The 72,089-nt window shown below is 45.7% G+C and overlaps 2 protein-coding genes across 5 annotated transcripts in view; both read right to left on the reverse strand.

The window, feature by feature from the left end:
• Nucleotides 1-4,740: 4,740 nt before the first annotated feature.
• On the reverse strand, nt 4,741-27,140 carry B3GNT4 (UDP-GlcNAc:betaGal beta-1,3-N-acetylglucosaminyltransferase 4). 2 transcript variants are annotated; one of them, XM_068271611.1, is made up of 3 exons: nt 26,564-27,140; nt 9,251-9,311; nt 4,741-6,165 (listed from the first exon to the last, which is right to left on the reverse strand). In XM_068271611.1, the coding sequence occupies exon 3, from the start codon at nt 6,138-6,140 to the stop codon at nt 5,046-5,048; it is 1,095 nt and encodes a 364-aa protein (XP_068127712.1). In that variant the 5' UTR covers nt 6,141-6,165; nt 9,251-9,311; nt 26,564-27,140; the 3' UTR covers nt 4,741-5,045. The 2 variants fall into 2 exon arrangements, with proteins under 2 accessions (XP_068127712.1, XP_068127713.1); XM_068271612.1 differs by lacking the exon at nt 26,564-27,140 and adding an exon at nt 26,462-26,532.
• Nucleotides 27,141-49,005: 21,865 nt separating this feature from the next.
• Nucleotides 49,006-72,089, reverse strand: part of LRRC43 (leucine rich repeat containing 43) — a 65,610-nt gene continuing 42,526 nt past the window's right edge. For all 3 annotated transcript variants that reach the window (XM_068271615.1, XM_068271614.1, XM_068271613.1), the window contains 5 exons: nt 68,338-68,474; nt 67,047-67,154; nt 64,041-64,241; nt 56,362-56,449; nt 49,006-49,241 (listed from right to left, as the gene is read on the reverse strand). In XM_068271615.1, coding sequence (XP_068127716.1) covers nt 49,138-49,241; nt 56,362-56,449; nt 64,041-64,241; nt 67,047-67,154; nt 68,338-68,474 — 638 coding nt within the window. In that variant the 3' untranslated portion in view covers nt 49,006-49,137. The remainder of the gene's footprint in view (nt 49,242-56,361; nt 56,450-64,040; nt 64,242-67,046; nt 67,155-68,337; nt 68,475-72,089) is intronic.

A 72,089-nucleotide genomic window follows, 5' to 3' on the forward strand; every position in this document is an offset into this window, starting at 1 on the left:
AGGCACTGTGGATGGGGGACTTTAATACAGTGGGTAATGCCTACCTTGACAGAATTCCTCCTCGGGTAGACAAACCCACCTCTTTTGCAAACTTAATAGCAGAAATGGGTCTAGTTGATGTATGGCGTAACTTTAATGCGCAAGATAAACTCTATACGTGCTACTCTGCTACTTTTAAGACATCCTCAAGGCTAGACTACTTTCTAGCATCCCACATGTCCCTGAGATGTGTGGTGGAAGTTGGAGCGTTGCCGCGTCTAGTGTCTGATCACTCCCCAATAACCCTCTCTTTAGACTGGGGTTCAAAACCACCCTTTCAATTCTGGAAGCTGAACCCCTTCTGGCTAGAACTAATAAATACTCATGACCTAATAACTGCACACTTGGACAGCTTCATATTTGACCACAGGGACGAGGAGGATGTACTTTTGGTATGGGAAACATTCAAAGCTTATACCAGGGGTGAAATGATACAGGCCGTAAGTACCTGTAAGACTGATTCAAAACAGCGTGAGGCAGACCTTATTACCAAAATTGACCTAGCTAAGGCTCATTATATACTTAACCCCTCTCCTGAAACTTTAGCTACATGGCAGACGTTGGAGCGCCAACACAAACAAATAATAGAAGAAATCACTAAAAGCAAGCTCTTTTTCAATAAACAATCTCATTTTGAACAAGGCGAAAGAGCAGGCACGCTACTAGCTAGAATCTCAAAGGTTTATACCTCGCCCCCTGTAATCACCCACATCAGTGACACCACTGGTTCGCCAGTCTCTGGGTGTGCTGAAATCAATGCAACCTTTTATAAATACTACAAGTCACTATACACTAGTAAAACTCAGGCTTCACAAACGGACTCCGAGATCTTCCTGTCTGAGATAGCGCTCCCTAGGCTAACTCCAGATCAGGCCATGGCATTAGATGCCCCTATCACCCAAGACGAACTATCCACCGCAATAGCAAGCTTCCCCAATAAAAAGGCTCCAGGCTTGGATGGCCTTCCTATTGAAGTCTATAAAAAATACTCTGACTCTATCATACCGCTGCTGTTACAAACCTATGAAGCAGCTTTCAAGGCAGGCCAACTCCCCCCCTCCATGACAGAGGCCCTCATTATCGTTCTACCCAAACCTGGCAAGGACCCCCTCATATGCGATTCGTACCGCCCAATTTCCCTCCTTACAACAGACATTAAAATCCTAGCAAAGGTACTAGCCATTAGATTAAACTCAGTAATCTTAACATTAATTCATTCTGACCAAACCGGCTTTATGCCTGGGAAAAACACGGCAATAAACATTCGGCGTTTAATGACTAACTTGCAAGCCAACCACTCCAACTCAGGCAGTAGGGCTGTTGCCTCGTTAGACATGGCCAAAGCATTTGACACGGTTGAATGGCCCTACCTCCAGGCAGTCCTTGCCAGGTTTGGCTTTGGGGAGGTGTTCAGCAAATGGGTTAAACTGCTATATCAGGCCCCTAAGGCAAGGGTGGGCACGAACGGGTGGATCTCGGAGTCCTTTTCACTAGGCCGTGGAACTAGGCAGGGGTGCCCCTTATCCCCTCTCCTTTACGCTTTAGCTGTAGAACCCTTGGCCTGCCGCATTAGAGCCAATCCCATGATTCACGGATTTTGTACAGAACACTCAGAAGAAAAGGTCAGCCTATATGCCGATGACACGATTTTATTCTTAGGGGACCCGGGCCCCTCTCTTGTGGCTGCGTTGGACACAATAGAGGAATCTGGTTACTACTCTGGCCTAAGATTGAACAAATCCAAATCGGTCCTGATGTACCTAGATGTCCCTCCTATGCCTCTATCCCGATCGTCCACTCCACTACAAATAGTGCAATCCTTCAAATACCTTGGGGTGTTAATCCACTCAAATCCCAAACAATATAGGACATCGGAAGTACTCCCCCTTATTAACTTTGTACAGACAAAATGCAAGGCTTGGTCCAAACTATACCTATCGGTAGTGGGCAGAATAAACCTGGTCAAAATGGTACTGCTTCCCAAGCTCCTGTACGTCCTCCACCACTCCCCTATATACATACCGCTATCAATCTTCAAGAAATTTAGAGGCACTATTCTATCCTTTGTGTGGAACAATAAGAGACCCCGTGTTAAATACTCTCTCTTGATAAACCCAAATGGCCTGGGAGGTTTAGCCCTTCCATCTATCCAGCACTATTACTTTGCTGCCCAGATTCAACATATAGCTACCTGGTTTTCCACCAATGGCACGTATAACCCTGAAGCTCTTGGATACAGCAATGACCCTGTAAAAGAGAGTGTCGCCCTGGACATTCTACGTCAATATATACCTCCAAATAAATCACACAATACAATTCTAACACAAGCCTGCACTGTCTGGAGGAGAGTGGGCGGCCTTCACTCCTCTACTAAGTATGACCCCCATACCCCGCTCTGGCACAACCCACAACTCTCTAAGTTCAAATCCATCCCTGACCCAGCATTCTGGGAAAGGGCTGGAATTAGGTTTCTGGGTCACATAATGAATGGACAGAACCTTGCCTCATTCAACACCCTGCTAGAATGCTACCCCACTATTACAGCTCACCATTTTAGATACCTGCAATTGAAACACGCCTTCCAGGCACAATTTAAAAAGTTATCCATATGCATAGAGCCCCACAGTATACTGCATTTAATTGAAAAAGGTCCCACCAAACACCAAATAGGAGACATTTACAAAGAACTAATAGAAAGTGGTGCTTGCGATCGCACTCTAGTGTCTAAAGAGCGTTGGCTTAGTGAGGGACTGGTCTTGGAGGATGACGATTGGGATGAGGCCTTGGAGGCAGTTAAGAGAGTCTCGGTGTGCATTAGAGACCGGGCCACCCAGTTATATATTCTACATCAGGCTTATCTTACCCAGTCTCGTGTGGTCAGGTACGATGCAAACGCCAGCAGGTTGTGTCCTAAATGTGGGTTTGATGCCCCCTCATTTTTTCACTTAATTTGGAGCTGCCCTCAAATAACCATTTTCTGGAAGCAATTCTTACATGATAAGATGGGCTCCCCAGTAACCCTTGACCCAATTTTATGTGTATTGGGGGTCATCCAAGATGAGCACGTAAAAGGGAAAGAGGCGCCCTGATGTAATAAAAGCATCTAAAATCAGCTTAAAATCGAAAAGTGATATGAGGTAGCTTACCTCAATGACGAAACCTCTGTAGTTAATACAAGGGATTTTTATTAGCACAGGCAACGCGTTTCGCGGGTCTCAGCCCGCTTCATCAGGCCAGTAAAAGTGCCAAATAGAAAAGATCATCTAGCATAGGGAGCCTCAGGTTTCGTCATTGAGGTAAGCTACCTCATATCACTTTTCGATTTTAAGCTGATTTTAGATGCTTTTATTACATCAGGGCGCCTCTTTCCCTTTTACGTGCTAAGTATACCCCCGAACACATCCTGTCCGAGGGGAGGTGGCAGACCACCAGTGGAGTCCCCACAGTGGACTCTGTCCCCTTTTTTCCACTAAGAGAGCGACCATCCTTCCGGTTCTGGCTAGGACCACCCCGAGTGGAGTCGGGTTTATTGTCTCCACCTGCTTCCTGTGGTTGGTTGCCCCAAGCAACCTCCCTTTGTGAGTAGTGCTTTTAATTTATTTTCTTTTATTGTGGTCATTGACATATTGCACTACTGGGCTCCCGTTTTTTGTCTCCTGTGACTTTTTCTACAGGGTGTTCATCCACCCCTACTACAATTGCATCCAAGATGAGGGCCTACAGCCCTGCACTAAGACATTTATTCGTGAGGCCCTATTCGCGGCGTGACAGGAGATAGCCCTACGTTGGCTGTCTCCTGTGGTGCCGCCGCTCCCCAGCTGGATTAAACGCTTAGATGATGGACTGGCCTATAAAAAACTGGTCTATACACACAGGAGCCGTACACCCCAATTCCACCTAATCTGGGACCAATGGAAAAACCGTAAATAAACCCCACCTATCTAACTTAATATGCCTAAGAGAACACTCCTTGCTAGAGGCGTGACATTTTATATCCTAAATTGTGTTTATATACCAGTACCTGTAATCTATGTGTCACGCTAAGCTGCATTTAGTTGCCCTAATGGGTTATTTCCCCCTTACTGTTCCTTGATGTCCTTTAAAACGCACCAGACCAGCCTACTTCCGCCCACTATGGTAGATTCTATAGTTATAATTGCAATTATTTCATGGTTTGACACCTTCTTTTTGAATTTACAGCAATTGGGTGTTCACAATGCGTTGTATATCTCTGAATTATGCACTGGGGTGTGTATATAATGTGTCCCTTGTGTTCTGTGGATGCAGTTTTTGCCTGTACATGTACCATATGCAAAATAAACTTCGTTTTGGTTAAAAAAAAAAAACCCAATTTAGAATCAGTCTTATGCTCAGTACACACTACAAGATTTTCAGGCAGATCAATTATTTCCAACATGTCTCCGATCTGACTTACGATCATTATCTGATCGATTTCCAATAGAAGTGAACGGAAACTGATCGGAAATAAGATTGGAGACATGTTGGAAATAAAATCGATCTGACAGTAAATCTTCCAGAAAATCTCATAATGTGTACCAGGCAAAAAGCTTGTTGGGGATGACTTATCTGATGCATCAGTCACACAATGAAACTGCTGAATGCTCCTCTAACACCTGACATGGCCACATGTTTATTTCAATTTCCCCATTATAGTCATGTGACAGCACCAATATGAGCTCATTTACATTAGTATAGATTTATTAGAAAAGATTGACACAAGATTAGAGAATTTCCAACCTGTGAAAGCCTGCGAACTCAGACTCCGGTCTCATATGGTGATCACTTTCACCATGTGGTCAGCACATGACTACATTTACAGTTCCTGTTAAAATTGTCTACATTTGATCTACATGAGCCACAATGGCTCTCTTTTGCGTAACGCTTCCACCACTTGCAATACAACAAGCTGTCATAATAGAAAATGCAATATTTGTGACTGCTTTGTTTTAAAGACACCACCTATAAAGAACAAATACATTTGAGAGCTATAATGTTTTCTTGGACTGGGCACATTGCATTCCATGGTCATTCACTAAAGTCCACATGATCCACATCTCCGTAGGGTTCAGCTTGTGTACTACCATCAACCCTCTGTACAGACATGGATCAAATGGGTTGACGGGTTTGCGGATACCAAATGTTTTAAACCCTGCATGAAACTGTGGTGTCACGTTCATTTTTTCAAGGCACATGCCAACAAAAACATCATCAATAGGAAACAATTCAGTGGCTTCAGCTGTAGCAAGAAGATTTTGAGTAGTCCTTCTGGACATGACATAGCCACCTCCGCCAGCATATAAAGGGTAGTAGCTTCCATTGTACATTTCATATGGAATGAAGTATTTCACCTTTGTGTTCCTGATAGGAATAGCTTTGCTGATCACATCTCCAACAAAAAGATCAAGTTCAGGATCCATCTCATCAAGGAACTCCAAAATATTGTATGTATTAATGAACACATCATCATCTCCCTTTAGCACAAACCTGGCGTGTGAACACCCTTGGATGAACCATCTCAAAAAATGGACTTCCTTGAGTGTGAGGTTAAAAAAATTGTCAACAAAATCCCACTGAATGATGTCATTGAACTCCCGTTGTTCATAAGATAGCAACTGGTCAAGTGACTGCCCTGGCATGATGCCTTCTGTCTTTCCGAGTAAAAACACCAGTTTAATTTTCTTGTTTTGAAATTCCTGCTTTTTGCCCCAGGTGTTCCTTATGGCAATCCGTCTGTCTATATTGATTGGAAGAGACTTTATGGCCAACAACAGGAACGTGTCTTTCTCACATTTCTTTGGTTGATACAGAGTTGAAAAGTTCCGACAGTGTTTGTATATTAGGAATAAGCGATGAGGTTCTGGGAAGGAGGAGGAAATGTTGAGAGTGGATGTATTTGGATAGCATTGGATAGGTTTTGCCTTTCGAGGGGCCCAAAAAATAGATTCTTGCTTCTGTGGTTCGGCTTTGTCAGAAGCAACAGGATCTGGAGTGGATTTAGATTCTTTGGTAAAGTAGATAAAAAGCCCAAATACAGACAAGAGCAGCGTGTACAGAAGAAGACTTCGTAGCCGTAGAAACATCTCTGTGCAGAGGTTTAGATTTGCTCTGCAAAAGACATTAGGAAAAATACACAAAGTTATGTTAAACTAAATGGAATTTAAAATCTAGTAATGTTAAAGTGGTATTGTCCCCATAAAAATCAAATTTCAACACCAACTGGTCTGAGTGTATTAAAGAGACACTGAAACGAAAAAAAATATAGGATATAATGAATTGGTTGTGTACTATGAATAATTACTAGAAGATTAGCAGCAAAGAAAATATTCTCACATTTTTATTTTCAGGTATATAGTGTTTTTTCTTACATTGTATCATTCTATAATATGTGCAGATTACACAACATTCAGCATTCAAAATGATTTTTTCAGAGCAGTCTGTGAACTAATGACCTCTCCTCTGGCAGAGCAAAAGAAAACACTTGAGATAATAAAAGTCAGAAGACAGCCCTCTCCACAACTTTGAAAGTCGTACAGCTTAATGGCTTTTTTGCATAGAGATAACAACTGGAGTTTCTGAACTCTTCCTGTACTGGAAACAATTAGACTGATATATCTGATCTTAATGTTTTATTTCTTAGCTGTACTACACATACAAATCATAATATCATAATTTTTTTTTTCGCTTCAGTGTCTCTTTAAGTGATAAAGATGCTAATCCTGCATTCAAAACTTGCAAGACTTTTTTTGCGGTTATGGTTTGGAGTTATCACATACTTTAGGAGCACTGGCCCTAGTGCCAAACAGTGCCAAAGAGTTGAATGCTGGGAGTTCTTTTTATCTATAATATATTCCTCCTCTTACATTTATTTCCCTGTCTAGCTGCTTGTCAGAAACACCCTCTGATTACTTGTGTTTACAAGCAAGGCTGAGGTGACTCAGCGATTGAATGTGTAAATAAAAAAAGTCAGTGCAGTTGTTAGCATATACCTCAGTGGGAGTGTCTGAAGACTCTGGGAGGAGGGCTGCTAATGAATACACAATGAGCAAGAGAAGGGAGGGGGGGGGGGGTAGAAGAGTCAGGGAGGATATGATGTCAGCATTAGCTTGGCAAGATGGCCACTTCCTAGAGTAGGATTTTCTGCTTTTCCTTTATAAAATATACAGGAATCATTATGTGGATAGCACAATACATCTGTTATGTAAGTAGACGTAATATTTATCTACTTATATATGTGTTTTTTGTTTCTAGATTAGTATGGGTGTCACTTGTTCTTTAATGAAGTTTAGGTTCTAGCACAAGCAAGGTGAACATCCAGTTTACTGTGGTCAACATCAGCAGGATCTACAGTATGCACTACAGTTCACAGGCCTCATTTTAACACCTACCGTTTCCATGTCATTTGACCGATTGTTGAAACTGGCCACACATTGTAAACTGATTCTGTTCTGAATAGTACAGGACAAAACAAAGATGCCAAAGCGAAACTTGAACTTCCAACAATTTACCACTTAAGTCAGTTAACGGAAATTGGACATTATGAAGAATCCATGCTGTTGTAATGATCTCACCTCCATCTGGCTCCACTAATGACACGATCTCACCTCCGCCTGGCTCCAGCAGCAGATCGGTGGCCTCTGAGGCTCAGCGTGGATGGATGTGTGGTTCTCCATATATGTTAAGCTTCCCTGCAGGTCCCGCATGGACAAACTCCATCTAGCGTTGCCGAGCACTGTGGACACTCGCCATATGCTCCCCGGCGCTCTAAACCAGGAAGTGGTTGACTGGTCCTGAATCAATCACTAGAGGCAGGCTCAGTGTTCATTGGCTGGCCTCTGTGGGGAGATCTGATTGGTGCAGGGCAGTATAAAAGTCTAGTTGGCGCAGTTGTTAGTTGCCTGTGATAGTGTTAAGTCACTAGAGCTAGCTGCTGGGCAACTCTTGCTGACAGCTACTCATTTTCTGAAACCTTGCGTAAACCTTTGCATGGTATTTGACCACTCTATTGCTTGCTGCCTGGACCAACTTGACTGTTTGACCACTCTTCTGTCTTATCCCTGTACCTGTTTGATCTTATGTGTATGACATTTTGCTTGCGGACTACAAGATTGTTCCTGATTAGGATTGAAAGTCATCTGATACATGTGTATGACCCCTGGCTTGATGACTGAGATTGTATACAATTGTGATCTGACATATGTAACTTTCCTATATCTTAGCTTTGTGGGTCCTGGTAGTAATATCACCTTAAAGGCCTTCAGTCCCTATACCTTTTGCAATAAGGTTTGGGTGTAAACCAAAGTTAGGCAAACACACTGGTCACCTGTTCAAGCAGGGACATGTCCCACAGGGTAAAGATTGCAGAAGTAGATTTGGTCATAAGGACTGATATTAAAGAGACACTGAAGCGAAAAAAAAGATGATATTATGATTTGTATGTGTAGCTTAGCTAAGAAATAAAACATTAAGATCAGATCCATCAGTGTAATTGTTTCCAGTACAGGAAGAGTTGAGAAACTCCAGTTGTTATCTCTATGCAAACAAGCCATTAAGCTCTCTGACTAAGTTAGTCGTGGAGAGGGCTGTTATCTGACTTATCTCAACTGTTCCTGGACTATTTACTTTTCCTCTGCTAGAGGAGAGTTCATTACTTCAGACTGCTCTGAAAGACTCATTTTGAATGCTGAGTGTTGTGTAATCTGCACATATTATAGAATGATGCAATGTTAGAAAAAAACACTATATACCTGAAAATAAAAGTATGAGAATATTTTCTTTGCTGCTAATCTTCTAGTAATTATTCATAGTACACAACCAATTCATTATATCATTTTTTTTTTTCGCTTCAGTGTCTCTTTAAGGCAGTGGATCTACTGATCATTACAGGTGTTTTTAGTATTTTTGTCTTAATTGTAGCATTTAAACCTTAAAAAAAAATAGAAACATGAAATGTTTTAGGATAAAGGTTTTAGGATTTATTTGATGTTTTAGGTTAGTAGAAAGACAAGGGGACCACACACTGGGCCATATCTTTCACTGAACAGGATATGGTGACAACCTTTTACTGCATCAATACATGTGAAAATCTAAACATGCCCATTGTTTGTGGATGGCAGTTTGCATCAAAAATTGGGAGTGTAAAAAAAGACAATGTTTAAAAATGCTTTTAGTTAAATTCACAGCTATCACATACCTCCTGCGCTAATATTTCATTGCTTCATCCTTGTCCTGGAGAGCATGGCAGATGTGTCTTTCTGCAGCAGAAAATAAAGTGAAATCATAGAAGGCATTGTATTGGATTACCCCTGTACACAGCATACACATTCTCAGAACACTTTGCTAATAGGAGACCAGGCTGTTTTGTATGGTGGAAAACCCCAGCATTTCTATACAGTATGTCAAACACACACAAAGCAATAGTGTTTGCCACCAAAGATGAACTATCAGCATCACCGTTTATGCACGATAGGATTATGTACTATAGTGATAGAAGAGAAAGGAAGAAAGACGGAGGAAGCGAGATAGATGATTCTTCAAGAAAAGAAATCGGGAGTAAAAACAGAAAAAGCGAATGGAAGAAAGTTCCAGTTTGCATCATGAATAGATAGTTGTGAAGTAACCCACCTCTATAAACAATCTGTTATTAGCTCTTGGGTAATTGTGCCCCTAAACTTCTTAGAGCTATATAAAACTTAACTTTTAATAAAACATTTAAGACATTAGGTACGGCCTGTATTGCCTATATGGTTCACTTAACATGTGACATAGGAGGTAAACGTATGTCATAATAGGGTGTTCTGACATATTGACCTCCTATGTCACATGGTAAGTGAACTATATAGGCAGTTTTATATAGCTCTATACAACAAGCATAAATAGTGTTTTGTGTGACACACACACACACACCTGAAAAACAAGTGTGTGTGTCCCTACCTGGCGTTTGTTTGGTGTTTTTTGTTTTTTTTACAATCAATGCTGACTACAGAGGTGTGGAAAACAGCTCAGGTCTAGCTCCCAGTAGTCAGTTGTGTTGCAGAATAATTCTAAGTGTCAACTCACTGCCCATACAATTTTATGAGCCTGTTCAAAGTGGTGCGTTGTAACTGATCGCGTTATTCTTAAGGTGCGTACACACATGCGACTATAGTCGTTTGAAACAATCGTTCCCCGATCGTTTCAAACGACGATCGTTTAAAAAAAAAAGCAGCCAACGACCATTAAGTCTAACGACGGACGAGCTAGATCGTTAAAAACGAACGATTATCTTGGCGGATTTTTTCCAACGACGATCGTTTGCAAAAGTAGTACATCGTTGGGAACGGTCGTTCGTACTAGGCTTGACATGCGCATTTCACTATTTCTCCATGGAACTTTTCATTTTTATGCGCAAGCGCAATAGTTGCTTTCTGTGATGTAATGTTCGTTCTAACGATCTGATCGTTACACACCTTTTCGAACTAACTTTACTTAGGTCGTTCTTTCATCAATTAAAAGTTTGTTCGTCGTTCACAACGAACGATCGTTGTCGCATGTGTGTACGTAGCATAACTCACTACATGCATGCTTTGTATTAAAGTCTAAGGCCTGTCTGCATTGCAGTTTACAGTCATTACAATGCATGCATTATACAACTGACCACTGAACATAGGCTTAAAGTCTTAATCAACCTATATGTCTGCTTACTGTCTGCAGTATATTTATAGTTTGACTGATTCGAGAATATATTTATGCAGAGATTGGGGCATGATGGGAATTTATTATTTGCCATGTCTAGCTAGTATTAATCAGCACATGACCACCATAAGATTGCTGGTTGTAATGGACCAAGCATAAAAATACTTGTTTCTGTGTACGTTTTCTGCACAGGAAATGGAAACAATGTTTTCCCTCTGCTTACATCTCGTCACACCTGGGTAATGTCCCGCCCACTTTACCCCATTAGGACCTTTGATATTATAAATTTACCTGCCTGTCCCGCCCCCCCCAGTCTTTTTGTCCTCGCTTCACCTTGCCCCTGGGACCTCCGTGCTGTGCTGCCTTTTTTTTAAAGGTATGGAGTTTTTTCATTTTTACACCCCTACCGCTGTTTCCTGCAGCGCTTCCACTGGGTGCCTCTGCCAGTGATGCCCGATTAGGCTATAAAGTGGCCAAAAGGGTACCCCCGTGTCTGCTGGTCTGTGGGGGGCTGCTATCTGCAAAGGTCGATAGGTATAAATTGCCTCTATGGCCGCAGCATGCACATAAAAGTTAAATGCTAAACGCATTTACCTAGCGTTGGGAACGCTGCGCTACAGTGTCTTTCTTTCTTCTTCCTCCTTCTTTGCTGGACGCGCGCGCATGTGGGGAGTTAGCGTGCGTTCCACCCGAAGTGTCGGCTCGGCGTTAGGATCCGGCTGAGAGCATGTTTCCGGGTGGTGACGTCACCGCTGTGTGTGGGGAAGCCAATGACGGTGCAGCGCTGCCGTTCTCAGCCGATCTCAGCGTGAGGAACCGGCTGAGAGGGCAGGCATAATTAGAGGGCGGTCTTCTGTACCTCCCAGGTTAAAACTCCAGCGTTTCCCTCCAGATCTTGCTGACTGTCACAGGAGAGAGATGGAGGAGGGGAGCGCTGCTGATGCGGATAGTCAGCCTGCGGGCTGTAAGTAAACTTTGTATACAGTTTCTTCTGGGAATGTTTCAATTGGGAATGGTTTCTTACTCCCATCTTTTTCTTCCTTACAGCTGATTTGGCTGTTCCTATGGACACTGTGGCCGCACCTAAACCAGACCAGCGTCGGGCCGACAGGTAGGGGTGGTGCAGGTAGGTTCTTGCCCGCAACTACAGAGCGCAATCTGATCACAGCCTCGTTTTTTTTTTTTTTTCTAGTCCTAGGAAACGCGATAAGAAGAGTTCAAGGTCGAGGTCAAGATCCCGGTCTAAAAGGCGAAGTTCATCACGAAGACGCCATCGTTCCAGAAGCAAGTCACCTAGAAGGCATAGCTCAAGAGCAAGGCGTGATAGAGGCTGTTGGGCATGTGGATCAGAGACTCTTCCCGGGAAAAAAGTTTGCAGGGCATGCTTTAACGACCTGGCGGCTGAAAAACAGCAAGCACCAATTGAGGTGGCAGAACTTATTAAGCAGGCCGTTCAAGACTCAATGAAGAGCTATATTGCGTCCCTGCCTAGCCAGTCGTCTACCTCGGGTGAAAACTTGCAACCCTCTGCTGGAGAAGAAACGGATCAGGTAGCAGTAGGGTTTGATTTTGCGCTAGTGGAACCATTTGTCCGCGCAGTCCGCGAAGCACTGGAATGGGAAGACCTCGAGGAGGAAAAAGATTCCGATACTAAAAAACATAAACAGTACTATACTCACTTGACTAAGAAGTTCACTCCGTTACCACTTATGGAAGAGATTGCGGACGTTATGAAGGATGAGTGGACCAAACTGGATAAAAGACCGCCGTTACACAACCGGTTAGCCAAGCTGTACCCGATGCATGAGGCCGACTGCAAGAAATTAGATAACCCTCCTATTGTAGATGCATCGGTAATGCGGTTAGCTCGCCCAGTCACACTTCCAAGAGAGAACGCTGTAACCTTTACGGACGTAATGGAACGTAGAATGGACAATGAACTAAAAAGAATTTACACTAGTTCAGGGGGAGCGGCTAGACCAGGTATAGCATTGACCTCGGTGGCGAAGGCCCTTAGAGTCTGGACTGAAAACATAGAAGAAGCGATCAAGGCCGATATGGAAAAGGAATCAATCTTGTCAGCACTAGAAGACTTAAAACTGTCTGCGGATTATATAGGTGAGGCCGCTGTAGATGTCGTCAGATGCTCTGCAAGATCCATGGCATCCTCTGTGATAACCAAACGAGCTTTGTGGCTCAAAGCATGGGTGGCCGATCCTTCTTCAAGACAAGATTGGTGCAAAATCCCGTACGACGGTGAGCACCTTTTCGGACAAGAAATGGATACAGCTATTATGAGAGTTACGGGGGGTAAATCAGGGTTGATTCCCCAGGATAGACGAGCAAGAAAGCCTAACATTCAACAAACCAATAGGTTTCAGCAACAAAGATTTAGATCAGCAAAGAATTACAGACCTGGAAGAGAATTTCGAAGAAATTGGCAGAGCTCCCAATCTAGCCTGCAGAGGATGACCAGGCAGAAGGCCACACCATCCACGTCGTCACAGCAAAAATCTTTTTGACGCTTTACCCGCTCAGATCTGCCCGGTCGGAGGCAGACTTTCTCAGTTCCAGCAGATCTGGGCGAAGGAAATAGACAATCAATGGGTGATAAAAACCATAAGCCAGGGCCACCGTTGGAGATTTTCCAGGAAACCACCGCACAGGAAATTCGTGCCGACACGGATTCCTACATCAGGAGACAGAGTACGGATTCTGGAGGAATATTTACAAACGCTACTTCTAAAGAGAGCAATTACACAGGTTCCAGAACACCAGAGGGGAGAAGGACTGTATTCCTCGCTGTTCTTCGTAACAAAGAAAACGGGAGATCTGAGACCTGTGATGGATCTACGCTATCTAAACAAACATATAGAGTTGGGAAGGTTCAAGATGGAATCTCTTCAAACCATCGCGCAATCAGTCAGAGTATCCGATTGGATGCTTTCACTGGATTTAGAAGACGCGTATCTACATATACCAATACACCGAGACTTCCAGAAGTACATCAGATTTGCAATTGCAGAAAATCATTATCAGTTTACATGCCTACCTTTCGGCATTTGTACAGCCCCCCGCACTTTCACCAAAGTGCTTCTGTCAGTGATAGCTCTACTTCGGATTCAGGGTCTGAGAATCTTCCAGTATTTGGACGATCTGTTGCTACTGTCTCAAGATCTCAACGAAATACTTCAACACAGACAGATACTCATAGACTCATTAGTTCGATTCGGTTGGAAAATAAATTACAACAAGAGCAGACTGGAACCTACACAAGCTATGGTATTTCTGGGGGCGTTGTTCAACACCACAGAGAATTCTCTCAGTCTCCCGCCAGAAAAAATGAAACAATTGATCGCGAAAGTCAGACTGACCCGGTCACTATCAACACTCTCAGCATCTCAATGTCTAAGTCTAATAGGCACATTGACATCGTCAATACCCATGATTCGTTGGGCACTCTGGCACACCCGGCCATTTCAATGGGGCTTCCTACAACAGTGGGACAAGAGGAACCTATCCCAACGGGTCAGACTAACACCATTAATGTCAAACAGTCTACAATGGTGGGAAGACAGTGTGCACCTGTCCAAGTATCACTTAATCCAGCACATGTTACCGATCACGATTACATCGGATGCCAGCCTAACGGGTTGGGGGGCACACTGCGATCGATACACAGCGCAGGGTCGATGGGAGGAAGATCTCAGACACATCCCTGCGAATGTCCTGGAGATAAGAGCAGCTTACAAGGCCCTTACTCATTTCCATCACCTAATCCGAGGAAAAACAGTACTACTGCGCATGGACAACCAAACTGCGGTGGCTTACCTCAGACGTCAAGGGGGCACTCGGAGCTTACAACTGCTGCAGGAGACGGCAGCAATATTCCACTTCGCGGAGGAGAATCTATGGGATCTCAAAGCGATCTACATTCCGGGTCATCTCAATACAACAGCGGACTACCTGAGCAGACATACGATCGACCACAAAGAATGGAGTCTGTCGACGGAGGTGTTCAGGTGGATGTGCGACCAACTGGGGACTCCAGAGATCGACCTCATGGCCACTCCACACAACACCAAGTGCGCAAAGTTCATGTCCAGATTCCATTGCAGAGGAGCTGTGGCGACGGACGCGATTTCTGCCCCATGGAACTTTCACACAGGGTATATCTTTCCGCCAACAGCCATGATACACCAAGTGCTATCGAGGTTACTCAGAGAGTCGGTGACGATTCTAGCGATCATTCCTTTCTGGCCCAGGAGGCCCTGGTTCCCCCTGTTGTGGGAAATGAAGTTGAGATCTCCACTTCCCTTACCGGACAGCCTAGACCTGCTACACCAGGGGGCTGTACATCATCCAAACCCTCAGAGATTACGGTTGAATGCATGGAAGTTGAAGGGAAAAGGCTGAGAGAGGTTGGTTGTTCGGAAGAAGTCATTGACACCATGCTGAAATCAAGAAAACCTACGACCAACGCCACTTACCAGAGGATTTGGAACAGATTTGCAGACTTTTCAACAGTAAACAGCTTTAATTATATGGAACCGGAACCTCAACATATTCTGGATTTCTTACAGAAGGGTCTAACGATGGGATTAGCCTTTCACACTCTGAAAGTTCAGATTTCTGCACTATCGGCACTGACCGGAACAGCTTGGGCACATCACGCTCTGCTTAAAAGATTCATGAGGGGAGCGTTCAATGTCAACCCACCTAAAAAGAACATGTTTCCAAAGTGGGATCTACCCCTTGTGCTAGATGTATTCTCCAGAGAGCCATTTCATCCTATACAATCCTGTTCCATATGGAATAAAACGTTAAAGACGTTATTCCTGGTGGCCATAGCCTCAGCCAGAAGGATCTCTGAACTGCAGGCTCTAGGCTGCAAGGAGCCCTACCTAACAATGTTTACGGACAGAGTGGTGCTTAGACCAGTAGAACAGTTCTTACCAAAGGTGAACTCAGACTACCATCTAAATCAAGATTGGACTCTACCGGCCTTCTATCAGGAGCATACACAGCTGAAGCATCCGTTAGATGTAGTGGAATCGCTAAAAGACTATTTAGCCTCTACAGAGCAATTTAGAGAAACGGACAGGTTATGGGTGATTCCTAATGGCTACAGAAAGGGGCAACCTGCCTCAAAGCGAACTTTGGCCTCTTGGCTAGTCAAGTCTATTCAGTTGGCCTATAGAACACTTGACTTAGTACCACCGGAACAGATCCGTGCCCATTCCACTAGAAGTATATCCACCTCTTGGGCGGCCTGCAACAAAGTTCCGGCAGAAAAGATTTGCCAGGCCGCCAATTGGACTACTATGCATACTTTTATGAAACATTATAAAGTAGATATGACTGCACAATCTGCTCTTTTGTTTGGAAAAACGGTGTTGTCAGCACATGTATCATAATCAAGTAAAGTTTGGTTTATTGCACAGCATTATGTCTCCCTCCCTTCTGTTTTCCTAGTTAGTTCCCAGGTGTGACGAGATGTAAGCAGAGGGAATACGGAAAATTGATACTTACCTGACGGTAATTTTCCTTTCCCGCTGCTTACATATCGTCACACCGGACCCTCCCTTCTGTGGGCTTCGGTGAACCGAGGTTACATAGACTGGGGGGGGCGGGACAGGCAGGTAAATTTATAATATCAAAGGTCCTAATGGGGTAAAGTGGGCGGGACATTACCCAGGTGTGACGATATGTAAGCAGCGGGAAAGGAAAATTACCGTCAGGTAAGTATCAATTTTCCGTAATTCAGTGGGCTTGTGCATACTTTAATGTGTTTTCCCATGTATTTTCTGTGGGAAAAAAAAAAAAAAAAACAGGCAGGTTTTCCCAGATAGAGACACACATGGGGCCATACGCAATTCACTTTTTCACCTGATATTTTCACAAATTGTAAATAAAATGCTTTTCAAACCACCAACATGCAAACAATTATGCAAAATAATTTTGACAGTACTTTTTCACCTACTTTTTGGTACTTTGCAAAGTGCTAAAAAAACAGTGGTTTAAATTGAAGATGAAAAATTATCTCCTAGGAGAAAACTCAGGAAGAAAAGTGACTTGCATATATGGCCCATGTTGTGTAGAAAACGCATGCAAAAAAAAAAAAAAAAAAAAAAAAAAGCACACACAAAAAACAAAGACAAGTGTGCTCAAAGCTGAATGTGGAGAACAAGTTAGTAGAGGACAAGCATACTGTGCTATAGGTCAGGGCTTTTTAACCCTGTCCTCAAGACCCACCAACAGTGCATGTTTTGTGGAAATCCAGGGGCAGTTAATCATCTCTGCTGAGACACTAATTACCTCACCTGTGCATGTTTGTGGTTTTCTGCAATACATGTACTGTTGGTTGTACTTAAGGACAGGGTTGAAAAGCCCTGCTATAGGGGACGATGGACAGACATTCCCGAAAACCGGGGTACACCCAAGCTTCTGGAAAGGTACACTTAGGGCACTGATAAATAGTGCCAAGTGGACCCTTAATAGCTTTATCTCAACCTATACAAGCATGATGGACAATAAAAAAATAGGGTACTTATCCGTTAGCCAGGCGCATCCTCTAGGTGGCGACAAAACTCCACCAGGGTTACATCTTTCCCTACTATCCATGTCGCCCTGGAGGGGGAATAGTAATTAGCACCACCTGCCGGATGCGCCCGGCTAACGGATAAGTACCAAAAATAGTTTGCTCCATATTTTAAGTCAACCCATTTCTCATTCAAATTTTAACAGGTTGCCAAGGGAGATATTAGAGTGAAAAATACTAGGTCAGCATTTGGCTAATTCTTTTGGGATATTAGAAAGACATTAAACCAGACAAAAACTTCTTGATAAATAACAGTTATTAAAACTGCTGCCCTTGATAAACTGTATCTTGACCCTTTTGTCTGCGTCACATAATTCTACAGGCAGAACAAACACACATGCACTGTGATTCCAGGAAAGGGCCAAAGCAGAATGTTGTAGTGAAATCTCTGTGCCTACAGACTAATGGTGTGTACACACTTGAAAGATAAATGAAAGATATCAGACCAATTTTACCCCATTCCATGTAGTATGAGAGCCATACCTACACAGTCTTTTCTATGGAGCTGAACTTCCCATCAGAAAAAACGTTTTGCAAGATGCTGTACACATTCAAGATCAGTATCTTGAAAGATCTGTTCCTGCAAAATGCATTCATAGTCTATGATATCTGCAGATCTTCATACACACTTTGTTTAACAGACTTCATCTGCATATCTGACAATCATCTGCAGATCTAAAAAGCCATTCCGGTGGATCTGATCTGCAGATGAATGTCTGTTAAACAAGGTGTGTATGAGGATCTGCAGATATCAGACTATGAATGCATTTTGCAGGAATGGATCTTTTGCAGATACTGCTCTGTTGCATGTGTACAGCATCTGTGTGTGCAGCATCTTGCAAAGAGTTTTTATCTGATGGTGAGTTCAGTTCCATAGAATAGACTGTGTAGAGTATGGCTCTCATACTACATGGAAGGTGGTAAAATTGGTCTAAGATCTTTCATTTATCTTTCAAGTGTGTACACACCATAAGTAACTGCATGGCTACAAGACTGTGCTTGCTGCTTTTCTGGATGAAAGATCCATCCATACACAGTAACAAGCTTTCTCCATCGATACAGGCTATAGCCACTATACCGACAACATAAGCATGAAAAAGGTCAAAGCTATGCTTCCAGATAAAAAAAAAAAAAAAAAAAAAAGAAGAAGAAGAAGAAGGATTGCCAAAAATTCCCACAGAATCAATCACTTGCTAAATCTGCTCATTATCCTCTGACGATAACATAACTGAATGATACACATCTGATTATTTTCACAATTTACACAATCTTTGTTCAGGCACAGTTGTAAATTGGAGGAGTTCTGCTGGTAGAAGGAAGGGTTGGAGGAGGGAATCAGAGGAGCAACGCCAACACAGATTGGCAATGCAAGCAAAGCACTGCACTGCAACAAAGCTGGTGGGGAGATCAGCAGATTTCTGCTAAAAATCACATGTAAAAATGGAATGGTGCATGCTGGACTAGTGCTGAATCTGATGAAGTCATGCAGTGATTTTCTTTTTACCGGTATCTAATTTAAATAACTTTTTTTTTTTTTTTTTTTTTTTTTTTAAACAATACAATCTGCCAGATCAGCAATTTTATTTGATTTACACAAGCTGTGTAAAATAGTACTAGTTATGTAGTTGTATGGAACATGCTAAACTGTCAGGAGAAGCAATAGCAAAAAATTAATGACTGTCTTCTCTCCCAAGAACTTACAGTTTATTATCACATTGATAATTATAAAGAAAGAGGTGACCTGTTAAACCTATGCTGGCAGCAAATTACAGGCTTCCCAGTACAATATGACCGGCACTGTGACCTGTGCTGACAGCAAATTATAGGTTTCCCAGTACAGTATGACTGGCACTGTGACCTGTGCTGGCAGCAAATTATAGGTTTCCCAGTACAGTATGACTGGCACTGTGACCTGTGCTGGCAGCAAATTATAGCTTTCCCAGTACAGTATGACCGGCACTGTGACCTGTGCTGACAGCAAATATAGGTTTCCCAGTACAGTATGACTGGCACTGTGACCTGTGCTGGCAGCAAATTACAGGCATCCCAGTACAATATGACCAGCACTGTGACCTGTGCTGGCAGCAAATTACAGGCTTCCCAGTACAATATGACCGGCACTGTGACCTGTGCAGACAGCAAATTACAGGCATCCCAGTACAATATGACCAGCACTGTGACCTGTGCTGGCAGCAAATTACAGGCTTCCCAGTACAATATGACCGGCACTGTGACCTGTGCCGACAGCAAATTACATGCATCCCAGTACAATATGACCGGCACTGTGACCTGTGCTGGCAGCAAATTACAGGCTTCCCAGTACAATATGACCGGCACTGTGACCTGTGCAGACAGCAAATTACAGGCATCCCAGTACAATATGACCAGCACTGTGACCTGTGCTGGCAGCAAATTACAGGCTTCCCAGTACAATATGACCGGCACTGTGACCTGTGCAGACAGCAAATTACAGGCATCCCAGTACAATATGACCAGCACTGTGACCTGTGCTGGCAGCAAATTACAGGCTTCCCAGTACAAAAGACCGGCACTGTGACCTGTGCAGACAGCAAATTACAGGCATCCCAGTACAATATGACCGGCACTGTGACCTGTGCAGACAGCAAATTACAGGCATCCCAGTACAATATGACCGGCACTGTGACCTGTGCAGACAGCAAATTACAGGCATCCCAGTACAATATGACCGGCACTGTGACCTGTGCTGGCAGCAAATTACAGGCTTCCCAGTACAATATGACCGGCACTGTGACCTGTGCCGACAGCAAATTACAGGCTTCCCAGTACAATATGACCGGCACTGTGACCTGTGCAGACAGCAAATTACAGGCATCCCAGTACAATATGACCAGCACTGTGACCTGTGCTGGCAGCAAATTACAGGCTTCCCAGTACAGTATGACCGGCACTGTGACCTGTGCAGACAGCAAATTACAGGCATCCCAGTACAATATGACCGGCACTGTGACCTGTGCCGACAGCAAATTACAGGCATCCCAGTACAATATGACCGGCACTGTGACCTGTGCCGACAGCAAATTACAGGCTTCCCAGTATAATATGACTGGCACTGTGACCTGTGCCGACAGCAAATTACAGGCTTCCCAGTATAATATGACTGGCACTGTGACCTGTGCCGACAGCAAATTACAGGCTTCCCAGTACAATATGACCGGCACTGTGACCTGTGCCGACAGCAAATTACAGGCTTCCCAGTATAATATGACTGGCACTGTGACCTGTGCCGACAGCAAATTACAGGCTTCCCAGTACAATATGACCGGCACTGTGACCTGTGCAGACAGCAAATTACAGGCATCCCAGTACAATATGACCGGCACTGTGACCTGTGCTGGCAGCAAATTACAGGCTTCCCAGTACAATATGACCGGCACTGTGACCTGTGCAGACAGCAAATTACAGGCATCCCAGTACAATATGACCGGCACTGTGACCTGTGCAGACAGCAAATTACAGGCATCCCAGTACAATATGACCGGCACTGTGACCTGTGCTGGCAGCAAGTTACAGGCTTCCCAGTACAGTATGACTGGCACTGTGACCTGTGCTGGCAGCAAATTACAGGCTTCCCAGTATAATATGACCGGCACTGTGACCTGTGCTGACAGCAAATTATAGGTTTCCCAGTACAGTATGACTGGCACTGTGACCTGTGCTGACAGCAAATTATAGGTTTCCCAGTACAGTATGACTGGCACTGTGACCTGTGCCGACAGCAAATTACAGGCATCCCAGTATAATATGACCGGCACTGTGACCTGTGCAGACAGCAAATTACAGGCATCCCAGTACAATATGACCGGCACTGTGACCTGTGCTGACAGCAAATTATACGTTTCCCAGTACAGTATGACTGGCACTGTGACCTGTGCTGGCAGCAAATTACAGGCTTCCCAGTATAATATGACCGGCACTGTGACCTGTGCTGACAGCAAATTACAGGCTTCCCAGTACAATATGACCGGCACTGTGACCTGTGCTGACAGCAAATTATAGGATTCCCAGTACAGTATGACTGGCACTGTGACCTGTGCTGACAGCAAATTATAGGTTTCCCAGTACAGTATGACTGGCACTGTGACCTGTGCCGACAGCAAATTACAGGCATCCCAGTATAATATGACCGGCACTGTGACCTGTGCAGACAGCAAATTACAGGCATCCCAGTACAATATGACCGGCACTGTGACCTGTGCTGACAGCAAATTATAGGTTTCCCAGTACAGTATGACTGGCACTGTGACCTGTGCTGGCAGCAAATTACAGGCTTCCCAGTATAATATGACCGGCACTGTGACCTGTGCTGACAGCAAATTACAGGCTTCCCAGTACAATATGACCGGCACTGTGACCTGTGCTGACAGCAAATTATAGGATTCCCAGTACAGTATGACTGGCACTGTGACCTGTGCTGACAGCAAATTATAGGTTTCCCAGTACAGTATGACTGGCACTGTGACCTGTGCTGGCAGCAAATTATAGGTTTCCCAGTACAGTATGACTGGCACTGTGACCTGTGCTGGCAGCAAATTATAGCTTTCCCAGTACAGTATGACTGGCACTGTGACCTGTGCTGGCAGCAAATTATAGCTTTCCCAGTACAGTATGACCGGCACTGTGACCTGTGCTGACAGCAAATATAGGTTTCCCAGTACAGTATGACTGGCACTGTGACCTGTGCTGGCAGCAAATTACAGGCATCCCAGTATAATATGACCGGCACTGTGACCTGTGCTGACAGCAAATTATAGGTTTCCCAGTACAATATGACCGGCACTGTGACCTGTGCTGGCAGCAAATTACAGGCTTCCCAGTACAGTATGACCGGTACTGTGACCTGTGCTGACAGAAAATTACAGGCTTCCCAGTACAGTATGACTGGCACTGTGACCTGTGCTGGCAGCAAATTCAGTTAATTTGACAGCATTCATTCTGATACATGGTACCACTCCCATTTAATTACCAGGTTACATCTGTAGTTTACACTTCACGACTGCTTACATATAGAAAAATATACCTTCTCGTGACTGTTTAACTTACTTTTATTCCCCTGTGTCCAATCAGCTGAATGTATTGTATAGCTGGAGGCAAAATCTAGATATTCACAGTGTAGCTCAACTGTCTCCTGGGTTCTTATTAGTACAAATATAGCAATGGGTGACATACTATACCATGATGCTCAAGGAAGCATCCACAGCCCACGATGTATATAGTGTGCGTGCGTCTGTGAAAGCGTATGTGTATGTCAGTAATTTTAGTTCTCCATGCAGTAACCGCCTTTGTGAATGGACAAAGAATTTTCAGTTAACGGTTTTACAGCATGCAAAAATGCTTTGTGAATGGAGTTCATTTTTGTTACCTTTTAAACCTTGCAAATTGCCTTGCTGCCCTGTGAATCCACTGCTTCTAAAGGTGCCAATACTGCTATCGTTTAAAGTGGACCTGAACTCTTGCACAGGACAGAAGGAAAACAGAGAAATGCACCCTATATTTATTTGAAGAGTTTAGTCTGATTAATTCCCCCTCATTTGTGTCTAATCACAAGTTGTAATCTGATCTCCTCCCCCCCCCCCCCCCCCCCCCCATGTCTCATGATAAGGCCATTTGAAAGCACAGGAGGTTGACAATAGGTCTGTTGCGTGTGGTCCGGTATTAGTCATGGAGAGAATCCGAAGACATAACAGTAAAAGTTGTTTAGGTGATACCTTGAAAGCTTGCAAAGGAATCTTGTACAGTTAGTCATTAAATGTATCACCTTAACAACTTTTGTTGTTATGTCTTGGAATAGGTCTGCTTCCATGAATCAGGAAGTAGAAACTGTGCAGATTTATTTTAGTATCAGCTGTAACAAAGAAATGTTTTTGTTTAAAGGTTATTATGCTGTTGCGTATCATTTAGAGCAAAGAGGAAGTTCTGAGTTCAGGTCTGCTTTAAAAGGAAATAAATATGGCAGCCTTCAGGTATCCTTTAAGTAAGGGCCCAATCCCGAAATACTTATACTATCCAGAACATCCTGCAGCATCACAGAAAACAGGTGGGGCTGCCTGCAAAACTTGCTGATGTAATTCTCTCACTATGCTTCCTAGTTGTTAACACCTCAATGTAAGCAGTACCATTACAATATATATATTTATATTATTTTTTTAGTTGATTTTACTCTGGTACAAATGTACATTTTTTATGTATCCATTTTAAATGTATGGCTGTAGTTGTCTTTTAAAGAGTACCTCCAGCGTGTGTAATCAATTTACTGTGTACCTTATCTCAAGATAGGGTACAATCTACTATTAAAAATACATTTACTCACACTCCCCCTTAAAGAGACTCTGAAGCAAGAATAAATCTCGCTTCAGAGCTCATAGTTAGCAGGGGCATGTGTGCCCCTGCTAAACCGCCGATATCCCACGGCTAAACGGGGGTCCCTTCACCCCCAAACCCACCCCCGCAAACCTTGGTCGTAGACTTGGTCGTAAATCTTCGTTTCCTGGAGGCAGGGCTAACGGCTGCCGCCCTGCCTCTAGTCGCGTCCATCAGACGCGCATCGCCGCCTCTCCCCCGCCCCTCTCAGTGAAGGAAGACAGAGGGGCGGGGGAGAGGCGGAGATACGTGTCTGACAGACGCGCGTGGGGCAGGGCTGTGGCGGTTAGCCCTGCCCCAATGCGGAAGCGCTCCCCCGCTGTACGGAGGGGATTTGGGGGTGAAGGGACCCCCGTTAAGCCGCGAGATATCTGCGTTTTAGCAGGACAGCAGCGTGGGAGCGCCCCGAGCCTTCTGGCCCAGTCGTCCCTCAGCTCTCTTCAGTGTCTTTTGGCACTCCCTGCACATGCGCATTAGCGCATAACACAGGACACACACAAGTAGTGAGGGATGGGATGCAGAGACACTTGCATTATAGGATGTACTGTTCATCTGTTTGGCTAATTAGAGGAGACCGCTACATTGCTAGTGAGTCAAGCACCTGCATTGCATTAGTACTTAAATATTGCTAGTGGCATCCTTGCTTATGCTGGCTATACAGCAGGGGTCTCAAACTCAATTTACCTGGGGGCCGCAGGAGGCAAAGTCAGGATGAGGCTGGGCCGCATAAGGAATTTCACAATCGCGGCGCATCGCCGCCTCTGCCCGCCCCTCTCACTCTTCCTTCACAGAGAGGGGCAGGGAGAGGCAGCGATCCGTGCGGCGATTGACGTCAGCAGGGGCGGAGCTGAAGCTGAAAGCTCTGCCCCTTCCTGAATGGAAACTTATCAGTTCTATCACCTTGTCCAATCAATCTTCAGAGGCTTTCAGCAGAAATCTAACCTGGTACAACACTATGCACTGTCAGTCCCTGACCACTCCTCCACCTGCTTTCTTCACAGACATTCTGCAAAATGCCCAATCAATGACCAGCCCAAAAAAACGATACAAAGTTAATCAGTTGAGGACAACAAGATCATGGGAACCCAAGTGAACACACATTGATTTTTACCAGCAGATTTGATCATTTTGATGCATCGATCATAATTTTCACAGCGATAATCAATCGAAATTCCAATCATACCACACTGCAAGTTTAAATTGATTGGACACAACAGAGGAATGGTGGTAGATCGAAGGCCCATAGCACTGCACTGTATAGAACAATGCAACGATGCATGCATGTTCAATAGGCTTTCAATAGACTTCATGGTGAAATCTATTCAAGATCTGTGTGCAGTGTTATGCTGGGAATACATGATGAAATTTTTCAGCAGATTTACTGTCCGATCGATTCTCAGATCATTTTCTAATCGATTTCCATTCACTTTTATGAGAAATGGATCAGAAAAAACGAACGAAAATAAGATAGGACCTGTTGAAAATTATCTATCGAACCATCTATCTGCCCAAAAGATCTCTAGGTGTATTCTCAGCATTAGGGCTGGAACCCACTAGAGTGATTTTTTGAGCGTTTAGGGAGCGTGATAAATCGCTAGCGATTTCCCTAAATGGTCTGCCAATGTAAATGGATGGTGCAAATTCCACAGAAGCGATTGCGATTAGCAAAATTGCAAACGCAGGACATGCAGCATTTTGTTAGCGTTTGCGCTTCAATGTAAAGTATATAATCGCTGGCGTAATCGCTCATCAAAACCTGCACGGAGCGATTTTGCTGGCGTTTTAAAGTTACTGTACACTGGAACAAAATTAAAATTAATTGAAAGGACCAAAATGATTACACTATTTAAAATTGCTCATGAAATCGCTTGCAAACTGCTCATACAAAACGCTAGTGATTGCGATTAGTGATAGGGTTTTGTAGTGGGTTCCAGGCCTCAGGGATGGTTTGAACCCTCTCAAGTCAGAGAGGGATTGATCTGTTTGCTACAGTGGGTGGCGATCTAAACGTGTATGGCCACCTTAGCCTTACACCACACTCCTAATGCCTGGTACACACCATGCAATTTCCCGTAAGATAGACAAGTCGAATACATGATTTCCTTTTTTCAGCAAAAGAACAAAGAGGCGTGCACCTTCCGTCCTCTGGTTTATTTCCAACATTGTGACATAATTGCATTGAGGTGTATCTGAAGTACTCCACAGAAAAAACTGTAACAGACAAAGTGCAAGGTGTATCTTACGTATCCTAGGTGGGTCGACTTAGTGGAGGTGGGTGGTGGGCATTAGGGTGGCTTGGCGACGGCCGTTTCGCGTCTCCTGACGCTTGGTCACGCTGCGTACCTGCGAAGGTGCACGCCTCTTTGTTCTTTTGCTGAAAATTGTATGAACTTTCTTCCTGCCTGCGTATGCGGAGCACACGTCCATTGACAAGAGGTATAGAGTGCAAGCAGTGGGTCCACTTTAAATAGCCGAGTTACAACCATCAAGGATAGCTTGCGCAGTTATGAGATGTGCCACACATTTTTTCCTTTCTTTGATTGAATACATTATTTCCAACAGGTCCGGTCATTTTTCTGATCAATTTTGTATACAAGTGATCACAATATCGATCAGAAAGGTCAGAAATAATCGATTCAACCTGTCTATCTGATGGGAAATTGCAAGGTGTGTACCAGGCATTAGTAACATCTGTAGTCATTTCCTATAAACCAAAATGTACATACTTACATTTCTATATAGACATAGTGCAATGCGATTATAATAAAATCCCATACAGACAGCTGCAGAGGAAGGGTGCCCCAGCAGCACACAGATGAAGTCACCTCTCACCTAGGCAGTAATAGTAGACATTGCTGGTCCGGCGTGGCCTCTGTTGTTGTCGGTCAATAAGCAGCCGGTACCGCCAGCTGCAGCGCTGAACTCCCCGGTGCCCCCACTAATAAGTGACCAAGCAGTTCAGTGACCCGGGCGGCGCCCGTCCTCCCGAGCTGCTGTAAGGTGACCCTTGCGCCTGACATAGGGCTGAGCGGCCGCTGTCTGCACGCTGTGTGTTACATGGAGCCCATAGGAAGCTGCAGCAATGAGGGGGGTGTGAGCACAGCTCCCCTGCTTCATGCACAGCGGCTGGAGTCCGGGCTGCTCTGTGTGCTGCTGCTGCTGGATGCCCCGGGGACGCACAGAGCTGCAGGCAGGAGAAGGCACTTTATTATAATCTCTCTGTTGCTGAGAGGCATATTATGAGAGCTGTTATTAACCCGTTACTCCTCTGCAGCGGGCGGGCCAGCTCATTATGCAGCGATATTGCGGGGCAGTGTGTCACTGTCACACAAGTGTTCTAGTACGGGCTGTCTATTAACCCTTGGACCGTCTCTTCTGCTAAGGCTTTGCCTCCATTCACAAAGGAAAAATGAATAATGTGCGCTCCTAGCAACCAATAGCGGGTCCTGGAATCACAGGGAGTCAGAGGCACAAAAGAGCCGAGATTTCATTGTGAAGAGAAGCGCCTGACCTGCATGCTAACAGGCTGGGCGTGTCTATACAGCCTCCAGCAATGCCACCTGTCACACAGAAGCTGTCACAGCTTCTCTAACAGATTTACCATCTATTGCCTCAGATTTACCTCTATTGCCTTATTTTTTTATCATTTAGTAGTGATAAAAATAAGGTGTTGCAGCATGTTACATTTTAAACCAATTACTGAGCTACTTTTAATTTGGAACTGAAGTCTCTCAGCAAACTGGCAGGGTTCTCAACAAATTTATGGGCGATTTCCCTGTATGGTTTCAAATCGGCTGTGTTTAATTTTGCAAGTACAGTAAAGTTACAATTGGAATCGTGGGAATGCATTCATACTCAATGCGTTACTGATTTTCTAAAAAGGCAATCTAGTTTTGTTGCATTTTTCCTTGCGTTTCAATTGAGGCCAATATAGTAAAAATTTGCAAAACATGTTTGCATTTGCGATTGCTTTTGTGGTTTCCGGTGTGAAAGAGCCTGCACCCAGGCATGGCTCATATGCAATCAACTTTTTGGCCAGGAACACACTATGCATGGCAGAAAACCATGTTTTTTCTGTATTTTGTGTTTCTACATTTTTGGGTGCATTTTTTTTGAGTTTCCGTAATACTTTCCCCTCTTCAATGGAGTAAAATACAGTATCATATTTATTTAATACTTGGTGTAATTTGCCTTCTTAAAACAGAAGGAAACTTACAATAATTCAGCTATTAGGCCTAGTGCACACCGAGCGGTTTTGGTCGCCTTTTTACAACTGCTTGCGGATATGGAAACACTTGGGTAATGTATTTCAATGAGCTGGTGCACACCAGAGCGGTAGGCGTTTTGCAGAAACACATACTCCCGGGCTGCAGCATTTTTTGGATTTCGGAGGCGTTTCTGCCTCCAATGTAAAGTATAGGAAATATGCAAAATGCTTGGTAAAACGCCAGATCAGAGCGGTTTCCAGGCATTTTTGTTACAGTAGCTGTTCAGTAACAGTTTTATTGTAACAATATATGAAATCTGCTACACAAAAAACCGCTGCACAAAACCGCAGAACGCTAGCTTAAATGCTTCTTAGTAATAAGAAAAGCCGCTACCAAAACCGCTAGCGTTTTGCGGATCTGCTAGGATTTTGGTGTGCACTAGGCCTAAGTGAACATTTGTGGTTACCCACAATGCACCACTACTGAATATGCAAATTATCTCTTTTCTATAGGGTTGCTATACACCAGCAGTTCTGGATGCTTGCCTGGATTACAGGTGGCGAAAAGCGATAATTTGCATATTCAGTAGTGGTGCATTGTGGGTGACCACAAATGCTCACTTATAGCTGAATTATTGCAAGTTTCCTTCTGTTTTAAGAAGGCAAATTTCACCAAGCATTGCTTATTAGTAGGAGGGCTTTTCGGTCTCTTTTATCCCTCTATACATTCCTAGTGGTTTGGGTCACCCCGAGCTGCTTGATTACTCTGTTATATTTATTTAATAAAAACGCATGTAAAACCGCAGTCCTCTGCGTCTCTATTGAAATACATCAAGTGCATTTTACATGCATTTGTGAGAAATATGCAGCAAGTTGTGTGTTTTGAAAAAGCACATTGTAAAACATAGATATATGCGTTTATTATGCGGCCCGTAGACTTTCATTATCTAGCAATTCTGCCTAATGTGCTCCTAGCCTGACACCAGCATTTTCTTTGAGGTGATATTTTCACACCACTTCAGTAAAATGCCTTTTAACCCACCAGCAAAAAAGTTATTTTAACCACTTGAGGACCTAGGGCTTTCTACCCCTTAAGGACCGGCCACTTTTTTTCCATTCAGACCACTGCAGCTTTCACGGTTTATTGCTCGCTCATACAACCTACCACCTAAATGAATTTTGGCTCCTTTTCTTGTCACTAATAAAGCTTTCTTTTGGTGCTATTTGATTGCTCCTGCGATTTTTACTTTTTATTATATTCATCAAAAAAGACATGAATTTTGGCAAAAAAATGATTTTTTTAACTTTCTGTGCTGACATTTTTCAAATATAGTAAAATTTCTGTATACATGCAGCGCGAAAAATGTGGACAAACATGTTTTTAATAAAAAAAACCCCATTCAGTGTATATTTATTGGTTTGGGTAAAAGTTATAGCGTTTACAAACTATGGTGCAAAAAGTGAATTTTCCCATTTTCAAGCATCTATGACTTTTCTGACCCCCTGTCATGTTTCATGAGGGGCTAGAATTCCAGGATAGTATAAATACCCCCCAAATGACCCCATTTTGGAAAGAAGACATCCCAAAGTATTCACTGAGAGGCATAGTGAGTTCATAGAAGATATTATTTTTTGTCACAAGTAAGCGGAAAATGACACTTTGTGAAAAAAAAAAAAAAGTTTCCTTTCTTCTAACTTGCGACAAAAAAAAATGAAATCTGCCACGGACTCACCATGCCCCTCTCTGAATACCTTGAAGGGTCTACTTTCCAAAATGGGGTCATTTGTGGGGTGTGTTTACTGTCCTGACATTTTGGGGGGTGCTAAATTGTAAGCACCCCTGTAAAGCCTAAAGGTGCTCATTGGACTTTGGACCCCTTAGCGTAGTTAGGCTGCAAAAAAGTGCCACACATGTGGTATTGCCGTACTCAGGAGAAGTAGTATAATGTGTTTTGGGGTGTATTTTTACACATACCCATGCTGGGTGGGAGAAATATCTCTGTAAATGACAATTTGTTAATTTTTTTTACACACAATTGTCCATTTACAGAGATCTTTCTCCCACTCAGCATGGGTATGTGTAAAAATACACCCCAAAACACATTATACTACTTCTCCTGAGTACGGCGGTACCACATGTGTGGCACTTTTTTGCACCCTAACTGCGCTAAAGGGCCCAAAGTCCAATGAGTACCTTTAGGATTTCACAGGTCATTTTGAGAAATTTCATTTCAAGACTACTCCTCACGGTTTAGGGCCCCTAAAATGCCAGGGCAGTATAGGAACCCCACAAATGACCCCTTTTTAGAAAGAAGACACCCCAAGGTATTCCGTTATGAGTATGGTGAGTTCATAGAAGATTTTATTTTTTGTCACAAGTTAGCGGAAAATGACACTTTGTGAAAAAACACAATTAAAATCAATTTCCGCTAACTTGTGACAAAAAATAAAATCTTCTATGAACTCGCCATTCTACTAACGGAATACCTTGGGGTGTCTTCTTTCTAAAATGGGGTCATTTGTGGGGTTCCTATACTGCCCTGGCATTTTAGGGGCCCTAAACCGTGAGGAGTAGTCTTGAAACGAAATTTCCCAAATGACCTGTGAAATCCTAAAGGTACTCATTGGACTTTGGGCCCTTTAGCGCAGTTAGGGTGCAAAAAAGTGCCACACATGTGGTATCACCGTACTTGGGAGAAGTAGTACAATGTGTTTTGGGGTGTATTTTTACACATACCCATGCTGGGTGGGAGAAACACCTCTGTAAATGACAATCTTTTGATTTTTTTACACACTATTGTCCATTTACAGCAGTATTTCTCCCACCCAGCATGGGTATGTGTAAAAATACACCCCAAAACACATTGTACTACTTCTCCCGAGTACGGCGATACCACATGTGTGGCACTTTTTTGCACCCTAACTGCGCTAAAGGGCCCAAAGTCCAATGAGTACCTTTAAGATTTCACAGGTCATTTTTGTTTCAAGACTACTCCTCACGGTTTAGGGCCCCTAAAATGCCAGGGCAGTATAGGAACCCCACTAATGACCCCATTTTAGAAAGAAGACACCCCAAGGTATTCCGTTAGGAGTATGGTGAGTTCATAGAAGTTTTTATTTTTTTGTCACAAGTTAGCGGAAATTGATTTTAATTGTTTTTTTTCACAAAGTGTCATTTTCCGCTAACTTGTGACAAAAAATAAAATCTTCTATGAACTCACCATACTCCTAACGGAATACGTTTGGGTGTCTTCTTTCTAGAATGGGGTCATTTGTGGGGTTCCTATACTGCCCTGGCATTTTAGGGGCCCTAAACCGTGAGGAGTAGTCTTGAAACAAAAATGACCTGTGAAATCCTAAAGGTACTCATTGGACTTTGGGCCCCTTAGCGCAGTTAGGCTGCAAAAAAGTGCCAATCATGTGGTATCGCCGTACTCGGGAGATGTAGTATAATGTGTTTTGGGGTGTATTTTTACACATACCCATGCTGGGTGGAAGAAATACCTCTGTAAATGACAATTGTTTGATTTTTTTTACACACAATTGTCCATTTACAGAGAGATTTCTCCCACCCAGCATGGGTATGTGTAAAAATACACCCCAAAACACATTATACTACTTCTCCTGAGTACGGCGGTACCACATGTGTGGCACTTTTTTGCACCCTAACTGCGCTAAAGGGCCCAAAGTCCAATGAGTACCTTTAGGATTTCACAGGTCATTTTGAGAAATTTCATTTCAAGACTACTCCTCACGGTTTAGGGCCCCTAAAATGCCAGGGCAGTATAGGAACCCCACAAATGACCCCTTTTTAGAAAGAAGACACCCCAAGGTATTCCGTTATGAGTATGGTGAGTTCATAGAAGATTTTATTTTTTGTCACAAGTTAGCGGAAAATGACACTTTGTGAAAAAACACAATTAAAATCAATTTCCGCTAACTTGTGACAAAAAATAAAATCTTCTATGAACTCGCCATTCTACTAACGGAATACCTTGGGGTGTCTTCTTTCTAAAATGGGGTCATTTGTGGGGTTCCTATACTGCCCTGGCATTTTAGGGGCCCTAAACCGTGAGGAGTAGTCTTGAAACGAAATTTCCCAAATGACCTGTGAAATCCTAAAGGTACTCATTGGACTTTGGGCCCTTTAGCGCAGTTAGGGTGCAAAAAAGTGCCACACATGTGGTATCACCGTACTTGGGAGAAGTAGTACAATGTGTTTTGGGGTGTATTTTTACACATACCCATGCTGGGTGGGAGAAACACCTCTGTAAATGACAATCTTTTGATTTTTTTACACACTATTGTCCATTTACAGCAGTATTTCTCCCACCCAGCATGGGTATGTGTAAAAATACACCCCAAAACACATTGTACTACTTCTCCCGAGTACGGCGATACCACATGTGTGGCACTTTTTTGCACCCTAACTGCGCTAAAGGGCCCAAAGTCCAATGAGTACCTTTAAGATTTCACAGGTCATTTTTGTTTCAAGACTACTCCTCACGGTTTAGGGCCCCTAAAATGCCAGGGCAGTATAGGAACCCCACTAATGACCCCATTTTAGAAAGAAGACACCCCAAGGTATTCCGTTAGGAGTATGGTGAGTTCATAGAAGTTTTTATTTTTTTGTCACAAGTTAGCGGAAATTGATTTTAATTGTTTTTTTTCACAAAGTGTCATTTTCCGCTAACTTGTGACAAAAAATAAAATCTTCTATGAACTCACCATACTCCTAACGGAATACGTTTGGGTGTCTTCTTTCTAGAATGGGGTCATTTGTGGGGTTCCTATACTGCCCTGGCATTTTAGGGGCCCTAAACCGTGAGGAGTAGTCTTGAAACAAAAATGACCTGTGAAATCCTAAAGGTACTCATTGGACTTTGGGCCCCTTAGCGCAGTTAGGCTGCAAAAAAGTGCCAATCATGTGGTATCGCCGTACTCGGGAGATGTAGTATAATGTGTTTTGGGGTGTATTTTTACACATACCCATGCTGGGTGGAAGAAATACCTCTGTAAATGACAATTGTTTGATTTTTTTTACACACAATTGTCCATTTACAGAGAGATTTCTCCCACCCAGCATGGGTATGTGTAAAAATACACCCCAAAACACATTATACTACTTCTCCTGAGTACGGCGATACCACATGTGTGACACTTTTTTGCAGCCTAGGTGCGCTAAGGGGCCCAACGTCCTAATCACAGGTCATTTTGAGGCATTTGTTTTCTAGACTACTCCTCACGGTTTAGGGCCCCTAAAATGCCAGGGCAGTATAGGAACCCCACAAGTGACCCCATTTTAGAAAGAAGACACCCCAAGGTATTCCGTTAGGTGTATGGCGAGTTCATAGAAGATTTTATTTTTTTGTCACAAGTTAGTGAAAAATGACACTTTGTGAAAAAAAAACAAAAATCAATTTCCGCTAACTTTTGACAAAAAATAAAATCTTCTATGAACTCGTCATACACCTAACAGAATACATTGGGGTGTCTTTTTTCTAAAATGCGGTCCGTTTCTGGGGTTCCTATACCGCCCTGGCATTTTACGGGCCCAAAACCGTGAGTAGTCTGGAAACCAAATGTCTCAAAATGACTGTTCAGAGGTATAAGCATCTGCAAATTTTGATGACAGGTGGTCTATGAGGGGGCGAATTTTGTGGAACCGGTCATATGCAGGGTGGCCTTTTAGATGACAGGTTGTATTGGGCCTGATCTGATGGATAGGAGTGCTAGGGGGGTGACAGGAGTTGATTGATGGGTGTCTCAGGGGGTGGTTAGAGGGGAAAATAGATGCAATCAATGCACTGGGGAGGTGATCGGAAGGGGGTCTGAGGGGGATCCGAGGGTTTGGCCGAGTGATCAGGAGCCCACACGGGGCAAATTAGGGCCTGATCTGATGGGTAGGTGTGCTAGGGGGTGACAGGAGGTGATTGATGGGTGTCTCAAGGTGTGATTAGAGGGGGGAATAGATGCAAGCAATGCACTGGCGAGGTGATCAAGGCTGGGGCCTGAGGGCATTCTGAGGGTGTGGGCGGGTGATTGAGTGCCCTAGGGGCAGATAGGGGTCTAATCTGATAGGTAGCAGTGACAGGGGGTGATTGATGGGTAATTAGTGGGTGTTTAGGGTAGAGAACAGATATAAACACTGCCCTTGGGAGGTGATCTGACGTCGGATCTGCGGGCGAACTATTGGTGTGGGTGGGTGATCAGATTGCCCGCAAGGGGCAGGTTAGGGGCTGATTGATGAGTGGCAGTGACAGGGGTGATTGATGGGTGGCAGTGCCAGGGGGTGATTGATGGGTGGCAGTGACAGGGGGTGATTGATGGGTGATTGACAGGTGATTGACAGGTGATTGACAGGTGATCAGTGGGTTATTACAGGGAAGAACAGATGTAACTAATGCACTGGCGAATTGATAAGGGGGGGTCTGAGGGCAATCTGAGCGTGTAGGCGGTTGATTGGGTGCCCGCAAGGGGCAGATTAGGGTCTGATCTGATGGGTAACAGTGACAGGTGGTGATAGGGGGTGATTGGTGGGTGATTGATGGGTATTTAGTGGGTGTTTAGAGGAGAGAATAGATGTAAACACTGCGCTTGGGTGGTGATCTGATGTCGGATCTGCGGGCGATCTATTGGTGTGGGTGGGTGATCAGATTGCCCGCAAGGGGCAGGTTAGGGGCTGATTGATGGGTGGCAGTGACAGGGGGTGATTGATGGGTGGCAGTGACAGGGGGTGATTGATGGGTGATTGACAGGTGATCAGTGGGTTATTACAGGGAAGGACAGATGTAAATAATGCCCTGGCGAATTGATAAGGGGGGGTCTGAGGGCAATCTGAGCGTGTAGGCGGGTGATTGGGTGCCCGCAAGGGGCAGATTAGGGTCTGATCTGATGGGTAACAGTGACAGGTGGTGATAGGGGGTGATTGATGGGTAATTAGTGGGTGTTTAGAGGAGAGAATAGATGTAAACACTGCGTTTGGGTGGTGATCTGATGTCGGATGTGCGGGCGATCTATTGGTGTGGGTGGGTGATCAGATTGCCCGCAAGGGGCAGGTTAGGGGCTGATTGATGGGTGGCAGTGACAGGGGGTGATTGATGGGTGGCAGTGACAGGGGGTGATTGATGGGTGATTGACAGGTGATTGACAGGTGATCAGTGGGTTATTACAGGGAAGAACAGATGTAAATATTGCACTGGCGAATTGATAAGGGGGGGTCTGAGGGCAATCTGAGCGTGTAGGCGGGTGATTGGGTGCCCGCAAGGGGCAGATTAGGGTCTGATCTGATGGGTAACAGTGACAGGTGGTGATAGGGGGTGATTGATGGGTGATTGATGGGTAATTAGTGGGTGTTTAGAGGAGAGAATAGATGTAAACACTGCGTTTGGGTGGTGATCTGATGTCGGATCTGCGGGCGATCTATTGGTGTGGGTGGGTGATCAGATTGCCCGCAAGGGGCAGGTTAGGGGCTGATTGATGGGTGGCAGTGACAGGGGGTGATTGATGGGTGATTGACAGGTGATTGACAGGTGATCAGGGGGGATAGATGCATACAGTACACAGAGGGGGGGGGGGGTCTGGGGAGAATCTGAGGGGTGGGGGGGTGATCAGGAGGGGGCAGTGGGCAGGGGGGGAGATTAAAAAAAAATAGCGTTGACAGATAGTGACAGGGAGTGATTGACGGGTGATTAGGGGGGTGATTGGGTGCAAACAGGGGTCTGGGGGGTGGGCAGGGGGGGGTCTGATGGGTGCTGTGGGCGATCTGGGGCAAGGGGGGGAGAAATCCGTGTGCTTGGGTGCAGACTAGGGTGGCTGCAGCCTTCCCTGGTGGTCCCTCGGACACTGGGACCACCAGGGCAGGAGGCAGCCTGTATAATACACTTTGTAAACATTACAAAGTGTATTATACACTTTGTATGCGGCGATCGCGGGGTTAACATCCCGCCGGCGCTTCCGTATAGCCGGCGGGATGTTGCGGCGGGCGAACGGTGACAGGCGCCGGCGGAGGATCGCGTCACGGATGACGCGATCGCTCCGCCCATGCCCTTAGGACCGCCGCCTCTGTGGGTGAGCCGGTCCTTCAGGGCTCCACTTCCCGGCCGCCTCTGTGCGTTAGGTGGTCGGGAAGTGGTTAAAAAAGAATTTGAAAAAGTATCTCCTGAGTTGAACAAGTAATTGCATATGGGCCCCAGTGTTAATCAATGGGAAAGTTAACAGCAGTTCACACTGTGTGCGTTTGCGTTGTATGCATAGTAAAATGTCAGATGTTTATACTGACAATCGCAAATGCATTACAATGTGATCACAATTTTACAACACGCAATTTTCTAGATCATGGTGAGATTTTGGCGCAATCAGCCAGATTTCATGGTTCAATTGCGTTTGTGATTTTTGTAGAATGATAATTCATAGAATACAAAAAAAATACATAGTGAAATTGCAGGAAAGTCCCATAGCACTGCATTTGCTAATGTAATTTTCTTGAGCTCCTATTTAGTGGTGTAGCTAGAGACTATGGGGCCCTATAGCAAAATTTTCTTGGGGCCTTTAGATCTAGGCATTATTGAGCAGTGCTGCCTGTCCCTACCCTATGGATATGAGTTCACTGGACAATTTACATTTCCATGCAATGTACTCCATGGGCACTGAAACGAAGTCTGAGGGTAGAGAAACAAAGGAAAGTTAATGGTGAACACTCAAGTACCACCTGGGCCCCCTTATCTCCATGGCCCCCTAGCAGTTGCTATGGCTGCTATGGCTATTGCTACGCCCTTGCTCCTATTGATTTTAACCCAAATGCAGAAGAAAATGTAGCGTGCACTATGTTAGCATTTATGTTAAATTGAATAACATCAGTGGAAACGGAGCTCTGCGATTACATTGATACAATGCTCTCAGAAGCACTGATCCACACGTGATCCGATTTTCAGATCGAAACATGGCCACCAGTGGAGAAGTACCCTCAGACATGGGTCACACTTAAAGAGAACCCGAGGTGTGTTTAAAAAATGTTATCTGCATACAGAGGCTGGATCTGCCTATACAGCCCAGCCTCTGTTGCTATCCCAAACCCCGCTAAGGTCCCTCTGCACTCTGCAATCCCTTATAAATCACAGCCGTGCTGTGAGGCTGTGTTTACATCTGTAGTGTCAGTCTCAGCTGCTTCCCCGCCTCCTGCATAGCTCCGGTCCCTGCCCCCGTCCCTTCCCTCCAATCAGCAGGGAGGGAAGGGATGCAGGCGGGGACCGGAGTTCTGCAGGAGGCAGGGAGAGCAGCAGACTGACACTATAGAGATAAACACAGCCAGCTCTGACAAGCTGTTTGTCAGCAGCGTGGCTGGGATTTATGAGGGATTGCAGAGTGCAGGGGGATCTTAGGGGGGTTTGGGATAGCAACAGAGGCTGGGCTGTATAGGCAGATCCATCCTCTGTATGCAGATAATATTCTTCAAACCCACTTCGGGTTCTCTTTAAGGGGAAGCGCAGGCGATTTTATACAATGCAAAACTTACTGCACTGCAAAATGTGTGTGTGGGGGGGGGGGCTGGTGGTACAGACAAGCTTCTAGAACAAGACTAGAGTCTTGTACCCAGTGCCCTGAGATAGCCATACACTGCAACATTATGTCCAGTTATATGCAAAGTTGCAAACAAAGTAACCAGTCGTGGCTAATATACAGGGTGGTCCATTTATATGGATACACCTTAATATGGCCATTTATTAACTTCACCATTCACATAAAATGGTGTATCCATATAAACAAAACCACCGCTATTGGTCTGACACTAACCCACATTGGATAGATCCCTCCAAGACTGTTGGAACAAAAACATTTATGGTATGGGGTGGTATATAGGGTGTATCCATAGATAAGGTGCAGGGGCGTAGGAATAGACCCTGCAGCCCCTGCAGTTGCAGGGGGGCCCCTAGCAAGTCAGGGGCCCGGAGGAGGAAAGGCTGTCACCACCGGCGTACCTACCGGGGATGCGACTCTCTCAGCCGCAGGGGGGCCCGGCCGCCCGGGGCTGCTCTGGGGCCCGCTCACTGTGCGTGGGGGGAGCGCTGCTCTGGACCCCCCAGCAAGGTGCTCAACTGGCCGCAGCGTCTAATAGACGCTGCGCCAGTTCATTCCCCGCAGCCCCGCTCCACCAGCAGCCTGCATAGTCTCCGGCAGGCAGAGCAGGGCTACGGCAAGATGGCCGCCGAAGAAGCCCTACACTGGAGACTATTTGTGTCTCTAGTACAGGGCTTCGGCAGCCATCTTGCCGTAGCCCTGCACTCTGCCTGTCAGCGCGGGAGATGTGCTGCAGGAGGACTCGGGGAGCTGCGAGCCAGATGCCGGGAGAGGAGAAGACTTCTGTCAGGTAAGTGAATTGTTTTTTTTTTCACAGGTGCATTTTTTTTTCTAGTGTCTGCTGCCTACATTGTGATTTTCAGGTGTCTGCTGCACACATTATGATTTTCTAGTGTCTGCTGCCCACATTATGATTTTCTGGTGTCTGCTGCCCACATTACGATTTTCAGGTGTCTGCTGCCCACATTACGATTTTCAGGTGTCTGCTGCCCACATTAGGATTTTCTGGTGTCTGCTGCCCACATTGCGATTTTCTGGTGTCTGCTGCCCACATTGCGATTTTCTGGTGTCTGCTGCCCACATTACGATTTTCAGGTGTCTGCTGCCCACATTGTGATTTTTAGGTGTCTGCTGCCCACATTATGATTTTCTGGTCACTGCTGCCCACATTGTGATTTTCAGGTGTCTGCTGCCCACATTATGATTTTCTGGTCACTGCTGCCCACATTGTGATTTTCAGGTGTCTGCTGCCCACATTGCGATTTTCTGGTGTCTGCTGCCCACATTATGATTTTCTGGTGTCTGCTGCCCACATTATGATTTTCTGGTCACTGCTGCCCACATTGTGATTTTCAGGTGTCTGCTGCCCACATTGCGATTTTCTGGTGTCTGCTGCCCACATTATGATTTTCTGGTGTCTGCTGCCCACATTACGATTTTCTGGTCACTGCTGCCCACATTGCGATTTTCTGGTGTCTGCTGCCCACATTGCGATTTTCTGGTGTCTGCTGCCCACATTACGATTTTCTGGTCACTGCTGCCCACATTGCGATTTTCTGGTCACTGCTGCCCACATTGCGATTTTCTGGTGTCTGCTGCCCACATTGCGATTTTCTGGTCACTGCTGCCCACATTGCGATTTTCTGGTCACTGCTGCCCACATTGCGATTTTCTGGTGTCTGCTGCCCACATTATGATTTTCTGGTGTCTGCTGCCCACATTATGATTTTCAGGTGTCTGCTGCCCACATTACGATTTTCAGGTGTCTGCTGCCCACATTACGATTTTCAGGTGTCTGCTGCCCACATTAGGATTTTCTGGTGTCTGCTGCCCACGTTGCGATTTTTTGGTGTCTGCTGCCCACATTGCGATTTTCTGGTGTCTGCTGCCCACATTACGATTTTCAGGTGTCTGCTGCCCACATTAGGATTTTCTGGTGTCTGCTGCCCACATTGCGATTTTCTGGTGTCTGCTGCCCACATTGCGATTTTCTGGTGTCTGCTGCCCACATTACGATTTTCAGGTGTCTGCTGCCCACATTGTGATTTGTAGGTGTCTGCTGCCCACATTATGATTTTCTGGTCACTGCTGCCCACATTGTGATTTTCAGGTGTCTGCTGCCCACATTACGATTTTCTGGTCACTGCTGCCCACATTGCGATTTTCTGGTCACTGCTGCCCACATTGCGATTTTCAGGTGTCTGCTGCCCTCATTACGATTTTCAGGTGTCTGCTGCCCACATTACGATTTTCAGGTGTCTGCTGCCCACATTACGATTTTCAGGTGTCTGCTGCCCACATTACGATTTTCAGGTGTCTGCTGCCCACATTGCGATTTTCAGGTGTCTGCTGCCCACATTGCGATTTTCTGGTGTCTGCTGCCCACATTACGATTTTCTGGTGTATGCTGCCCACATTAGGATTTTCTAGGGACTGCTGCCCACATTGCGATTTTCTGGTGACTGCTGCCCACATTGCGATTTTTCTGGTGACTGCTGCCCACATAAGGATTTTCTGGTGACTGCTGCCCACATTAGGATTTTCTGGTGTCTGCTGCCCACATTACGACATTCTGGTGACTGACTGCTGCCCACATTAGGATTTTCTGGTGACTGCTGCCCACATTACGATATTCTGGTGACTGCTGCCCACATTAGGATTTTCTGGTGACTGATGCCCACATTGCAATTTTCTGGTGACTGCTGCCCACATGGCGATTTTCTGGTGACTGCTGCCCACATTGCGATTTTCTGGTGAACTCTGCCCACATTACGATTTTCTGGCCCACATTACGATTTTCTGGTGAACACTGCCCACGTTACGATTGTCTGGTGAATGCTGTCCACGTTACGATTTTCTGGTCACTGCTGCCCACATTGCGATTTTCTGGTGTCTGCTGCCCACATTGCGATTTTCTGGTCACTGCTGCCCACATTGCGATTTTCTGGTCACTGCTGCCCACATTGCGATTTTCTGGTGTCTGCTGCCCACATTATGATTTTCTGGTGTCTGCTGCCCACATTATGATTTTCAGGTGTCTGCTGCCCACATTACGATTTTCAGGTGTCTGCTGCCCACATTACGATTTTCAGGTGTCTGCTGCCCACATTAGGATTTTCTGGTGTCTGCTGCCCACGTTGCGATTTTTTGGTGTCTGCTGCCCACATTGCGATTTTCTGGTGTCTGCTGCCCACATTACGATTTTCAGGTGTCTGCTGCCCACATTAGGATTTTCTGGTGTCTGCTGCCCACATTGCGATTTTCTGGTGTCTGCTGCCCACATTGCGATTTTCTGGTGTCTGCTGCCCACATTACGATTTTCAGGTGTCTGCTGCCCACATTGTGATTTGTAGGTGTCTGCTGCCCACATTATGATTTTCTGGTCACTGCTGCCCACATTGTGATTTTCAGGTGTCTGCTGCCCACATTACGATTTTCTGGTCACTGCTGCCCACATTGCGATTTTCTGGTCACTGCTGCCCACATTGCGATTTTCAGGTGTCTGCTGCCCTCATTACGATTTTCAGGTGTCTGCTGCCCACATTACGATTTTCAGGTGTCTGCTGCCCACATTACGATTTTCAGGTGTCTGCTGCCCACATTACGATTTTCAGGTGTCTGCTGCCCACATTGCGATTTTCAGGTGTCTGCTGCCCACATTGCGATTTTCTGGTGTCTGCTGCCCACATTACGATTTTCTGGTGTATGCTGCCCACATTAGGATTTTCTAGGGACTGCTGCCCACATTGCGATTTTCTGGTGACTGCTGCCCACATTGCGATTTTTCTGGTGACTGCTGCCCACATAAGGATTTTCTGGTGACTGCTGCCCACATTAGGATTTTCTGGTGTCTGCTGCCCACATTACGACATTCTGGTGACTGACTGCTGCCCACATTAGGATTTTCTGGTGACTGCTGCCCACATTACGATATTCTGGTGACTGCTGCCCACATTAGGATTTTCTGGTGACTGATGCCCACATTGCAATTTTCTGGTGACTGCTGCCCACATGGCGATTTTCTGGTGACTGCTGCCCACATTGCGATTTTCTGGTGAACTCTGCCCACATTACGATTTTCTGGCCCACATTACGATTTTCTGGTGAACACTGCCCACGTTACGATTGTCTGGTGAATGCTGTCCACGTTACGATTTTCTGGTGAACGCTGCCCACATTACGATTTTCTGGCCCACATTACGATTTTCTGGTGAACACTGCCCAAGTTACGATTGTCTGGTGAATGCTGTCCATGTTACAATTTTCTGGTGAACTCTGCCCACATTACGATTTTCTGTCCCACATTACGATATTCTGGTGAACGCTGCCCACATTACGATTGTCTGGTGAATGCTGCCCACGTTACAATTTTCTGGTGACTGGTGCCCACATTACGATTTTCTGGTGAACTCTGCCCACATTATGATTTTCTAAAGGCCCATATTACGATTTTCTGGTGAACTCTGCCCACATTACAATTTTCTGGCCCACATTACGATTGTCTGGTAAAATGCTGCCCACTTTACAATTAATTTACAGTGAAACGCTGCCCCATTACGATTATTTGGCACCTATGGGGGGGGGGGCCCATCCAAATATTCGCAGGGGGCCCAGTGATTTCTAGTTACGCCCCTGATAAGGTGTATCCATATAAATAGCCCACCCTGTACATTGGCTTCCATAGAAAAGTTTTCTTTCATGAATTTAGTTCAGCTTTAAATTCATTGGGAACAAAAATAAAATAAGATAAATGCCTCTTTAGTGGGAGGCCACGAGTGCCTTCTTTCTACAGGGCATGAATGGACAACACTCGCACATGCCCAGTACAGACATGCTCATCCAAGAAAGAGAGGTATTGAGCCCTGGATCAGAGGGATGTAAAGGATACAGGAAGCCTTCCGACTGCTGGCCATGAGCACCATTGGTACCATTTGACATATGGTAGTTTTACCCGGGAACAAGAAAAACCATGACTTGTGTCTAAGCAAGGCTGAGCTCAAATGCAACTCCATGGGGGGAGGTTTCCTTTCAAACAGCCATGCTGAGCAGCAGAGGTGGGACAAGGTCCTTCAGCACCCAAGGCTGAGACAACAAAGTGCGCCCCCCCATCCCTCCCCCCCGGCCGTCACACACTCACTGCTTATAGTCTAGAGGCGCCGCAGCCCGCCCCAACCCCCCCAACACCTTAATCTCTAGTTATCTGGCTTGCAGTCACTGTCATGTATGCCCTTTTCTTATTTATTTCTGCTTCAAACACAATTGGGAATGACAGCTGAATGAATTGTGCGCCCCCTCCTACACTGCACCCTGAGGCTGGAGCCTCTTCAGCCTCTGCCTCGGCCCGGCCCTGCTGAGCAGCAAACTCTAAGGCCTAGTGCACACCAGAGCGGTTCGGCTGCGTTTTGCGATCCGCTTGCAGCTGCGGATACGCTTGGGTAATGTATTTAAATGGGCTGGTGCACACCAGAGTGGGAGGCGTTTTGCAGAAACGCATACTCCCGGGGTGAGGCATTTTTTGGATTGCGGATGCATTTCTGCCTCAATGTTAAGTATAGGAAAAACGCAAACCGCTCTGAAAAACGCCTGTTCAGAGCGGTTTTGCCGGCGTTTTTGTTACAGAAGCTGTTCAGTAACAGCTTTACTGTAACAATATCTGAAATCTACTACACCAAAACCGCTACACAAAACCGCAAAATGCTAGCTGAAACGCTACAGAAAAAGAAGAAAAAGCGTTTCAAAATCTGCTAGCATTTTGCGGATCTGCTAGCGGTTTTTGGTGTGCACCAGGCCTAAGGGCTTGTTCACACTATGAGGGTTTGCATGCTTTTTAAAGCACTGGCAATTTTAGAAATCACCCTGAAAGCGCTTGTGCAATGATTCCCTATGAGAGTGTTCACATATGAGCAGTTTGATTGCGATCTGCTTTCAAAAGCGCTGCCTGTACCATTTTCTGAGAGCTTTGGCTCACTGGAATGTATGGGGAAATTGCAAAGTAGAAATAGTGATTTCCCAAGCGCTTCTATGAACAAATACATTGTATTTATTCATTTCCGGGTGACGTTAGGAAGTGAAAAAAAGAATCGCTCTGCAAAAGCGCTCAGAAAAGCGCTTTTCTAAACGCAAAGCGCAGGTAAATGCACTGACAAAACTCTCAATAAATCGGTCAGCGCTTGCGATAGCACTTGCGATTTATAATGCGAACATAGCCTAAGGGTAGTGCACAGGAGCAGCCAGCTGTGGAAAAGAGGCTTTATGTATGTAGTGTCGCTAGTGAAAGGATACATCAGGAACGGCTCAACACTTGTATGGAGAACATATACAAACACATGCCATTTAAAAGAATAATTGCAATAGGGGAGACAAGAGAAAAAGAGTGCACTTAGTGGTGTCAGTGGGGTTAGGTGGTGGGCTGAGGAGTAACCTCACCTGAATTAGTAGCTGGTAAGCCCGTACGGGGTTCCCAGCAGTATAGATGTGTCCCTCTCCCCGGGGGACCAGGCATGCTGCTCTTTAGGGCTCCTGTTGTACTCTGCTGGGGCTCCTCGCGAAGCTGGTGCCTGCTCTAACTGGCTATGTGCGGTTGCGCTGTGGTCCAGTTAGCGGCAGGTGATGTTAGTGGCTGGACGGCGCACTGAGACGTTTTTACCCTGCGCCTTCATGTGACTTAGCACTGAGCAGGTCCTAAGCAGCCGATAAGAGTAAAGGAATGTGAGTGTAAGTAAGACACGGCTAGGAGTGTGTTTCTTAAGTATATATTTTAATTGCAATGCGTTTCTTGGAGAGAAGCCTCCCTTTCATCAGGCTAAACATGATGCCTGATGAAAGGGAGGCTTCTCTCCTGGAAACCAGCCACCAATTCAGGTGAAGTTACTCCTCAGACGCCCGCCCACCTGACACCACTGAGTGCGCTCTTTTTCTCGTCACCCCTATTGCCAGATCATCCCACCACTAGAGTGGACCACAAAGGGCTCTATTCATAAAAAATTTGTGCCGTAAAAACTCGTGGAGGGAAAATACCGCATCGGTATTTTAGACTTCTGGGTGGGCATTCATAAAATGTTGGCAGCTGCGATAGTGCGGAGATCTCCCGCTGAAGGCTGGCGGTAAGCTGTCGGAAGGCATGCGGAAACACTTAAGCCGGCAGAGTCCCTCCGTGCGCTGCTCTCTCTCTCCCATTCACTCGTATGTAATCCGCATGCTTCTCGCTACATCAGAGGAAGCGGTATTTCCCGTCCACATACCGCTTCCTCTAATCTTTATGAATGGCCATTTTGTTACTTTTTTCTAGATAAATCTAGAAAAACACTGCAGAAGGCGGAAATTTCTCGCTCTGCTGGGGGATTGTAGATTTTCATGCGGGAACAGCTTTTATGAATGCCCACTTTGCTAAATGGTCGGGAAAGTCCGCTGTTTTGAGCTGAAAAGCTGCGGTAAAGTTTTATAAATAGAGCCCAAAGTGGCACCAACCACACACTCTACATATAGACAACCGACTTTGCTCCTTTTGCAATCTAGCAAACGTTACGCATGCTTCTACTCCACATTTTAAAGAATAATGGCTCTTTTACACAGGAAGCTGGGCTGTTCACTTGCTGGGCAGTTCAGACTTCGATACGCCTTTTATTGGGGGGAAAAAAACAAAAAATACATAGATACAGCTGACATACACCAAAACAGGTCAGCTGTCTTTATGTAGCAACTTTTTATTTTAATTATTTTTCAATAAAAGCGTTAATTTTATTTGCGTATATTGCAGATCACGTGTCTTTCCTACATTCTGTGTTCCATTCTAATCTTATCAGTCACTAAATATTTATAAGATAATTTCCGTTTTCCATAAATGATAGAGGCAAAAATCGCCATAGGCTTCTATTAGTCCTATGGAAAACCAGTAACAACATGGCTGATTCACTAAATATATAGTAAGCTTTAATCAATGCAGGGCACCATACGGAACTGAATACTTGATTTGCTACTGCTAACATGATTATTTTATGTGCAAGCAAGTACAACTTGTGCAATACTCATTATATTATCTAACCCACTTACCGCAGAGTAGGCATTAAGCTGCGAATCATGCAATAAAGTTAGCATAGCATGTTCGGCTCCTAAGAAGGCATTTTTAAAAATGGGAAAATAAAAGAGTATAGGGTCCCCCTCCCTACCAGTTTTTTTATGCGCAGACATAGGGGCAAGTAACCGCAGAAAGAAACAAATCCACCCTAGTACCCTTCTTACAAGGGCGTGTGAACATGCCAGCACATGCGTAGCCCGTGACCACAGCTGGTTGCGGATATCTGGAGGGGACAGCGGTTGCAGAACTACAGCAAGGGATCAGATAGATTGCTAGGGGTAGAAGAAACCCCAGGTAAGTAAATCTAATCTCCCCCTCCCCCACCTCGGAAATCCCAATTGTACACACCAGCCATGCCATTATGATGTAATATCTGGTTCATTCAGCACCCACTAAAAAAAGGAGTAATTACCTTTTGAACTTTTCAGCACTATTCTATTATCAGGTGTGTTTGTTCAGCCAGATACAATAGTTTTTTTCAGGAGAGTCACTGCAATCAACTGCAATTCCAAGTACACTTCCACTCATTTGCATACCTATAGCTCTAGTTAATTAACCAAAAGAAAAAATGCACCCATGTTTATCTCATCAAGTTATGCATCAGTTCAGGTATGCAATAAGGCCAACATCCTACAAGTGGGCTTTAGATCAGAGAAGCAACAAGTATCTGACTTATATCAATAACTTACTAAGTACCATTGTGCACCTCTTGATATTCTGTCAGATGTTGTGAGACAGAAACACCTAGGGGTTAATTCACAAAATTGCAGTAATACTGCCGTGCACAGACAGAGCATGGCAGTAATACCTAGGGGATGAGCAGAAATTATGCCTATGCCTAATTACGCATCGTAATTTGCATTTATGCATTGTAATCGTAATGCGAAATTTCGGCGTAAAGAGTAATTAATTTTGTATGCAATTTTAGGCATTCGTAATTACGCATGAATTTTGTGCCGACTTTGGCGGTGAATAGCAAAGCCCCCCCCCCCCATACATGCTATTGCTACATATGTTTAGGAGAATAGTGGGTACAAGTCAAAAAAATAATATTTCAAAAAGACCTTGAAGTTTTTGAGAAAATCGATTTTAAAAAGGCAAAGAAAAATGTTTTTCAAACTGTCATTTTTTTGAGTTTAAAGGGACACTTAAGTCAAACAAAAAAAATGAGTTTTACTCACCTAGGGCTTCCAATAGCCCCCTGCAGCTGTCCGGTGCCCTCGCCGTCTCCCTCAGATCCTCCTGGCCCCGCCGGCAGCCACTTCCTGTTTCGGTGACAGGAGCTGACAGGCTGGGGACGCGAGTGATTCTTCGCGTTCCCAGACACATTAGCACCCTCTATGCTGCTATATGGTATATGATATATGCTATAGCAGCATAGATGGCGCTATTGTGGCCAGGAACACGAAGAATCACTCGCGTCCCCAGCCTGTCAGCTCCTGTCACCGAAACAGGAAGTGGCTGCCGGCGGGGCCAGGAGAATTGGTGGAAGACGGCGAGGGCACCGGACAGCTGCAGAGGGCTACTGGAAGCCCCAGGTGAGTAAAACTCATTTTTTTTGTTTGACTTAAGTGTCCCTTTAACCAGTTTACATCCTGCATACAGTATATTCACGTCATTGCAAGTGGCTTCTGAAAGCCACCAGATGTGAATATAAGTTGCTGTCATTTAATGAGCACAGCGGGCGTGCTAGCACGCTCCTGGGCTCATTAACCCCCTCCCCCTAACTACACTACACAGGCATCCCTTCCCGGGGCTCCGATCCCCCCAAGCGATCCTCTGTAATACCCCCCCCCCTCCATGCTGCGATCGGGCAGCGTGGAGCATTACAATGTAACAATCTCTCATCTGACTTTGTTCCACCGGCGATCACGATCCTCTCCCTGCAGTCCCACTGTCAGTTCCACTATGCCGAACAGATCGGGTCCCGGCTTGATGACGTCATCAAGCCGGGACCCGATCCGGTCACCAGCGTGAGGCTGACAGTGGTAGTGCAGGGGGGAGATTGCGATTGCCGGTGGAACAAAGTCAAGTGAGAGATTGTTACTAGTAATGCTTCCCTGCACCCAACTCTGCAGAGGGGGGGGGGGGGGGGGGACACCTGGCATTTGGAGGTGAGTAGGTCTTAAAGGGCCAACACCTGGCAATCCATGGGGGGGGGGGTCATAAATTAAAGGGCACACAGTTCGCTATCAATGGGGGAGGGTAAAGGATAAGGGGGCACACACCTGGCTATGAATGGGGGGAGGGGGTAATAAAAAAAACACATCTGGCTAACTATGGGGGTGGGGGGAAGTAACAGGCACATTCGGCTTACTGAGGTGGGGTAGGGAGTTACAGAGGCGCATCTGGGGCTAGGGAGGGGTACAGAGGCACATCTGGCCAACTATGGGGGAGGGGGGATATAAAGGAGCACATCTGGCTAACTGGAAAAAATGCACCTTTATTTCCAAATAATATATTGTCACCACACATTGTACTAGGATCATACTTTAACCACTTGCCGACCGCGCACTCATACCGCGCGTCGGCAAAGTGGCAGCTGCAGGACCAGCGACGCAGTATTGCGTCGCCTGCTGCAGGCTGATTAATCAGGAAGCAGCCGCTCGGGCGAGCGGCTGCTTCCTGTCAAATCACGGCGGGGGGCTCCGTGAATAGCCTGCGGGCCGCCGATGGCGGCTCGCAGGCTAAATGTAAACACAAGCGGAAATAATCCGCTTTGTTTACATTTGTACGGCGCTGCTGCGCAGCAGCGCCGTAAGGCAGATCGGCGATCCCCGGCCAATCAGCGGCCGGGGATCGCCGCCATGTGACAGGGGACGTCCCGTCACTGGCTGCACAGGACGGATAGCGTCCTGTGCAGCCCTGATCTCCGGGGGGGGGGAGCAGGTAGGAGAGGGAGGGGGGAATTTCGCCGCGGAGGGGGGCTTTGAGCTGCCCCCCCCCGCCAGCCACATGCAGGCATGAGAGATCGGACCCCCCCAGCACATCATCCCCCTAGTGGGGAAAAAAGGGGGGTGATCTGATCTCTCTGCCTGCTACATGATCTGTGCTGGGGGCTGCAGAGCCCACCCAGCACAGATCACTCAGCACAGCGCTGGTCCTTAAGGGGGGGTAAAGGGTGGGTCCTCAAGTGGTTAAACACTGTAATAACCAGGACAAATGGGCAAATCAAATGTGTGGGTTTAATCTACAGTAGCACTTATTATTTTTAAACTATAATGGCTGAAAACTGAGGAATAACTTTTTTCATGTTTTGCTGTTTTGACTTTGGTCATACGTTTTGCAGTAAACTATGGTAACATGTCAGGGTTTTTTTTCCTTTTATGTGAGCACTCAAAATAAACCTGACGTGTTGAGCTAAAAACAAAAAATGTTAACTTTTCAGCATAAAGTAAATACAGCTTAACACATGTAAACATGTTGGGTAGTAATATTTATTTAGTCTTCGCACAAGTTATACCAAGAACAGGTTTCAATTTAATGACAAGCTGTTGGCATGGCCTCCTCAATGTCACATTGCAACTACTTAAATAAATCCAGCGTCTTTTAGTGCAAAAAACGGACAGCAATCTCCACTGTAAAAGGTATTGGCACAGGGTGGGTCTCATCTTCCATTGATTTAACATCAACATCTTTGTGCTTTTCTTTGGCTGAAAAAGAAACAAAACAATGTTATATCAAGCTGCACAAATGTGCAGAAACATTTGCATAATTCTGCATCAACCTGGAATTATTTGTATTTTTCAAATAAAGTTGTACTAAATGCCTTTTAGATGTCCGTGGCACAGGAATACAGAGACACGAAAAATCCTATAGATGTCCACTGCAGGTATAAGTACAGTGGTTTGCAAAAGTATTCAGCCCCCTTGAAGTTTTCCACATTTTGTCATATTACTGCCACAAACATGAATCAATTTTATTGGAATTCCATGTGAAAGACCAATATAAAGTGGTGTACACGTGAGAAGTGGAACGAAAATCATACATGATTCCAAACATTTTTTTTTAAATAACTGCAAAGTGGGGTGTGCGTAATTATTAAGCCCCCTGAGTCAATACTTTGTAGAACCACATTTTGCTGCCAGTCTTTTAGGGTATGTCTCTACCAGCTTTGCACATCTAGAGACTGAAATCCTTGCCCATTCTTCTTTGCAAAACAGCTCCAGCTCAGTCATATTAGATAGACAGCGTTTGTTAACAGCAGTTTTCAGATCTTGCCACAGATTCTCGATTGGATTTAGATCTGGACTTTGACTGGGCTATTCTAACACATGGATATGTTTTGTTTTAAACCATTCCCTTGTTCCCCTGGCTTTATGTTTGGGTCGTTGTCCTGCTGGAAGGTGAACCTCTGCCCCAGTCTCAAGTCTTTTGCAGTCTCCAAGAAGTTTTCTTCCAAGATTGCCCTGTATTTGGCTCCATTCATCTTCCCATCAACTCTGACCAGCTTCCCTGTCCCTGTTCAAGAGAAGCACCCCCACAGCATAATGCTGCCACCACCATATTTGACAGCGGGGATGGTGTGTTCCGAGTGATGTGCAGTGTTAGTTTTCCGCAACACATAGCGTTTTGCATTTTGGCCAAAAAGTTCCATTTTGATCTCATCTGACCAGAGCACCTTCTTCCACATGTTTGCTGTGTCCCCGACATGGCTTTTGGCAAACTGCAAACGGGACTTCTTATGCTTTTCTGTTAACAATGGCTTTCTTCTTGCTACTCTTCCATAAAGGCCAACTTTGTGCAGTACACGACTAATAGCTGTCCTACAGACAGAAATGCCCACCTGAGCTGTAGATCTCTGCAGCTCGTCCAGAGTCACTATGGGCCTCTTGACTGCATTTCTGATTAGCGCTCTCCTTGTTCGGCCTGTGAGTTTAGGTGGACGTCCTCGTCTTGGTAGGTTTACAGTTGTGCCATACTCCTTCCATTTCTAAATTATTGCTTAAACAGTGCTCCGTGGGATGTTCAAGGCTTTGGAAATCTTTTTGTAGCCCAAGCCTGCTTTAAATTTCTCAATAACTTTATCCCTGACCTGTCTGGTGTGTTCTTTGGACTTCATGTTGTTGTTGCTCCCAATATTCTCTTAAACAACCTCTGAGGCCATCATAGAGAAGCTGTATTTGTACTGACATTAGATTACACACAGGTGCACTCTATTTAGTCATTAGCAGTCATCAGGCAATGTCTATGGGCAACTGACTGCACTCAGACCAAAGGGGGCTGAACAATTATGCACACCCCACTTTGCAGTTATTTATTTGTAAAAAAAATGTTTGGAATCATGTATGATTTTCGTTCCACTTCTCACGTGTACACCACTTTGTAATGGTCTTTCATGTGGAATTCCAATAAAATTGATTCATGTTTGTGGCAGTAATATGACAAAATGTGGAAAACTTCAAGGGGGCGGAATAATTTTGCAAACCACTGTAGTTTTGTATTAAAATGCCTTGAGCTGTCCGTGGTGTATGATTGCAAAAACAAAGAACACTTATAGATGTCTCCAGCAGACTAAGGGTTAAATGTGCACAGCGGGGAACAATGTGCAGGTACAATGGTGCCAGACCATGCACATCACATGTGCATTTCCCCATACCTTGATAAAGGGGTACATGGTTGCCTCAAAACTTCGGATTTAAAGAGACACTGAAGTCTCTTTTTTTTTTACCCTATTTTCTTAAAAAGAACCCAAGGCGGGGTTCTTCCATCGCAATCAATATACAGAGGCTGGGTCTGTCTATAGAGCCCAGCCTCTGTTGCTAGTTAGTTCCCTCCAAAGCCCCCCCCTGCACACTGTCAGACTCCATAAAACACAGCCGCGCTACGCGGCTGTGTTTACCTCACTACTGTCAGTCTTGGCTGCTCCCCCGCCTCCTGAATCGCTCCGGTCCCCGCCCGCGTTCCTTCCCTCCAATCAGCGGCGAGGGAAGGGACGTGGGCGGGGACCGGAGCGATTCAGGAGGCGGGGGAGCGGCGAGACTGACAGTAGTGAGCTAAACACAGCCGGCTGCGACACGCTGCGTGTCGCCAGCGCGGCTGTGTTTTATGGGGTCTGACAGCGCGCAGGGGGGGCTTTGAAGGAAACTAACTAGCAACAGAGGCTGGGTTCTATAGACAGACCCAGCCTCTGTATATGGATTGCGATGGAAGAACCCCGCCTCGAGTTCTCTTTAAGTAGCCGTCTTCAGCAGAGGCGTCCCAGCCACCAGGCAAGGACAAACGGTGGCCTGGAGCGCCGGGTGGGGGAGGAGCGCCACCGTGGGGAGGAGTACCCACCTTCCCCCGCCAGATTGTGGCACCCCTGTGGTGAACTGGCCGCGGCGTCTGATAGACACCTCACCAGTTCATCCCCGCAGCTCACTGCTCCAGCCTGCATAGTCTTCTGGCAGGCAGAGCAGGGCTACGGCAAGATGGCGCCCGAAGCCCTGCACTAGAGACTATTTGTGTCTCCAGTACAGGGCTTCGGGCGCCATCTTCTTGTAGCCCTGCTCTGCCTGTCAGCGCGGGATTTTCGGAGGCTGGCTGCGCTGCTGCAGGAAGATCGTCGGGGGAACTGCGCCCAGGGAGAGGAGTCTTCTGCAGGTGAGTAAATGCTTTTCTTTTTACAGGTAATTATACCTTATGATTATACATTATGATTATTTTCTGGTGAACGCTGGCCACATTACGATTATTTTCTGGTGAACGCTGGCCACATTACGATTATTTTCTGGTGAACGCTGGCCACATTACGATTATTTTCTGGTGAATGCTGGCCACATTACGATTATTTTCTGGTGAACGCTGGCCACATTACGATTATTTTCTGGTGAACGCTGGCCACATTCTGATTATTTTCTGGTGAACGCTGGCAACATTATGATTATTTTCTGGTGAACACTGGCCACATTATGATTATTTTCTGGTGAACGCTGGCCACATTACGATTATTTTCTGGTGAACGCTGGCCACATTATGATTATTTTCTGGTGAATGCTGGCCACATTATGATTATTTTCTGGTGAACGCTGGCCACATTACGATTATTTTCTGGTGAACGCTGGCCACATTACGATTATTTTCTGGTGAACGCTGGCCACATTACGATTATTTTCTGGTGAACGCTGGCCACATTACGATTATTTTCTGGTGTGCTCTGGCCACATTATGATTATTTTCTGGTGAACGCTGGCCACATTATGATTATCTTCTGGTGAACGCTGGCCACATTATGATTATTTTCTGGTGAACGCTGGCCACATACGATTATTTCCTGGTGAACGCTGGCCACATTACGATTATTTTAAGTGAGTCATTGCTGCGTTATGACTATTTTCTGGTGAAAGATTGCCGCATTACTTCTATCTCATGGTGAAACATTGCCGCGTAATGATTATTTTGATCGGGGGCACCACACAGGGGGGGGGGGGGGGGGGGGAAATCACAGGTTTTCTCGCCTGGAGTGACAAAATGGCTAGAGACGCCCCTGGTCTTCAGCATTAAATTCTAAGCTGATTCGCTGTATCCTCACAGCGGAACGAGTTATTTGTGGCCCAGAAATTGCCCAGCAAAGTTCCAGGGCTTGCATATTTTTGCTTCCTGGTAGATACAGAGCTGTGTGCAGTATCTCTGCCTCCTCTCCAGTCAATCTCCGCCTCTCCCAGCCCCTCTCAGTTTTCTTTCACTGAGAGGGATGGGAGAGGCGGAGATTGGCCGAGATTGACTGGAGAAGAGGCAGAATTATTGCGCACACCTCTGCCTCTACCAGGCAGCAAAATCGGTGATTTACAAAGTCGTGGAACTTTGCTGGGCAATTTCTGGGCCATAAATAACTCGTTCTGCCGCGGGGATGCAGCAAATCAGCTTAGAATTGAATGCTGAAGGTGGCTGCTTAAGAAAGTAAGGTAAAAAAAATATAGACTTCAGTGTCTCTTTAAAATTGGCAGCAATAAAACATTTCTTGTGCATCATTTTAAACAGGGGACAGAGAGGGGACTGTCATGAATGATACGAAAAGTTGTGTGCAAAATCGATTTCGTATCGTCCAGCACGGCAGAGTGTCATTTTTCTGTATAAATCTATAGGCACATTTTTTTTTCCTTCCCCATCACTCACTTTGAATAAGAGAGTCCACACCCACTTTACACGTGGCTCCTTCACACCTAAGTGACAAGCCAAATGTTCTTTTCATTGGTAACAAGAGCCTGTCCCCAACTGCAGTTTTAAAAGCCTTTTCCTCCAAAACTTTGAATTAGAACAATGCAAATATCCTATTTATTTATAATTCAAGATGGGGTTATCACAGACAGAAAGCAAATATATTTGCCTGTTTATAAAAATCAGGATAATGACACATCCAACTTATAGCATTCTAGCTGCTACGGAAACGGAGTTATTCAGCATTTGCCGACCACTCATGTTAACCTATAGATATCTAGTGTCATTTGATTAAGCATTGGCCGCAGGTTACAAATCTGTCCATGGATTCGCTGTAGGCCAATCCATACAGAAATGGCGAAGGTTATTGATAAACTGTGTCATTTTAGCCTGCAAAGAGTTTTGCCTACCTTACTCACCAGGGGGTATACACACCCATTGTTTAGGGAACGCAGCCCACCAAAATTCAGATTCTATAAAACTTCAGTCCCTCAGCGACCATGGGTCTTACAAAATTCCATAGACAAAGAACTTCCTTCAGGCATGCATTCATGGGAGGACCAAACGCATGCTTTGTTTCAAGGACTCTGATACCAATGCCTGCATTTGAACTGGACTTTATTTCATTCAATCCCACAAGGACTGCTAAGCTAAGTAATCCTTCACAGTTACTCCTCTTTATTTTATGCTTTGTGTTATGTGTTAATTAGTTTATGTAAATATGTGTTATGCATTTTTGTTATCAAAACATTTAAAAATCGTTTAATGGTTATGACCTGTTCCTGAACATACACAATCGTACTTGCTCCTCCGAAAACGTTACCTTGTGTTCTATACTATTTTGCATCTACAACCCATATGCTTGTCTCGGGCACAGATAGACTGATCTGGCGCCGATCCCTGCGTACAGCTAAGGTTAAGTTACAGTGTTCTCAGTGTGTTATTATAGTTACAGTCGTGCGCTAACTCGCACGTGGTGGAAAGCATTTGAATTGTATGTGTGTGGTGAATCCTTTGGAGTCAGAAGGCTCCTCTCGGTTAGTCGGTTCATAGATTACGAATCCACTTATGGGCATCTATGCGCAAAGTGGCAGCAAGACCGAGTTTCTGACTCTGAACGATTAACCCAATCACGGATCGGCTCTTGAGGTCCTTGACAGGAATGAGGACTTGTAGGGAGGACCGGGAAGGCTCTATGGGACCCAGAGCTTTCCCTCTCCATAGGTGAATAGTGAAATCTTTTTTTAGGCCACTTCCAGGTTGCTTTAAAAAAGCAATTTTTACTTACCTGGGGTTTTTTACCAGCTCCAAGATGTCTTCTGAGTCGTTTGCCACCGCTCCCCGCTGTCCCTCCATGAAGCTCGCTGACCCATCAGCAGGCGCAGTACGGGCTCAATGACGTCAGCGCGGCGCACCTGCGCAGAAGTGCCAAGCTTCACAGGAGGTCACTGGGACAGCAGGGGACTACCAGAGCTGCAGCGAAGGATTTAGAAGACATCTTGGGGCTGGAAGAAGCCCCAGGTAAGTAAAAAATTACATTTTTATTTTAGCTTGAGAGTCCTTTAAGTAATTGTAATTACTATGATAAGAAAATAATGTATACTCATTGCTGTTATTACAACTGGTCCTGGAGTTCTCCTTTGTAAGATAAATAGTGCAGCCTGTTAGTAGATTTCTGTAGCTTTATGGTCTTATACTGTGACTGGATAGTGTACTGGGTAAGGGCTCTGCCTCTGACACAGAAGACCTGGGTTCAAATCTCGGCTCTGCCTGTTCACTCTTCGGGCGAGACTCCCTAACACTGCTACTGCCTACTGAGTGCGCTCTTGTGGCTGCCTCGCAAGTGCTTTGAGTCTGACAGGAGAAAAGCGCTATACAAAAAAAAAGGGAATTATCATAATCTGAAATCCTGTAATATCCGTATATATCCTCACATATCAGTGCAAGATTTATATTATTCCTATTTAACCACTTGCCGACCGCACGCTTATACCGTGCGTCGGCAAAGTGGCAGCTGCAGGACCAGCGACGCAGTACTGCGTCGCCAGCTGCAGCTTAATTAATCAAGAAGCAGCCGCTCGCGCGAGCGGCTGCTTCTTGTCAAATCACGGCGGGGGGCTCCGTGAATAGCCTGCGGGCCGCCGATGGCGGCTCGCAGGCTAGATGTAAACACAAGCGGAAATAATCCGCTTTGTTTACATTTGTACGGCGCTGCTGCGCAGCAGCGCCGTAAGGCAGATCGGCGATCCCCGGCCAATCAGCGGCCGGGGATCGCCGCCATGTGACAGAAGACAGCCTGTCACTGGCTGCACAGGACGGATAGCGTCCTGTGCAGCCCAGATCTCCGGGGGGAGCAGGTAGGAGAGGGAGGGGGGAGAATGTCGCCGCGGGGGGGGCTTTGAGGTGCCCCCCCCCGCAACATGCCAGACAGGAGGAGCGATCAGACCCCCCCTGCACATCATCCCCCTAGTGGGGAAAAAAGGGGGGCGATCTGATCGCTCTGTGTGGCCGCGGATCTGTGCTGGGGGCTGCAGAGCCCACCCAGCACAGATCCAAACAAACAGCGCTGGTCCTTAAGGGGGGGTAAAGGGTGGGTCCTCAAGTGGTTAAAAGTAATAAAAAGTTTATAATTACCTGAGGAGCGAGATGTTTTATGAGTTTCTACACTTTCCCTTCCACTTTTCTGCCTTTGTTCTTTGACTTTCTTGTTTTCCTGAAGACCCTGAAACAAAACATTCAGAATCATTACTGTAAATGTTGCCATATACTTTTAGATTACCGAATCTGCCAGAAATTCCAGTTTGTTGAGTTAGTAAACATTGCTTCAGCTTTCTTACTTTGTGTTCATGTACATATTAAACTCAATAATTTCACAAATCAAATTGGCAAGGATATCAAAGCTGTATGAAATGATACATGGTGACATGCAAAGTGCGGAGTCTCACTTTAAGTATAATCTTTACAATAATATGCAGAAAGGAGAGTTCACACACGCACAAAGAATGCTGCCTGCAGGGATTGGGACTTAAACTGACAGGTGACAAGACACGTCACAGGGCTACAGCTGGGCAATGTGTCATTTTGCTATGGAGGTTGGAAGAGGGTGATGGCATGGATCACCACAGACCGGCTTCCAGTGGGAGGGACTAGAAGGAGAACCGCCATATATGCATGTATAGAAGCCTGATCCAGCAAGTGATAAATCAGGGGGTAGTGCTCAATTTGTCAACATGCTCTAACTTGATTTGAGTACAGCCAAACTCTGACTGAGTATCAGTCGTGTGGCAGCCTCAGCTAGAATTGTACTGGTTGATGCTGTGCAAAGTCATGCAGCTGATGATCAACCACAGCTTCTTCCCAGCGCAAATGACTAAAGCTACATACACACACTGGTTAGAACTTGGCCGTGGCAGATGATAAAGACCACTTTGGACGAGAAATCGCAACTCAAATCAGCGTGCGTACACTGGCCACACAATGGGGTTGATTCATGATTACTAACGCGCTGTCACAGCCCAAATAATCTCCTTTTCTGCATGATAATCAAATAGCGCAACTTAATGATACACCTCCTGCGCACTACACACGCTAGTGGAATCGGCAGTGATACGTCAATACCGCGTGGCAATTTAGATGATTGGCCGTTGCTTAAGAACGCACACTACGCTGCCACTAGCGCATGTAGTGTGCCAAAGGTGTATCATTAAGTCACGCTATTTGATTAGTGCACAGAAGAGGAGATTACTCATGCTGTGCCAGTGCGTTAGTAATCATGAATCAACCCCAATGGCCTCGATTCATAAAGCATTACCTCATGCGGTAATGCTGAAAACAGCAGACTTTACCGACCACTTAGCAAAATGTCAATTCATAAAGGCTGTTACCGCATGAAAAGCTGACATTACCGACCAGGGAGATAAATTACCGACTTGGCTGTAGTTACCGGTAACACGTCAGTAAATTGTCAGCAAATGTCAATTCATAAAGCCTTCAACAAGCGGTAAGCCTGGCGGTAGTTACCGACACCTCTAGTGAGGCGATAACAAGTTACCAACAGCTCTGACAGCTCTGATGAATGCAAAAGTGCAGAGAGCCGAAGTCTGTTTGAGTCATCAGTGGAGAGAGCCAGAGAGCCCTCTGTGTGAATCATTTGAGCAGGCAGGGAAAGACTGTGTGACTCATCTGTCTGAGTCATCAGTGGAGAGAGCCGGCTGTGTGAGTCATTTCAGCAGGCAGGGAAAGACTGTGTGACTCATCTGTCTGAGTCATCAGTGGAGAGAGTCAGGTGTGTGAGTCATTTCAGAATCAGAATCAGAATCAGAATCAGAATCTTTATTTCGCCAAGTGCGACCGAGGTCGTACCCGGAATTGGTTGTGGTTCACATGGCAGCAGCAATAGAGCAAAGACAGAGATTGGCATAGACAGTAACATAATACAAGCAAGACAGGCATAAGACAATAACAATAATACAAGCAATAATACAAGCAAGGTCAGGCAGGTAACGTCAGTTTTAGGGTCGGTGCAGTACAAAGTGCGGTTGGCTCTTGCAAGAGTCCTCCGGGTTGGATATTGTGCTGCTCAAGGGATAAAGTCACCTCCTTCAACCCTTTGAGTAGATTCTACCAGAAGTGACAGCTGGGTTATTTACTGGCCCGGGAGTGACTAGACAGGCTAATTTGACCTGAGTGCGGCTAGCGTACCGACGAGAGGCAGGAGTTCAACAGGAGGGCTGCTTGGGGAAAAAAGGTGTCTCTACGCCTGTTAGTCTTTGGGCGGATGGTCCTGTAGCGTCGGCCCGATGGGAGGAGCTCAAAGAAGCGGCAGCCTGGGTGGGAAGGGTCCCGGGAGATCCTGTTAGCCCTTGTTTTCATTCTGGTGGTGTAGAGGAGGTCTAGAGGTGGCAGAGGAGAGCCAATGGTTCTTTCTGCTGAGCTGATAACTCTTTGAAGCTTATACTTATCACTGGCGGATGCTCTTGCGTACCACACAATGATGGCGGAGCAGAGGGTAGCTTCAATAGTGGCAGAGTAGAAGCTGGACAGCAGCTCCTGAGGCATACCAAATTTTTTCAATTGGCGCAGGAAGAATAGCCTCTGCTGAGCCTTCTTCTGGATTTTGGTGGTATTCTCCGCCCACCTTAGGTCGCTCGTTAGGGTTGTTCCTAGGAACCTAACACTAGAGACCCTGGTCACTTCAATCTCATTGATGAAGATTGGTTGTTGTGTGTGGGGGTGTCTCCTGAAGTCCAAGATCAGTTCCACTGTTTTGGCTGCATTAAGGACAAGTTTGTTGACCTCGCACCATCTGCGGATTCTCTCTATCTCGCTGCGATAATCATGTTCACCCGCCTCGCCAATGAGCCCAATGATAGTGGTATCGTCCGCAAATTTAATGACCTTTACGGAGTCGGCGGAGGAGGTGCAGTTGTTGGTGTACAATGAGAACAGGAGAGGGGACAGAACACACCCCTGTGGAGCACCTATGTTGGTAGTGCTCACACTGGAGAAGCAGTTGCCAAGCTTCACCTGTTGCGTCCTGTTCGAGAGGAAGTCCTTTACCCACGCGCAGAGTGTGGGGTCGGCTCCGAGATGTGCCAGGTTTTCGATCAATATATTTGGACAGATTGTATTAAATGCAGAGCTAAAGTCCAAAAACAGAATCCTAACGTAGGAGTTTGGTCTTTCCAGGTGTTCCGTGATGAACGCCAGACTGATGTTGATGGCGTCATCCACGGACCTGTTTGCCCTGTACGCAAACTGATGTGGATCGAGGAGGGGGCTGGCAAGGCACTTCAGGTGGGCAAGGACCAGACGTTCAAGGATCTTCATGACTATGGGGGTGAGGGCCACAGGCCTGAAGTTGTTGTGTTCTGTATTACCTGGCTTTTTTGGGACCGGTATGATTGTAGACCTTTTGAGACAGGAGGGGACACTGCCTTCCGCCAAGGACCTATTAAAAAGGGAGGTGAGCGTGGGGGCCAGCTGGTCTGTGCAGGTTCTCAGGCAAGTTGGTGACACGCCATCCGGGCCAGCTGCTTTCCTGGCGTTGAGTCTGTGGAGGTGCTGTAGGACGTCTGCTTCCCGGACCGCTACCGGCCCTAGGTCAACTTGGGCCCTCAGTGGGAGCTTTTCCGAGGGTGTAGGGTTAGCAAGCTGCTTGGGATGGTGTTCGAAACGACAGTAGAACTTATTTAGATCCTCAGCCAGTGAGGTGCTGGGGGTTGCATGCTGGGGGGGTGGTTTGAAGTTCGTAACTGCTCTGAGGCCTTTCCACACCTCGCGTGGGTTGTTTGACTGGAGGAAGTGTCCCAGCTTGTCGGAGTAGGCCCTCTTTGCAACGCGCAGTTCACGATTCAGGGCGTTCTTTGCATCCCTGAACTCGACTGGGGTGCCGTGCTTGTGCGCCACCTCCTTGGCTTTCCGGAGGTGGCGCAGCTTGCTGTTGAACCATGGCTTGTTATTCGGGAAGATCTTGTAGGTCTTTGAAGGGACACACATCTCCTCGCAAAAGCTGATGTAGGCGGTGATGTTCTCTGCCCATTCCTCCAGGGAGGGTGCCTCTAGGGCCGACCAGTCGGTGCAATCAAAGCAAGCCTGTAGCTCCATCTTAGCCTCGGCTGTCCACCTTTTTGCCGTCTTTATGGCGGGCTTTGTAGTTTCAAGGTGCCTTCTGTAGGTGGGGATCAGGTGGATTAGGTTGTGGTCAGAGTTTCCCAGTGCAGCACCTTGAGTGGCCTTGTACGCATTCCTGAGAGTCGTGTAACAGTGGTCTAGGGTGTTGAGGTTCCTAGTGGGGCAGGAGATGTGTTGTTTGTAGCGGGGCATCTCCTGGCACAGGTTGGCGCTATTGAAGTCGCCCAGGATAATGAAGAGGGCCTCCGGGTAGGCAGATTCCCACTTGGAGATGCTGTCGCTGAGTGCACTCAGGGCATTCTTAGTATTTGCGTCAGGGGGGATGTAGACCCCATAGAGAACGATGGAGGTGAACTCCCTGGGGGAGTACTGTGGCCTACAGTTTATAGCTATGAGCTCGACATCAGGGGAACAGATTTTACTGAGGGTGGTGGTGCTGGAGCACCAGGTGGTGTTAACGTAGAAGCATATGCCGCCCCCTCTTTTCTTCCCAGACAGTGCTTGGTTGCGGTCTGCGCGGAGTAGGTCGTAGCCTGGCACCGCAATGGAGTTGTCAGGAATGCCGTCATTCAGCCAGGTCTCGGTAAAGCAGAGAACCGGGGTGCTGCTGCCGATCGAGGGCTTACTGCTAAGTAGTAGGAGCAGTTCATCGACTTTATTTGGTAGTGAGCAGACGTTCCCTAGCAGGATGGCAGGGATGGGAGAGCGCAGGCCTTTCCTCTTCAGTCTCACCCGGACTCCTGCCCTTCTCCCTCTGTGGCGGCGTTTCCTTAGGCAGTATTCAGTGTTGCTGACTAGGTGAGTGATGTGAGCGCAGACTGCCTTCCACAGGGAGGAGTCTGTAGGGGGGTCCCTGGCGAGGTGGGGATCCTTGGCGAGGGGGTCCCATTGTATGAGCACCTCTCTAGACAGGGTGGCTGTGTGCAGCATTTCCAGGGAGGTGCCAGCCTAGCTTGAGAGCGATGGCAGGTATAACATGTCCCCAGCAGTACAGCACAGGGATGCAGTACAGCAATGCAGTAGTACAGCACCAGTACAGAACGCGGGGGGCTTGTGTTAGTGTAGCCCGGGGATGCTCAGGTCAGGGAGGACAGATCAGTGCACAGATCGGTACATCCACAGCAGTACTGCACGGTATACGACAGTTCAGTACAGGTCGGTCAGACGCAGTTCTGTGTGAGACTGCATGGAATACGGAAGTTCAGCCCTGTGGCGGGGGAGCCCTGATTGCACAGGGATGCAGTAACAGTGACACAGTGATGCAGGAACACAGTACAGAGTGGCAGTTTGGCACAGTGATGCAGGAACACAGTGCAGAGTGACAGTTTGGCACAGTGATGCAGGAACACAGTACAGAGTGGCAGTTTGGCACAGTGATGCAGGAACACAGTACAGAGTGGCAGTTTGGCACAGTGATGCGGAACACAGTACAGAGTGGCAGTTTGGCACGGTGATGCAGGAACACAGTACAGAGTGGCAGTTTGGCACAGAGATGCAGGAACACAGTGCAGAGTGGCAGTTGGCACAGTGATGCAGGAACACAGTACAGAGTGGCAGTTTGGCACAGTGATGCAGGGACACAGTGCAGAGTGGCAGTTGGCACAGTGAAGCCCAGAACGGGAACAGCAGACCAGACAGTACGGGGTGGCAGTTTAGCACAGAGGAGCCCAGAACAGAACAGCAGACCAGCAGCACAGGAGAGCAAAGCAGTATTGCAGTACAGCACAGGGACAGATGGTGAGCAGATCGGTACAGCACATGTATGCTATGGGGCAGATCAGCAGTAGTTGGTTCTCGCCCTGTGTCGCAGCGTCCTTCGGTCAGGGGTCAGCAGTAGGTGGTGAGGCTGGATCCTATGCAGAGGTGAGGCCTGTGGTGTTGAAGGCCGCGGATCGAACGGCAGGCCCCGGGGCCCTGTGGATGGAGCCAGCTGTGGGGCCCGGAGGAGCGTGGTGGAGGCCGGGAGGATCGGCAGCAGAGAAGGAGGCAGCAGAAGACAGGATCCCAGTGTGCAGCGTCTGAAGGAACACGTGGTGGAGCGGTGGTGCAGCCAGCTATGGGGCCCGGAGGAGCGTGGCGGAGGCCGGGAGGATCGGCAGCAGAGGGCAGGATGCCAGCGTGCAGCGTCAGGAACACGTGGCAGTCGCCCCGCAGCGGAGAGGGTGGTGGGGGGGCCCGCAGCAGACCCGGTGTCAGAGAGCGTCTGTGTAGTGCTGCTGTGTGGGGGCAGCCGGCCGCTCGTGCAGGTGTAGACTGATCCAGTCAGCGGTGCTCGTAGCCACGTGGATGCTGAGGGGCTGAGGCTGCCACGTGGTGGCTCAGCTGGGTGTCAGCGGTGATGGATCCGTCTGCGGGGACTCGGGGCTTCAGCGGGCTGTGATCTGGAGCTTCCTTGCTGGAGGTCTCGTCCCTGATGAGGAGGCCGGCTGTGCGTTCCTGGAGCCGGTGCGCTGCAGTCCGCGGCTGGAGGAGGGAGGGACGTGCAGGCCTGGGGACGGCGCTGCTACTCTGGGGAGCGTGGAGCCCAAGAAGCGGTAGCCTGCTGGTGAGAGGTGCTGGTGAGAGGTGGCTGTCGCTGCGGTCTGGGAGCCAGAGAGTGCAAGGTCAGTGGTGTTAAATGATTCTAGTGGCTCCCGGTGCCGCCGCTGTGGTGGAGGGTTCCTTCCTTCTGCTCCCAGCTCTACTAGTCCAGCTATCTATCTACTAAACTGAGCTCGGCTACACTAAAAACTAAACTAACACTAATCTAAACATTAGGCAGTGTGCACTGACCTCGGCTAAAAGGAAAGAAAACAGCAGGCAGGGAAAGACTGTGTGACTCATCTGTCTGAGTCATCAGTGGAGAGAGCCAGAGAGCCGTCTGTATGAGTCATTTCTGCAGGGCAAAGAGAGAATCGAGACACTGCTCTACTCTACCGCCCAATAGGCTGCGGTAATTTACCGACCTCCAAGGGCAGCTGGGGAAATCTTTATGAATTAGCACACAGACCGGGAAAATACCGAGTGCAGTATTTTCCCGACAAGATTTTTTTTATCACACTGCTGTTTATGAATTTAGGCCAATGTCTGCTAAAGATCTGGCATATCGGATCTTTATCGATCCCTGACGCCAAGCCCCGCACAATTGCATTATCCTCCACTCTCCCCCGCCTGCGGGGATCCGCTCTGTCATACGCTGTTCATTCTCATCTCTGCCTGCCCCGCTTTCTCCCCCCCCCCCCCCCAATACAGCAACAGATGTGTCGCTAGCATGCAGGCTGATGACCTGTCTGTACACTGTCAGCAGTGCTCTTTCGCCCTAGTGATTGTTTAGTGATGCCTGCTGGGCAACGGTGATTCTCCGGTATATATGGGGTGGGGCAAACAGATTGCTGGCAGGGTTGACCAAAGTGATTGAATCCTTATAAAAGTGGCTGTACACGGGACAATATGTCTATTTCCCTAATTTATATGTAATAAGATAAAACAGACTTGAGAAGATAACAGACAGCTGAGCTATATAAAAACTTTTGTCCTTTATATATGGCTTTTTCTCTTCTGCTATGTGTACTGATCACCGTACCTTCTTGTATTCTCTGCACATTGATAATAAAATTGCCTTATAGCTTGAGACCTTGTAACATGTTTATATTTGATTGATGTATATTTCTGCAAGTACAGATATGTTGATATTTGGCTACCTTGTCACTTGAGTGATGTTGTTCCTCTTTATCAGAGTACAAAGTCCCAAAGTTACACACAGTGAATGTTTGCAGGTCTCCAGACACAAGACTTTTCAAGGGCATAATCATCGAGCCAAGAGTTCTCACTACTGGTGGGTCATGGCAGAGGTCCTCTAAATTGTCTTTTTTCTTTTTATTCTTTGAGCCAGCTTTACTGCCCTGAAACAAACACACAAAAAATATGACTTTTAGACATCTTCTGGCTGCTACTACAGTATAGCAAACTTGAACGTGGCCTATTCAGAAAATAGAAGTCTGACCATTTTTGGATGGGAAAGGGGGGCTCAGCCTCTTGTGGCCACAGAAGGTAGCTTTGCCCTCTGTCCCTGTGAATGGCAGCATGGTGCCCCTGGGGTTCATGGGGCTAGGATCAAAGTCCCCAGCATGCTGTGCATATATGAAGGCAGCTTCAGAAGGGCCAGTCAAATTCAGCAGGAAGTGCAAGTGATTGGTCTGATTTCATGCTGCATACAATTTGCATAAAATCTGCTCGCTAGATCAAATTATTTACATCTCATTGGCCATCTCTAATGCTACGTACACACATGCGACAACGATCGTTCGTTGTCAACGACGAACGATCTTTTAATTGACGAAAGAACGACCGAAGTAAAGTTAGTTGTAAAAAGTGTGTAACGATCACATCGTTAGAACGAACGTTACACCACGTAAAAGCACTTAATGCGCCTGCGCATAAAATTGTAAAGTTCCTTGGAGAAAAAGTGAAATGCGCATGTCCAGCCTGGTACGAACGATCGTTTCCAACGATGTACCACTTTTGCTAACGATCGTCGGTGGTAAAAATCCGCCAAGACAGAACTTTGTTTTGTAGCGATTTGCCTCGTTCGTCGTTTGCCTTAATAGTCGTTGGTTCGTTTTTTGTAACGATCGTCGTTGGTAAAGATTGGGGAACGATCGTTACAAACGACTATAGTCGCATGTGTGTACGCACCTTAATTCTGATCTTACTAACCTAAAGTATGCATATTCTTTGATTATTTAAACATATTCAGCACCTAAAATGCATCTAACTAGCCACAAGACCAGTTTAATTCATGTGTCAGTTATTAACCTCCCCGGCGGGACAATAAATCCGCCAGGGGGGCAGCGCAGCACTTTTTTACATTTTTTTTTAAAAGCATGTAGCTAGCCTAGCGCTAGCTACATGCTTCCCCCCTCCCTTCGCTATCCCTCCCACCCCTCCGATCGCCGCCGGCGCTTTCACCCTGCAGGGAATCCCATTCTGATCGGGATTCCCTGTATGGGCTTCTCCATCGCCATGGCGACGATCGCGATGACGTCATCGACGTCGTAACGTCAGCGGGTGTTCCGATCCACCTCTCAGTGCTGCCTGGCACTGATTGGCCAGGCAACGAAAGGGGTCTGGGGGGGGGGGGGGGGCGGCGCGGCAGATTGTGGCGAATCGGCGGGTAGCGGCAGCGATCGTTATGCACACGCAGCTAGCAAAGTGCTAGCTGCGTGTAGCAAAGAAAAAATTATGTAAATCGGCCCAGCAGGGCCTGAGCAGCACCCTCCGGCGGCTTACCCCGTGACACACACGGGGTTACCGCCAAGGCGGTTAAAGGTTACCCGGAGATAAAAGTAAACAATACATTTATATATACCTGGGGTACTACAGTGCAGGTGCAGAATGCTCCCGGACGCAGAAGCACAACGGTAGAGCGCACGCGGCTGGACTGTCCCGATTGGACCAGACTGGCGAATTACCAGGAGCCATAGCGGAGGATCCAGGAGGCAGAAACTGATCAGGGACTGATCAGCCTGAGGCCTGGAACCCATTAGGAGCGCTTTTCTGAGCGCTTTGTGATTTGAAAAGCTGTTGCTAATGTAATGCTATGGGTGTGATCTCACTTGAGCAATGTGATTTTATAAAAGTCCTCCATAGCATTGCATTAGCAAGAGCTTTTTGAAATCACTAGTGCTTAGAAAAGGCTTCTGGTGGGTTTGAGCCCTGAAGGGGGCAGGAGGAAGCCCCAGGTATGTATACATTTCTTGTTTACTTTCATCTCAGGTGCACTTTAAAGGGAAGAGTTGGCAGCACTGCTCTACGGTTCTGCACCATAGGTAGCAGATGGCTTATTCATTCAAAGTAACTGAGAGGCTATGTACCTACTACAGCAAAGTGCCCTCATGCAGCCCTAGTGTATAGCAACACGATATGCAAATAATCACTGCACCCATGGCTGTGGATGGTTACATGCAAGACCTTTGCAGAGGTGACAGGGAGGGCATTTAGCATACATGCACTTTATAAATGTACTAACTGTTTCATTCAAAGTGACTCTACTCTGACGGATCCGTGATCTTGCCCACCTGAAAGTGGGCAATGTACACTGCTGAGGAGGATAGCTGTGATCTCTGTAAAGGTTGCCGCACACAATATATATATTTGTATTTCTTTTCAAATCTATAATTATAATCAATTCTTCTGACTAATTGTATGTAACATTTTAAATATCTGACCACCATATCACACACGAGTTTCATGTTTTCCTAATTATGAAAAAAATAAATATTGAAAATGAAAACTTTAAAAAACATTGCTTGGGTCCATAAATCAAGAAATTGCTACTCGCTACAACATAAAATTTTCATAAGAATCAGTCAGCTTATTTCTGTAAAAATGGGAAATTTGATCAGATTTCTTGCTCAAATTGGAAAAAAAAAACAAACAAAAAAAAAACAAAACAACAGATGTGATCATTTTTATTGAATTGCATTAAAATCAATTATTTTTGTTGTATCATGTGTGGCAACCTTAAGTCTCTTCCATAGTTCCGGATAATTTTCATTTTTTCCGAGGTTTTAGAATATCTATAGTTCCATATGGCTAAATCTCTAAGTGGACTAGAATGGCAACGCCTGAGGTTTAGTTGAGTTACTATTTGGATACTATAATTTACATGTATGCTAACCTTTAGTTACTTGCCCCTCTAAACTTACCCTTGAGCTGTTTCTGGCTTTGTCTTTCTCCTTGTCTTTTCCACCACCTTTTTTGTCAATCTTAGATGTAGTTGGATTTTGTTCTGCATCATGTGGCCAAGATAGGATCTAAAAAAATAAAACATTGGTGAACTAAAAAATGATATAGTCATAAGAAAAAAGAAGCCCTCTTTCAGTTCTAGTAGTCAGTCTGGAGCATTCTGTGTGGTATAATAGAAAGTCAAAGAGGAAAGATGTCAGTATTGCTGTTAGGATCAATTGTTTCTGCCCATCAATCTCAGAAAGGTTATAAAGCCATATCAATCAGTGTGAAGGCATTCATGAATAGAAAACATTTAAAACAGTTGTCATCTTCCTATGAGTGAATTACTTATGCTAGGTACTCACAATGCAATTTTTCAGACAGATTTACTGTTAGATTGACTTTTTCCAGCATTTCCGAGCTGATTTATGTGATTTTCCATAGAAGTAAACAAAAAATAGATTGGAAAATTGATTGAAAATCAGATCAGACATGTTGGAAATAGTTGATCTGACAGTAAATATGTCAGAAAATTGCATAGTGTGTACCTAACATTACAAATTCACCCCAAGGTCAGACCAAAACGATGCTCAGAGAAACTGCAAAGCCCAAGAACTACATTTGAGACTCTCCAGACATTAGTTAGTATGTTACGTCTTAAAGTTCATGACAGTGCAAACATAAAAAGTCTGAAAAAGCATGCTTTGTTTGGAAGAGTTGCCAGGAGAAACCCTCTGCTCTCTAAAACAACATGGCGGTACAGCTTGTGAAGGTGCATTGGAACAAACCAGAATACCTTTGGAACAATGGCTGATTACATTAGTGAATCAACCCCAATGTCAGCCATACACTATACAACTTTGTTTTCGATCCTCACTGCAAATGATATTACAGTCGGCACCAGGAGCAACATTTACCAAGAACCAACATTGAAGATCAGTCTTTTGATTGGGACGTCGATCATAACATCGATGGCCAGCACAAAAAATCCACTATAATTTTTCCCCAGTTAGATGTTTTTGTTTAATCAAATGTCCAATTGAGCAAAAAAAAATTGTATAGTGTATGGCTACCATTAGCCAACCACAGCAGACAGCAAGCGGTGCTAAGTAATATCACACCAGATCCTTTTAATTAATTAAACAGGGTTAAGGAAGGTGTGATAAACAGCAGTAATTTGTGTGCTGATTTGAATGCAGCCTCATTTAGGAGAAACATACGATGAATCAAGGCCTTCATTAAACTGCAAGAGATGAAACATTTACTTACTTTCTCCTCGACAACAGTGACATTCATTCCATAAAGAAGAAAATACTTTAGGGCCAGTAAATCTGCAACTGTGTGTTCCTTTTCATACTCATAGTTTATGACTTCATCCCAGTGAGACCCACCAGTTTTGTACAGATCTGTTGGTATACAGAACAGAAATATAAGAGATTATAATGTATACTGAATACAACTTTTCATAGTGGCCATACTTCTACATTCTCCTTAAAGCATAGTTTCTGGAGGTTACTTACCAGAAACTCATTGGCGATTGAATGGCTATAGTTATAAGAGCAATAGTGTCCCAGGAGCAATAAAAGGCCCAGTTTGTCCTTATTCTATTCACTGCCATTCTTGTTTCTCACCACCCTTGCACTGGCAGACCCTTCTATTTAAATCAAATGGTAGAGCACAGGGAGAGGGTGCAGGATACATATACTGTGCGGATTGGGGAAACCAGTGGGTACAAACAGATGCAGGACCTGTACGGAAGCTGTGGTTAAGTATTGCAGAAGGTGTCTCTTCTGAACACTGATTGAATACTCAAAAAGTGAGATCATCGTTAACCCTGCAGGAGAAATTCAAGTTTCTTTTGTTTCTAAGTGCTTCTACTGTTATATTACCAATAACAGTTTACCATTGAATATTTAGTAGCAAGGAAATTTCACCAATGGCGGACTCACAGCACAGGTAGCATCCTATCATGATGCCAGACTAGAATTCACTGAGCTCTTGAAAGCGAGCCATTCTTTCCCAAATGTTGGGAACAGGGCAAAACTTAATACAATAGGATTTGTAACTATACCTGTTTTTTGTTGAGACATGACTAGTCCTCTCTCTCCTGTGAGCACTTCCCGCAGGAGAGCCAAGAAGACCAGTACTTCACCGGTGGTACAGAGAAGGCTTAAGGTGGCCATACATCAGGCGACTTGGTGGCCGATTGACCATCCAATTTGATTATTATAATTAAATTAAATTAGATGAAAACCGGTGCCGCCAAGTGCATGCCCGATCTAAAATGCGACCAATTTCGGTTGCATTATCTATTGTGCATGCTGCAAGATGTTGGGCTGACTTACTCTATCGGGTGCGCGTCAGGAACGGCATGCAATTTTGCGACAATTGACAAATGCGAGGAAACCCCTGGTGCTGTCCCCCCTAATGATAAATGTCCCCCCAATGCCCCGAGCGAGGTATACATTACCTGACCGTGGCCTGCACTTGTCTCTCCGCTGCTCCGGGCATTTTCCACTGTCCATACACGCACGCCCCACGTGGTTTTCTAGTAAGGGCATGCGTATGACGTAACACACATGCGCCCTTACTAGGAAACCAGGTGGGGTGGACATGTATGCATAATGGAGGAATCTCGGAAGCCAGTGGGGGACAAGCAGAGGCTGGGGAGAGGTAATGTATACTTTACACTGGGACACGGGAGGGGCATTGTTCAATAGGGGGCGAGGCGGACGGATGCGGCACACAAGGCCGATTCAGGATCGATTTCAGCATGAAATTGATTGAGAAACGGCCTGTGGTGTATGGGCAGCTGACAGATCTCTCTCTTATCGAATTCGATTTGAGAGAGATTTGTCTCATGGTTTAATCTGCCCATACATCACTAGATGTATGACTACCTTTAATATCAGCAGATAACCAGAAAACTGGAACATACTTTCCGTTATAAAAGTTATGGAATTGTTGCTTAAAAGTTTAGTAAAAAATTGTTCAGCGGAGGCATGGGAAATTTTGCTTTGCTAAATAGTTAAATCGTCAACACCCTGCTTTCAGATGTCAAATATTAGGGTCAAGTTATACTTAAAGGAGCACTATTGCAAAAAAAAGTGTAGAAGACTGATCCAAAAAGTATAACATTTATACATATAAAGGTGGCCACAGACACAATAAAATGATCCGATTTTACAGCAATTCGATAAAAATGATCGGATTTCCGAAAAATGAAAAGCTTTTTTTTTAGTTGAGCTAGAAATCAGATCAGATTTCCTGTTTTTATTCGATATAAGTTGATCGGGAGTGGTGGATTTTTCTGATAAATTTTTTTATGAAAATTTAACGTTGTAGGGTAGATTGTAATTTTATTAACCACTTGCCGACCGCACGCTTATACCGTGCATCGGCAAAGTGGCAGCTGCAGGACCAGCGACGCAGTTCTGCGTCGCCAGCTGTAGGCTGATTAATCAGGAAGCAGCCGCTCGCGCGAGCGGCTGCTTCCTGTCAATTCACGGCGGGGGGCTCCGTGAATAGCCTGCAGGCCGCCGATGGCGGCTCGCAGGCTAAATGTAAACACAAGCGGAAATAATCCGCTTTGTTTACATTGTACGGCGCTGCTGCGCAGCAGCGCTGTAAGGCAGATCGGCGATCCCCGGCCAATCAGCGGCCGGGGATCGCCGCCATGTGACAGGGGACGTCCTGTCACTGGCTGCACATGACGGATAGCGTCCTGTGCAGCCCGGATCACCAGGGGGGAAAGGCAGGAAGGCAGGCAGGAGCGATCAGACTCCCCCTGCACATCATCCCCATAGGGGGGAAAAAAGGGGGGCGATCTGATCGCTCTGCGTGCACCCTGATCTGTGCTGGGGGCTGCAGAGCCCACCCAGCACAGATCCCAACAAACAGCGCTGGTCCTTAAGGGGGGGTAAAGGGTGGGTCCTCAAGTGGTTAAAGTGAACCCCCAGACTAAAAATCTACTCAGCTGCACTGAAAAGGCTTGGTGTTTCTTTAACAGTTTCACAGCATCAGAACTTTGTTTTTCTTACCCAAGTCTCATGTTTAGCTGCACAGAAGCTAAGCTCCGCTCCATCAAAGAAATCTGCTGTGCAAAGCATGACGGGATTTCTGATGTTATTCTCGTTGCCTAGCGTGCGCAGCTGGTAGGGGTGATAAGGACACAGGACAGTTGGAACTGTCTCATGCTCCATCACCTCCTTTCAACCAAAAAGATGGCTGCCCCCATGAAAAATATGGCTGCCGCATGAAATCACAAACATTTGCTTTTAAAACTTTTAAAACAGGGTGGGTAAGAGATTAAAGTATATTACCTATATATTTAATTAACATAACTAATGTGACTTAATGACAGTATGTTTGTTTAGGCTGAAGTTCCTCTTCAATGTAAACACCCAAGCAATTTTCTTAGTGTTTTCAATGATTATTTTTTTTTATCATAATTGGGAAAAAATTGAACACACATTGGTCAGATTTTTCAAATGTTACAAGCAATCAGAAACATTGATTGTGATCCTTGAATTGAAAAGAAATAAAAACAAAAATTGTATGGTGTGTGGACACCTTAACATGTACATTTGTCTTGAAGTAAAATGTGCCATACATTACTTTTCTCCTCTGCCCCTGTCATCTCCTCATGGGGAAATCTAAATATCTAATTTATTCTTTACAAGAGCACTGCCTGGAATGGATCTATACTAGGATGCTGGCCAGCCTCCCTATTTGCTTGCACACTATTCTGGGAGTGAGCAGCTGCTGTTCAGTAAGACTACGTTTCCACTAGAAGCATGCACATCACATGTGATTTTTCGGATGTAAAATTCACATGCAAATACAAAATAGCATACGCATACTGTATATGCAAACTGTGAATGCAAATTTGCAACAAACAAATGCGGGTTGCAATTTTTACAAAGAAAGTACTATTGTTATTAATGATCGTTTATGCGAAAACACCTGCAAAATTCGCATTGTATGCTATTTTCCTGCATGCAACATCCAAAAAATAGCAA

The sequence above is a fragment of the Hyperolius riggenbachi genome, chromosome 1, assembly GCF_040937935.1.
Source record: "Hyperolius riggenbachi isolate aHypRig1 chromosome 1, aHypRig1.pri, whole genome shotgun sequence".
NCBI lineage: Eukaryota > Metazoa > Chordata > Amphibia > Anura > Hyperoliidae > Hyperolius > Hyperolius riggenbachi.

What these genes read in the sequence shown, in the direction of transcription:
- B3GNT4 (XM_068271611.1), bottom strand. Translation starts at nt 6,140, where the DNA reads ATGTTTCTACGGCTACGAAGTCTTCTTCTGTACACGCTGCTCTTGTCT.